This window comes from Arachis ipaensis, chromosome B2 (assembly GCF_059453495.1).
Source record: "Arachis ipaensis isolate K30076 ecotype BB chromosome B2, ASM5945349v1, whole genome shotgun sequence".
Taxonomy (NCBI): domain Eukaryota; kingdom Viridiplantae; phylum Streptophyta; class Magnoliopsida; order Fabales; family Fabaceae; genus Arachis; species Arachis ipaensis.
In genome coordinates, this window is record NC_142437.1 from 4,451,037 (window position 1) to 4,523,125 (window position 72,089).

Genomic DNA, 72,089 nt, shown 5'->3' on the forward strand with positions numbered 1-72,089 from the left:
TATTATTTTAATTTTTTAATATTTATAAATATTTTTATATATTTTATTATTTTAATATATTTGAATAAACATAAAAAAATTATTTTTTTATTCTTTTTAATATGGTATCGAATAGAGTTATGATATTTTCTTTAGAAAAAATATTTTTTTCTTCTATTTTTTTTTTTTCTGTCACTATTTTAATATTTTTTCATCTCACCAATAAATCCAATTCTTCTGTCTTGTTTTTCTAACTCTAATGAGCCAAACATCCATGTTATTTGTCGCTATATCTATTCTAATAAAAAAATTAATTTTTTTTATCATCTTTTAAGAGTTTGCCATTTTTTAATAGTTTGTCATTTTTTTTTCAATTTATCACATTTTCAATTGTTTTTCGACAATTCACCATTTTTTGATAGTTTGTCACTCTTCTGATAATTTTATATGTATTTTCTTATTGTAATTTCATCTGTATTTTTTTACTATAATTTTATCTATACTATATTCAAATAGTTCTGTGTTTCATTTTAACAGTTTTGTCTACATTCTTTTTGTCAGTTTTTGCTGCAGATTTTTTTTATTTTATTATTAAATAAATTTTAAATTCAAGTTACCACTTAATTAAATTAAAAAAATGTTAAAATACATTAAAATCAATTAACATTTATTAAAAATTATTTAACATATCTAAATATTTAAATATAATTAAATTCTTATTAGTTATTATTTTGTTAGTGTTTATATTTTTTATAATATTTTATAATTCATCTTATATCAAACACAAAAATAAATATTCTAAACGCATTTTGTATGTTTTAACAAAAAACAGTTTGAAGACAACTACTTAAAAAATTATCTAATATGAAAGCAAATTATAAATTTTTAAATTATAAAAACTTAATTAAAAACTTAGTTAAATTATAAAAGGCCAATAATCAAAACAAAAAATTAAAGGATAAGCTGACTATTTATATATTCGGGAAAATTGTTTCTTCTTATTATATATTAATCAAACATTTTATTTGTCTTATTGAATTTCAAATGATAATAATATTGAAAATGACCCTCTTCATAAATGTTTCCGAATGAAGGTTGTGAAATATTATGATGAATTTGACATATATGCATGTACCTAATAAATAAATATCATATATAAAGAGGATATATATATAAATTAAAGGTTGGCGTTTACTTTTAACCAATATTTAATACATTAAGAATGAATTAATCCCCTAGTAATAATAACGCCAAAATATAGTTAGAGGTAGTTTTCGAAATATCCAAATTAGATTTATGAAAATTTTGACTGCTGAGAAGTGTTATTTTATTTGAAGAACATGTGCATATCTTAATAAGTGATGATCAATATTATATTCCAACTTGACATGTATATCTTAATTAATTACATTGAGAAATGTCTAATTTATTGAATAAAAATATTAATTGTTAATTATAAATATCATTGACATTAAATTAATAAAAACAGTAATATTAGAAAGACAAAAAAATTAACTAAAATTTATTTTATTTAATATTTATTAATTATCATAATAATTAATGAATGCTAAATAAAACAAGTTATGACTGCGAATTCGAGAAATATATAGTTGTATACCTTACCTTTTTGCTTATTATACATTTTCATAACTTGAATTGAATTAAGTAGTTGTTCATTTCTTTAAACATTTTATAGTTATTAGCTCTACATACTAATCATTAAGTGAGTATGATTTCTCCCTCAGTCTAAATTTTTTTAATTAAAAAAAGTACACACAAGCTGTGAGTTCTAATATATATAATTGGGTGTACTATTAATTAATTTAGTTATTGGGAATAATGTTCCCCTAATTAAAGAATGTAACATGATTCACATGAGATTAATAATTAATTAATTTTATACTATACTAGCTAGCTAACTCACAAATACAACTTTCAACTTTAGAATATTTATTACCATATTATATTATACAAGTTTAGTATCATAATTCTAATCTAATATATCTAATAATACTCAACAAAAGAAATATACCGAGTCAATATATGTGTGTGCAAATTGATAGCCTAGTTGTATATATATATATATATATACAAACCAAAGCTGGTTTAATTTGCATAGGAAAAAACTGCGGACAAACTACTAAAAGATAAGGACCAGTAGTTCAGAAACATTTAATAATGCTTAGTATTTTATAAATTAAAACCATTCATAAATGCTAGAATGTGTGTGTGTGTGTGGGTGACACATTCAACTATTCAAGTATGTAAACAAGTATTTTACCATACTAAACTATTCAGAATTTTACTTTTCTGATGTACCAAAAATAAACCAAAATTTCAAAGAAAGTGAAATAATATTTACATAAATAATAAAGTAAGTAATTAGAATTGGGGCTGATTATTAATTCTCTTATAAATTTTAAACAATCAACTTAATTAGGAAGTTGATAACAATCAAACAATCTCATGACTAACAATACTCAATATCTTTTAGATCTTCATATTATTATTATTATTATTATTTAATAACTAATTTTTTATGTGTATACAATATTTTTATTTAATTAGTTATCTTTTGAATAGACATGTATTAAAAATTAGAGTAGAAAAGTCCTGCGAGGGATCCCTAAATAGGGAATATTGCTTTAACAGTATTTCTTATCAATCAAACTTTTTCTTTTGTCTTATTGAATTTCAATGCTAAGAATATTGAAAATGTCCGTCTTCATAAATGTTTCCCAAATGAAAGATAATATTGTTAATTAATTTGTCCGCAGAATATTGTCCGCTTTGGCACACAAAGTCTCACGGTTTTGTCTTTGATGATAGGGATGATAATCGAAGCCCCCACACTCACTCGTCAAAACGCGTCATGCTAGGGAGAGGTATCCACACCCTTATAAGGCATGTTTCGTTCTCCTCCCCAACCGATGTGAGACCTTACAATCTGTAACAGCCCAGACCACCCGCTAGCATGATATTGTCCGCTTTGGCACACAAGGTCTCACGGTTTTGCCTTTGACGATAGGGATGATAGCCGAAACCCCCCACACTCACTCGTCAAAACGCGTCATGCTAGGGAGAGGTATCCACACTCTTATAAGGCATGCTTCGTTTCCCTCCCAACCGATGTGGGTCTTACACAAACCAACTTGAGTTGATCGAGTGATTGGCTTACTCATTTATTTAAATAAATATTGAGATTTGAGCATGTAATAATTTATCTAAATTCTTAAATAAAAACTCAAATTTACGATAAATTAATCTTTAACCTGTAAATTGGGAGATATCATAAATAATTAAAAAAAGTTTGTCATATATGTAGGGGTGTTCATGGATCGAATCCGATCTCCATATCTGCAGTATTTATCCGAATCCGATCCAAGAATTGTGGATATGGATCCGATCCGTAGGGCTTTCGGATCGGATCGGATCCACACACTAATCGGATCGGATTGCGGATTTTGTGTTGGTATCCGCATATCCGCATATTCGCAAAAATAAAGAAATAAATAAGTAAATATTTTTTTTATGTTTTATTTCAACTAATAATTATCATATATGTTGTATTATTTTAATTTATTATTTAAAAAAAGTATGTTTAATATTATTTTAAGAGTAAACATATTTAAAAGAATAGAAAAATGAATTTTATTGATATTTTTTTAATAAAAATAAGCTTTTAAAAATATTTTTGTGTTTTGCGGATATATCCGATATCCGATCCGATCCGCAAATGTGCGGATAGGTTCCAATCTTAAAAACTATGGATATTAAATCCGATCCGATCCAATGATTTTAGTACAGATCGAATTGAAATTTTGGTCATATCCGATCCAATCCAATCCGCGTGCACCCCTACATATATGCAGCTACCTTATTAATAAGGATGGCAATGTGACACTATTGTGAGGGCAGGTGTGTCCTCATTACATCAAAAAAATGTCTCGTGTTTTTTTAATTTTTGTCGTCTATTTATTGTAGAAAAAATAGATTGTTACGGATATTTGTGAGCCTTGATTAAAAAAAAATTAACTTTCAAAAATTTAACACAACATAATAAAAATAATACCATATAATCTAACATAATATAACTTAAAAATAAATATTTATAATTTATTCATTAAAAAATATAATATAAAATTAAAATACAACATAAAAAATTACTCACATTATTTTAAGGTCAAACCATTTTAAATATATAAGATTATTAATATATTGTCTTATTTTAATAATAACATTGTCTAAAATCTTACATTAACAAAATCAATAATAACTTAAATTCTAATTTTGTATTTTTATATAAATGATATAATAGAAAAAAAATAATTTTAAGTTATAGAAATAATTTAACGAGTCTCTTTTTTGTATTCATCTCATTTATTTGTAAGGACGAGTGTCCTTGTTTTTATAACCTACTTGTGCAAATAGATACCCAACTTGTTGTAAAAACTCAGCCTACTTGCCAAATTGCCATTAAAACAAATGATTGAATTGTACCACCCAAAAAGATAAATATTGAACGCTAGCTCTACCCTGAATTTATATTATAGAAAAGAATAAATAAGTTATTAATCTTTTTGATTTGCAAGATATTTAAGTTTTTAAAGATTTAAAAATATATTTAAGTTTTTGATTTTTTAAAATTTGAAATTTTGGACATATCGATCTTTCATGTTCATTTAGGTCTATCAGATCCAATAAATTCATACGTGACTTTTATTGTATTAACCTAATTGATACAGATACATACGTGAGAGAATTTTTAAAATAAAAAAAAATTAAACTCAAAGATCGATGTATATATCCAAATTTTAAAAAAGTCAAAAATTTAAATATATTTTCAAATTTTTAAAAAATTAAATATTCAAATATAAAAAAATCAGGAATCAATTTGTCTTTTTCTCTTTATATTTCAAGATTCAAGGTGCCAATTGAGACCTAAATTTTATTCTACAATGCATGGATGAATATATGTGTTGTCAATTCCACTTCTAGTACCGATTCATCCAATAACACTAACATTATGAAATCAGGTATTGTTTTTTTTTAGTTTTTTTTTTAAATATTTGTGGTTTTTCAAAAATATTTTTAATATTTAATTTCATTTAATTTTATATCTAATGTTTTTTAATTTGTATCGATATTTTGTCCCTAATGTCAGCTGGTTTAGAGTCTAATCCTGAGTTTTAGTTATATCTTAAGGAACTATCAAACAAATCAAAATAATAGATTGAGCTATATGATTAATATAATGATCAACTCAAAGAGACAGAATGCGACTTTACTTGATAATTAATTATTACAAGTTCTATAAAATAGGTTAGTATTGTCTGAGTCCATAAAATAACCCTATAGATTGTAGCTACATATATAAGCTAATGTCATTGTACACATTGTATAAATATTCCATTAGCTCCTCATACTTTTCCTTAATATAAACATCTTACATGTATATTAAATTTATTTTATATTACTATTAATAATTTTATTTATTTATTTATTTATTATGATATATTTAATTATTTTGATGATTGATTATTTAATTAAAAAATGTGTAAATCAATTTGTTTTTTTGTTATTAGGATTTTCTTTCACGTATAAATTGGTGTCTTTTTTTTTTTTATTCATTCGAAAATTTCGTCATAATTATCATTTGTCAGGACTATTCAGAGTCAATTTCTTAGTTTGGACATGAACTCGAGTACATAACCATAACTATAGATTTTAATGTACGAGATTTTGTAGTCTTTTATGGCAAAAAATTCGAAAAAATAGGCGAAAAGTAAATTTTTTTTCTCACCCCCTCTTTTTTTTTATACAATTTATACAATGCATAACAAACCGGTAGACTTAAACTTTGTTTGTACATGATCTGATCAATTCGATCAAGCACTCGTCATCTATTTTCATTATATTGTTCAACTCTTTGACATCATGAAAAAATCAAAAGTTCTGTCTATAATTTTTTTTTACAGCAGAAATATTTACCGGTTCGTCAAAAAAATATGTAGATCGACAATAATGAAATTTATAGGAAGAGAAAAATCTGTCAACACAATAAAATCTGATAAATAAGATTTTGAATAAGTGTTTGCATAATTTTTTTATGCTCGAAAAATTTTTTTTATCAAAATAAATAAATATATACAGATGCATAATGAATGATATATTATTAATTTTTAGTGGATATAAAAAGAATAATATTTTAAGATGGATAATTTTCATTTAATTAGGAAAATGCTAATTCAACAATAAGGAGCCAATATTCCAACAACCAACCATTATTACAAAGAAAGTCCTCTAGCCATTCTTTTGATCTCCTTATAGTTTGTTGGGAAAATTTAGATATTTTTTATAGTTATTATTTATTAAAAAATTATTTAAAATTAGAGTGACTTTAAGATCCAAATATTTTTAAATAAGAATTTTGATTTGCGCATCGATACGATAATTTGTCTGATGTCCTTATTTGGATGATAGTAAAAAATACCTATAAAAAATTCTAATTCTTAAGTTAACAAAATTTTTTAGTAAATTTAGATAAAATTGAATTGAAAAAATATCTATATAATAAAATATTTATAGAATAAAAATATTAGACTTAACTATTTTTAGGGATGACTCTTAAGATGGAAAAGTTTTCTGGAAAAGTAATCCTTATATCCAAGTAGTTAAAAACGCTTAACTTGCTCTCTAAATTGAGTTGGGTACATGTTTTAGAGACCCGTACTTAAAAACGCTTAACTATTATTATTATTATTATTATTATTATTATTATTATTATTATTATTATTATTATTATTATTATTATTATTACAGCTGTTTCCATTTTCAATGAGTCAATGAGGACACAAAAGCCACAAATTAAAAACCTTCTGAAAGAAAAAAAAAATGAAAAAGTTATTAGAATTTCAAATGAAACTTTGCACAGATTTTCTGCACATAAGAGCTACATCTCTTGACTTCAAGATGCATGTATCAATTTTGGATAACACATCTTTAATTAATATCCACACCTTACCCTAAGAATAAACAGAGACTATTAATGTTATTATATATATAATTTTTCCCTTTTGGAGTCTAATTTCTATGTCTCCTAAAAGAATTTTAATTAATTACCCACACTTCTATAGTTACCATTTTCTTAAACAAAAACTATTTATATTTTAAAAAATGAACTAATATTAAATTTTATTAGTTTCAACTGAAATTATTTTATTTTATTTTAAAAAATTAAATAATAATAAATCATGTTATGCTGCTATCAACATCAGTGTTATAAAAAAAAATAATAAATAACAATAATGTTGTAATAAGAAAAAGACAGAAGTGCAAATTTTCCATGAAACTACCATGTAATTTTGTGGAAAGGGGAGAGGGAACAAGGTCACTTCATTTCGTTATCTGATAAGAATGAACCCAACAAAAAAGTAAAACAACCGTGTGGATTTTGGCGCCTGATTATAAATAATTTCAGAAATTATCTTTAATATGAAAATAAAAATAGTATTTTAATTTATTTAAATATTAATATTTAAAATATATTACAGATGTACGAAAATTATTCAAATAATTTAGGAACGTGTTGATTAAGATATTGCCACATAAATAATACGTTTTTTACGTATTAACTTTTTACCTTTTTTTTTATCGAAGATATAGAGATTCAAATTTGCAACCTCTTAATTGAGTATAAAAAGATTATGCCATTTGAACTATTGCTTCTTGACACGTATCAACTTTTTACTTATAAAATTCACTCATATATAATTATATCAAATAATTTAATTTTCAATAAAAACACTAATATTTTTTTTTATCTACCAACTTTGTGTTAGTAGTAATAGTTTATTTCGGTGTTATTTGAGGATGAAATCAATCAAATAGTGATGGGTCAAAAAGCAAAGTAGAGGGAATCTAGAAAAGTTTAGAAAAATGGTTTGATATTTAGAATGGAGACAAATAACCACGTGTGCCGTGTGCAACGGTCCCTCCTCCTCATGTGTTGTAAAGTTCACAAGACAGTGATAACATGATATCATAGAGACATTTAAACATATATCAATTTTATAATTTGGATTCACTAAAATAAACAAATGTATAAAGTGATATTTCTCTTTTAAAAAAGTATCCATGTCATGGGGTGGTCAAATAAAAAATAGACGAAAGGTGGAGAAAAATTCAAAAAAAAAACAAACATATAGGAAATGGTTACAAAAGATCTATATATTATATAACATGATATATGATAAAATACAATAATATTATTTAATTTATATAGTTAATTTTATTTAATGGAATAAAATTTTGTTAGATAAAAAAAAATGTATTTGAATAACTTTTGTTATCTAAATATACTAATGAATTTGAAAAGTAAAAGAGACAAGTATTTTGAGTTAAGAAAGTGCGTTTTTTTTTTTTTTTTTTTTGAAAAGTAAGAAAGTGTAATTAAGTAGAGTATTATGATGCGCATCGATTCAAATATTTATAATAAAATATAAGCATTAGATAACATTATATTCGTTTTGAGCATGAGTGTTCAATTAACACCGAAATAAGCAGAATTATAGAAGTGCTTTCATGTAATTTTTTTTTTTCGGTGAATACTTAATTCGACTTTGATTTTTTTTTTGGAGGACTACGAGACTTTAAAATAAATAAAATATTTTTTTCAACTTTTGATATTTAATTTTGTGGGATTGATTAGTTCTTTTATTAATGATCTTTCTTTAAAATATACTTACGTGACACGTTAATCACTAATATATCTTCTATTTAATTTTTATAAATAAAAATAATTTAAATATCACTAATTTTTTTAGTTTTATACAATAAATTTAGCCAATATATTTAAAAAAAAGTAATAGAAAAATAAAAATAAAAACTAAACAGCCTTGATAATTATTTTTAAAAGATAGAGACTCCCAACAAAAAATAATTTTTTAATCTTAGTTAGTTTTTAATGGATAAATCAACAGTTCATACTATGTAGGTTTATTCCGTTAATACCAATAGAAAATATTGACACAAGGGCTAATCAATCTCATAAAAGTAAAGATTAAGAACCGGAAAGGATATTTTTTTTTTTTGTTGAAAGCCTCGTTGTCTTTCGAGGTAATTGTTAGGAGGAGCCGTTTAAGGTTTTTTCTTTTTTTTTTTTATGGTATTTCCCAACCCAATAAGATAAGAATTAATCCGTCATAGAGCTAAACTTCATTTAAAGATTTATCGCTAACCAATGAATTGCTATATACATAAAGCAAGATTCGAATTCCAACACTTGTTTAAATATACTAATAAACTAATCATTAGAGCAACCTAATTTGGTTATTTTGCAAAAGTGCTTTAGTCTTATCAAATTCCTTCCAGTAATAAATGAGTATATTCATTGAATCCATACAAGACTATAAAATCAGTTCACATAGTGGATTTAGGGTCTTCTGCATTAATATTCCATGAGTTCCTTCAAATAAGTAATAAACATGAATGCCAATAATATTATAATAGTATTGAAATGTTCATGGTGACAGATATGTTAAAAAAAATATTTACCAAACATTCATCAATTTTTTTTTCCACCCAACGACTGGTTCTCATTTTACAACAGAATCTAAGTATTCATCTACGATAATACACGAGTTAGCCTAATTTTCCTACTAATACTTAATTGACAAATAATGAGTTCAATTTGAGTGGTTTAGAAGTAGCAAAAGCTTCTCTGAAACCCCTTTTGCTGGTGTCAAGATTTTACATAACACCAGAGCATGAAATGTGACCAATGCTCATCACCAAGGTCTTCCTATCACTCCGAGTCTCCGGGCCAACTCTATGTCCTTTTTCACTGAGGAACCAAAACAGAAAAACTCAGGTTACTGAAAGAAACCATCATGGAAGACATAAATTAATTGACAAATAGCATGAAAGGATTTATAAACTTTTTAAAAGAAAATATGGTGAAACACACAGCATGTGCAGTTTGAGTTTGGGGCATATTTGAACTATTCGAGTATGCTAATATGACACCCTAGAATCAGATCCTCTAAAGTGAGCAATGTTGTGAAAGTTACGAAATGAAAAATTAGTCACCCTTAGATTAATATTTTTCATTTTGTATTTGCTCTAATCAAAATTGTTCAAAGGTGATCAATTCTTTACTTTACACATAACTCAAATGTAATTTACATGATCTTCTTACTAATGTTCCTAAATTATATAAGGTAAAAAAATATTTTATTCATCAATAGCCAAGGGAGAAATCATTCATCACCAATAAAATCAGCAAAATATATGAAAATATAAATTCATGGCTGATATGATTGTTAATGAAAGGAAAATTAGAGGAATGCACAGAGCATTTGTCGACTTACTTAGAGTAACACGCTTTGCATGGATAGCACACAACATTCCATCTTCAAACAAACGAACCAGATGATCCTCAGCTGCCTGCAAGATTGTTAAATGAGAACCGATGGAATGAATATGTTATGTTGTAAACTTGTAATAGACTGAGCAATTTGATACTTTACAAGGGTATTATCCAAAATAATATTCCAAACACAGGGAAGCAAATTATTTCCTACTCCCTTTTCCCCCTCCATTTTATCCTATCCTTTTTCATTCCAAAGAAAATATGATTAAATTTGGCAGAAAACTTGGCTTGAGCATGGAAAAAGTTGCATACTTCTTGAAGTGCTACCATGGCTTCAGCTGTCCAGCGATTGACCTCCGTAGATAGTTGGTTTGTAATCTGTTTGACCTGCAGCAAAAGTGAAAACATTATGACAAAAATGAGAACAAGCTTCCCCAGAATTTAAATCAGCCAAACCTGTGACATATCTCGGAAATATAATTGAGATACTAATACTGTAAATAGCACAATCTTCAAGCACTTTCATGAGAAAAAAAGGTGAAACAAAGTAGATCAAGCAATCTAAGTCTTATTTTTAATGTGATTCCAAGTGTCAATCAAAACAAATTTTCTTCCAAACTTTGCTTCGGATAGAAAGTGATCATGATGAAAACACAGTTGAAGTAAAATAGTGTTAAGAGTATCCTCAGGAAAATCTATGTATTAGTGCAGTAAGTATATCTCTCTAATTTTCGCTTTAGCCCTCATTGGTGGTTTAAAAATTAGCACTTAAATCGTTCTTGCGGCCTCTAACTTTTATATGAATATAAAGGAGCGAATAGACACTCAAATTAGTTCTCACATTACTTAATCTTTAAATGTATATATTTAGACACAAATTTAGTGCTTAAACTGATCAGTTTACTGTATGGAAAACTAAATTGATAGCAAAAGAAAACATTACATGTTCCTGCGAATGGACAACTTTGATCATTTTACTTAATCTTCATTGTATTCACCAGATGATGAAGAAATGCAGATATACAGAGGCCACAAAATTTAAACTAAAAACCATGTGCTATTAAGGAAGAGTCAACAACTCACACATCTCATGAAGGGGGCAGCTGGGATGAGTAGGTTGAAACTCTTCTGAAATTTACGAATCTCACGAAGAGCTACTGTTCCTGGCTTATTACGCCTTTTCTTAGGTGCTGCTGCTGCAATTTTTCAATTTGTAAACACAGAAGACAAATGACAAAACATTCAAAAACCACAACTAAACATAAGTATGACCAAAAAAAGGAAAGCCAAAAGAAATGTGATATCAAACATGGAATTCCTTATGAAATAATGTGCACATACATCGTCGTCCTGCTTCTGGTTCCTGCTCCTCTTCTCCATCTTCCCTCCTTCTGCTACCAGACTTCCAAACATTCAAATGGAGAAAATAAATAAATAAAGAAACATGTGAAACAAATCGGTTCCATCAAAAGCAAGGTAACATAAAAGCATCAAAATCACCTGAAACTAAGAATTTAACATTTGACACAACCTCAATATAAAATCTAATCACAAATATATTCACCTAATTGAAGGCATTTAAGATTTTAACATAATTACCTTAGAAGTCATACGGAATTAACATTTCTATCCAAAACAAAAAGTAAAGTAAAATAAAATTCATTGATAATGGCAAATCATGCCAGTAGAGACATCATCGAAAGCTATAAATTTTGTCTGAATTTCTGACAAAAACATGTAACTATCAAAATCTGTTTCACCCAAGATATCCAACACCAACATCAGTGACTAATCCTTTTGGGATAGGAGCTTCCCTAACGAGGTAAACCTGACACGAGACACTCTTCAACACACATCGCCAAGGATCAAACCCCTCACAAAATTCTTAAGGAATTCAGCTAGTTACCTCATTAAAAATTAAAAATAAAAACCCTAAAAGTACGACTATGTATATACCTACGCAAACTATGTTGAAAATCATAAAAAAAGAACAAACTAAATCAGCATCTAGCTCACATAATATCAACACATCAAGCAAATCGGGTATTTTCAAGTAGAACTAAAAAACATGTAGATCTAATGAAAATTCATAAATTCGAAGCAACAATAGCATAAAATTAAAATCAAACTCACTTCAAAAACTAGTTCAAATAGAACCAAAACTTCAGTGACCAAACCCTAACTAAGCCTATACACCAGGAGAGTTAACATTCAAACTAACACACACAAAATGAAACGAACTCAGAGAGAGAGAGAGAGAGTACCGCTTGCGATGGCGATGGAGATTGTGATGGTCTTACTTTTTTCTTACCTGAAAATTTTCATATTACACAAACCAAATGAAAATGAAATTGAACACTGAAGCTGAAAATGAAATTGAAATGAAAAAATAGAAAAGGTTAGAATTTGGTACCTTTTTGACTAGGTGTTGGAATATGCTTCACTCTTGCCATTAGAAGGTTGTCAAGAGCGAACAGACTCCGCAACGGCCACCGGCACCGGTGACCAAACCAGAGAACGGCGACGACGAGGCAGCGCTGCAGAGTGAGAGAGGTCGACAGAGGGGTTTCAGTTTTTGGGGTTTTCTTTTTTTTTTTTTTAATTATCTTTTTTTGTTTTCCATAAATTTTGTAACACTGAATGGCGCGGTTTCTTTCTCTTAGTTTTCAATTTAATTTTCTTATTGTATTTTTTAACTTTCAAAATCAAAATAATATTTCTCTCCTCCATTTGACCGTTACTGAATTTCTCCTTTTTTTTCTCCAAAAGGGTTATATTGTAATTTACCTTTCTCTTAATTTGATATTGCAATTTTTGTTTTGTACATAGTTTTAACCTTTTTTTTTTGTTTTTTTTAGTTCTACGAGTCAAAAATTAATCTCTTATAAATTGAATTTACATTTTATTTAAGTGTCTAACTGGTTAGTTATTTATTGTATAAAGTAAAATTTAAACATTCAACAAATATTTAAATGAACATTCGATTAATTTAAGTTATTTTAGTTAGATAATAATTTAGGTGAAAACTTAGGTGAAGTCGATTTTACGTGAAGTTGATTTTACATGAAGTTGATAGTTCAGAACCGTTAGATGAAAATTTAATCAAGTCAAATCATCTAATGACTCTCAGGTATCAACTACTTCACGTAAAGTCGACTGCACCTGAATTTCCACCAATAATTTAATACACTTAACCCTTAATATTTGAGTTAAGAAAGCCTTGGAATTTAAGGTTTATGTATAAAATGTGTAACAAGCACAAGAAAAGCTAGGTTAATTAGACATTTTTTTTTTTCAGGATAATTAAAGATAGACTTTCTTAGGAAAGAAAATAGTATAAATAGTGATAGAGAAAAATTCAAAAAGACAAATATAATTTATTATTTTTGCCAGTACTTTTAATTATCGGTCTAATTATTTTAGTTTAACAATTTAACAATATATCTTTAAGCTTTTAGCCTATACTTTTAAATATTATTCATAGTGATATTAGTAGTTATAATATTTTTATTAGGTGAATTGAGATTGAAGTCTTCGTCTCTGATAATTTTCTCTTTAATTATTGATCCCTAATTCAATAATAATGAAATTTATTTCTCTATTGTTTAGTGTTGTTAGAAATAAACTATATTTGTGAATTCATTGTTAATTATAGTTCCATTAATTTTACATGTTACATTGAAAACGAGTAGATCAACTTCATAAATCTTTTCAAATGTGCAAATTAATCATATTAACAATTTTGTTGTCAACGATTAATAAAGTTTAAAAGAATATAGTATACTTGTTTTATATAAAATTAACACTTGAAAAAAAAAATTTAGGAATCAATTTGCATATTTTCAACAAGAAGCAGCTACCCTACTACCAAAAGTCTTGAATCAAATACATTGCAAAACTATTTGTACAACAAATCTTATTTGATTACACCAAAATTAAAAAGAGGTAGTATTATACAAAATCCCAACAAAAACTACTACATAAGTATACCAAGTATACCACAAATACAAGGATATTCATAAAAAGACCATCAAATCCCTTACAAACTTGTAGCATGGATCTTATCTTCAACTATTAAGAATTTCTTGGAACATCATTGGTTGTAGTTGTAGTATTGTATAGCTCTTGATACACTTGCTAGAATCTTGATTATTTCTGACAATTGATTTGTATACTATGGCTGTGAAGGGGTAGGAGATGTTGGAGGCTTGAAATCAGGATACTGCAAAAATAAAATTTACACAGTATTCAAGGACATTTCAATATACGCCAGTGAGTTTTTCGGGATATCAGGGTTTATGATTTAGGGTTTAGATACATTAGTTAGAAGAATATAGATCTAAACTCCATTTAAGGATCTGTTGTCGTTAATAGGTTGTTGCATACACAAGTCGGAATTCAAACTCTTGATGCTTGCAGACGAGTGAGCTGACTACTCACTCCATCTAAGTTGGTTATAATAATTCCCTAATTTGATCCAAGGTTAATGCACAGATGACAATATGTGTAGGTCATAATCATTGTGACACTAGCCAATGATAAAAACAATTATTTGTCACAATAATCTTGTAATAATATTCTAATTCATAGCTCATAATCATACTAGAACAAATTAAAATATATATGGCCATCAAAAACCACACAGAATCAGCATAGAAAATTAAAACTTCAAGAGTGCAAAGGAGCTAAGACATTACATGTGGATATGGAGATTGTGGTCTTGGCAACACTGGAGACGATTCATCCTTGCTTTCAGTTTCTGGCACCATGTCTATTTTCGACTCGGCAACGTTGTCAATAGTAGCTTCTGCTTTCTGTACAGTGCTACTTTCTGTTGGTTCCGGAAGAGCCTTGTCTTCAGTGGAGTCTGGTAGAAAAGCCTTTCCAATTTGCTGATATTTCAACGAGATTAACACGAAAATTTTCGAGAATTAGATATAATATATCAACTGACTTGTATGTATCAAAATAGATCTTATCAAAACAAATAACTATGGCTCATTTCTCAACATAAATCAAGAAAAATCTTAAGTACCTTTACTTCATCAACAAGCTCTTTAGGAGCAACCTTGGTGTTCAAGAACTCATCTAGCTGCCGTAATGTTTGCTTCCGATCCTACAATTAAACAATCAATCAATGCTAGCTTGATTGCCTGAGGACTTAACAAGCATAAACAGAAATAAATCTTAACTTTGACAAAGCCTGATTCCACTAGGTAAGGTCGGTTACATGGACCAAAGACGTCTCTATGTCTTCATTCCATTGCGTCGTGGTAATGCATTGGGATGTGACAAAGTTTTACGTGGGCTATTGCAAGCCTAACACAACCCTAAATGGATCCAAAGACGTCATTGCATTTGGACCATGCATTGGGATGCAACAAAGTTTTATGTGGGTTGTCGCAAGCCTAACACAACCCTCCATGTTGTATTGCATTCTAAATTAAATAGTCCTTTCTTGAATACATAGCTACATGCATGAATATGTTTCTCCATTGCTTTATAAATTGACTTAATGTCTCAACAGACTCAAACTAGAGGAGGAATTATAAAATGAATGCATAGACAATGACATAAGCTGAAAAGCTCATGTATGGAGCAACCGAAAAAAACTACTTACCTCAGCAAATAGAAGCTTCTTGCTTGCAAACTGAACAAGTGCAGCTGATCCTAATACTTGGAGAATTGTTTCTATCTACAAACAGAGTAGAATCATCATCAATAAGTAATTCTATTTTAGTAGAATCACGCAAAAAAGCTCATCAGATCAACCTCAGTGAAAGCCAAGAGGCCGAGGCCGGTAGCTGCAGCAATTCCAAGAGTAACAGCCAAGCCATCAGAAGTATCCTGCAATACAGCACCCTTTAACACCTGATTTCTCTCCAAAATAATTTCAATTGAGCCTTAAATTTAACAGAAAGCATGTTCTTCCTATTAAGTAAGCCAAAAAGTTACTCTAGTATTTTTCATATGCATATGATCATCGAAAACTATAATCGAATTGAGGTAAATCCCAGATACATACTCCTATTGCATCAGAGATAGCTTCTGTCAGATTGCCAAAATCCAATGCTTTCCGTGGTTCTTTCCATGGAAGACCACTATTCTGCATATTGATTCCAATCATTGTCAGTGTATTTATCAGCAGAGAAAAAATTAAATAAATTACACGAGTGGCGACAAGAAATACCGTCCATCCTCTAGGTCCTTCTGCACCATCCTTAATGGCATAAGCAGCTTTGAATCCATTATCTGTGACCAATTGTGCAACCAGTTCAGAGTTCCCATCAAATCTGGCTTCCATCACAAACTTCACTCAATCAGCTTCAGAGTTCAGATACATTCTTTTGCAAAACGCAAGCAGAAAATTGTGTTCTGGTTTAATATAATTGAATCCTTATGTTCAAATGTTAAACATTCTCACTAGAGATGCAATGTAATCTATAACATAAATCATCACATCCAAGTATGACTATGCAACACATGATCCTACTAATCAGCAAAGATTCATCAACAGGTGTAATCAGCAACTCTAGCTTTGAGATCATCAAAACTACAACATTGAAATATAACTTCTAGTTCTATTTATTTTGGCTTTCTTTTTCCTTAGTTGTGGACCATATCACATGATATGCCACAACAAACTCAAATTCAAGTTACAATCACAAAAACAATTAGACACCACAAGGTCTTCATTAGTGACAGCAACCGCGATTTAGAACTGGTGGAAATTGGAATTTGGAAATACTTATGTCCATGCTTGGTCCAAGTTATGGCCTATTAAATGCATCATAAGAGCATAAAACAGCGTATGGATCTCAAAAGAGAATTCTTGAACTTTCTTTTTATGCATACTAAAGAAAACAAAACAAAACCAAACCAAACAAAGTTTTTTTCTTTTTTTCTTACTTGTCCAAAATGAACAATGTGGTATTCTCAGGTTCCTTGAACTTCAATGCAAGCTTCTTCAAGAACACTGGCTTATCATCATCACCACCCTTGTAAGTAATTGACACCAATTTCTTCCCCAAACCATTAACATCTGGTGTCCCAACTTCCCTAATCTCCACAGCTTCTCTTATATCAAGCAACTGAGCATTCAAATCAGCACCAAGTTTTTCATATGCATTCTTTGCTGACTCAACACCCCATGGTTTAGGCTTCTTGAGAACCTGAAATAAAACCAATGGTACTGCAAAAACAGCAACACCTCCAAAAACAACAAGAGGGTTCTCTGATGCAAAATTGAGAAGATTCTCCACAACCCCATTTGCATCAAAGTCCCCAGAATTACTGAAATTCAAAGATTGCCCCAAAGCTTCCTCATATGTTAGTGCAGTAGCAGAAAGTTGTGCAGTACTGAAAATTGATGCTGCTGACTGAAGGAATAGAATTTTTTTATGGTTTCTAGTTCTGGAGATTGAAAAGTTTGAGACTTTGCATGCAGAAATTTTTGGGTGTGTTGAGAGTTTGTAGGGTTGTTTTGTTCTGTGAGAAAGAACAGATGTTGTTGGTGTCAAGTTTGCAACAGTAGCACTGAAAGCCTCCATGGCATAATTGTTACTAATTCCTATGTCACAAAGACTCTTATGTGATTCAATCAAAGTGTGTCAGGGTATAACATATGGGAATTCTTTAAGGATCAAGAGGGTATTGTTGTTGTTTTGGAAAGTTTTGGAAAAATTGGAAAGTTTGAGTAGTTGACAAATTTTAAGGTTGTGTTTGGAGGTGGCTTGGTGCAATTAAGGTTGGGTGTCAGGTAGGTGATGACGTGTAGAGGGATAGAAAAACACAACCAATGGTTGTTTGACAAGTGGAGATTGCGGATGAGATGAAGCTGATGAGGATTGAGTTGAGGTTTCATGATTTCATCTTTGATAAAATTGTGTGCTTGGAAACGTGTGAAAAATGTGCAAAAACTTTGCAGTATTATCATAGTACCTTATCAAATAATAATAAAAATGATCTTCACTATAAAATAAAATAAAAAAGGATCAGATGTAATAGGCACTCTATTGGTAATAATAAAAAACAATAACAATAATATTAACTTTTCTATATAAAAAAAGAATAGTACTTCGTATCAACTTTGCTTAGCGGTTATTCACTTATTCTAGTACCATTTTAAATAATCAGTATTAGAGGCTTAGAGCATGTTTGGTATCCTAGGAGACGGAACAGTATGAATACTTCATGTGAAATTCTTTATTTCAATTCGTTTCCTTTTGAAATTTAAGATGCTTAACAAGAGTGCATTAGATGAATGAATGGCCATTCAGGCAGGGGTAAGATTATTAATACAAAAATTCTGAAAAAAATTATAAGCTGCAAATTGCTCTGGTATTTTGTGCTTTGAGCTTGTTACAACAGCACACCCCCAATAAATATAATTTCTTAGTACATTAGTATTGACTAACTTCTGCTAACAGTATAGGATTTTTCACTCTGAACTATAAACATTCATGGAATCTTACCATGGGAGGTTTAAGATTCTCCAAGGTAAAATTCTAAAAATTGTTAAAGTATTTGGTGAGCCGCATGCCTGTTTAGCAAATCCAACTAGATCATGAACTAAAGGGATGAAATCTTGGGAGCTAGAATCTCTAGCAGTCCCTTTGGGTTGTCAACATGAACCCAATGACCAGAATTTGGAAGAAGACTGAAAGAAACTTTTCCAAGAGACTCGGTTGCTTCCCTATTCGCCAGTTTTTGGATCCGCTCAACAGCATCTTCGTCCCACCTGTCACTTTTTTCGGCACGAACAATTATTATTTCTGTACCTTTGGGAGGGTTCTCTAATAGATTCCAATAGGACTTTTCCCTACAATCAATGTGTAAAATTCAGGATTGTTAAATGGAGGAATATCAAAGCAAAATTTTCAGAATATATGAATAACAAGACATTCAGTTAATCTGCTTGAGTTACCAATAAGAATCAAACATCTGCTGAGCATTTTGAAGATCAAATACCCAAGTCTCATGATCATCAACTTTCTTAAGATTTGTGCCTATCCAATCTGACAATGCCTTAGAGTAACCAAGTCCTAACAGATGATTAACAAGCCACCTGAAAGAGATGCAAACCACATTTAAGTAACTAGAATGATGATTGGGGCTGAGAAATATTTTCTCATTTTGTAAATTTGCGATAAAATGTTCAATTAAGATTGGGCAAAATCACAAGGTAAATTCGATTCACATTCAATAGGCCATCGATTCTTTTAGACACTAATTATGTATTTTAGAAAGCCAATACAAATGACGGCATCATCAAAAGAAATGAAGAATGAAAGTATGATGTCCTAAGTCCAGCGAAAGAGTCTTACTTCCGAGAAGGTATTCGTGATGGCAAACTTTGCAAGGTCCTTAAAACATCCCGAACTTCTTCATTACTATTTAGAGGGTTCACTTCTCCAGGGACAGAGTCCAATACCCAGAGCTGTTCTTCAGCAACAATAAAAATAGAAAATTCTTAAAAACAATATATTGAAACTGTAGTATCCAACAGTAAAATTCTAAGCACTAGATAAATAAATCAAGTTCACGTCAAAGTTTTTGTAGAACAGATAAATGATAATAGTTTAAACAAAAAAAGAATATTACATTATTTGGCCTAACTGCAAATTATTCAATTTAAAATCTTATGAGGAAAGACAGTTGAAATGTAGAGTCAGTGATTAACAATATATTTGCTACTACATAAGTCTCGAATTATTTCATTTCGACTCATGAGGATATGGATATTACATAATATATACTTCACATAGAATTATTCTTCTTCTTTTTCACTTTGGCCAAACATTAACACATTGAAGAAGATGAGTTTCTTGCACTGATCCAAAGTAAGCAAAAACCCTGCAAGTGCAGCCATTATTTCAAAGTGTTAGGCAGCCGCTTTATACCCATGTAACATGGACACATGCTGCCTTGGACTATATTTCCTTAATCAGTAATGGTACTTGCACAGGACAGAAGGCCCATGAAATTCAATTAGACACCCTGATAACAAAGGGCCAAAAGCCGACAAACGTTGAGCATTATCAAACAAATTCATAGGGATGAGGTACCACCGTTTTTTATTCTAAACTGCAGTGAGGTGCTTAAAGTGACAGCAGAGTCAATAAGGCAGCTGCGCAAAATTTTGTTCAACAATCAATTTAAGGACATATGGAAAGTTCAATGCGTGGTTTGTCTATGATAACAAGCTTAGGGATGCAATAATAGAATTGCAGGACAATATCTTAGTCCCAGCATATGGAATTTTCGCTAGGAGAAGTTTATCCTAAGAATGACACCAGAAATGCTTATATTGCTAATATCAGTTATTCAACATTGAAAATTTAAGGTCTACTCAAGGACTAGTTCCATATAAGGGATGAAAATGTAGACCAAAGAAAAAGGTGAAGGCTACTGACACTTTATTAGATTGCAATGCAAATTCCAATAAGAAGAATGATACAATGATTCGTACTCTTTCAAACTCACACTCCAACTCATAGACAAAACAAGGAGAAAATACAAGGTTTCACAGTATTTCAGTATATTTCTTAGCTTGGCTATACAATTTGTGTGCTTTTGCAACGAGTTGGTGTATGAGTTTGAAACAGTATGAGTCATTGTATTGTTTCTCTTTCTGAAGTTTACTAGGATTCATGAGATGCTTCCTAAAATGCAAGTGTTTGGAAGAATGTCTATAAAACAGACAATCGTTATTCAAATATTAACCCAAATGTCACTCTTTCGTTTGCCAAATCACATACTTCTTAACAATGAAGCAATATCACTCTACTTAATATTAGAATTCACCCTAAAGTACTTAACTAGAGGCTTTTTTTTCCCCAAAGTATCCTAAACCAGCAGCTCAAGAACTAATTTGTCACAAATCTGAACTCCATTTAAGGATTGCTGCGCTAACCAATGGGTTGCTCCATTCAAGACGAGATTCAAACTCCCGACATAAACCGGCGAGTGAGCTGACTAATCAACCAATCCAAGTTAGTTACTTAATTAGAGGCATTTAAAATGCTACCATTACAAAATTCTAAAATTTACTATCCATATTCCATCCTCCACCGTGATTGTTTAGAAAGACAAACCTGTTTAGGGCACAAAGCTGAATCTCCATATTCACCGCGGCTACAACTCTGAAGAAACTGCAAAGCAACCTTTCCACCCATGGAGTGACCAATCACAACCTCAGGCCAACGCCATCCCTCAGCCTTCACCAAATCGGCCAAATCCTTAGCCGCATTTTCCATATCGTGTGGCGGATCCAGTTTCCTCTCCGCCGATTTTCCGTGATTCCGCATATCCACCATCACTGTCCTCCAATCTGCATACAAAAATAAAAAAGGTTAAATCGATGGATTGACAAGCTTCGAGATCCGAAAAGTGAGAGAGAAAGAGAGATTGAGATTACTGGAGGAAAGAGAGGAATTGGAGAGAGAGGCGAGGAGGTTGCGAGAAAAGGATCTCCAGTTTCTTGAGGATCCGAGGAAGCCATGGATGAAGAAGGCGGTTGAAGTGTAAGGTTTTTCAGGATGAGCTCGCAGCTCTTCGTAGGCTATGGTTTCTAGCCACCTGGTGGTGGTGGTGGTGGTGGCGCCGCCGCGTTGACCGGCGAGAGTGGCTGAGTTGTGGAAGCGAGTTAGGAGGAGACGGCAGCTGCTGCGTCTGAGTGAGATGGCTGCGGCCATTTTTCGATTTTCTTTTTTTTTTTAATTATTTTTTATTTTTTTATTTTTTTTTAAATTAGTTCAATCTGTTGGGCCAATAGAACAAGAGAATGGAAAACGGTTATTCAGTTCAGTACTTCAGTTCAGATTAGGGAAGCACAAGTGGAGAAGTAGAAGTGTAGAACTAAGCATATTACTATATTTTATGATTTGCAATATCCACAAAAATGTTATTAAGCTTTGTAACTTTATATTAATCTTAGTGAAAATTCACTTATAGTTATTTTTATATGAAATTAATATTTTAAAATAATTAAATAATTTAAAAAATTTAAATAAATTATTATTTAATAATTTTTAACTATTAATTTTATATGTAAACAATTATATATAAGTCTTTATCATTACTTCTTATGGATTTTATATGATTTATTTTAACATCAAATGAAGATTGGGCAATTTGGTGTGGTAAGCAAGTGATCATGTTAAGAAACAAATAAATCTAAGTTTCATAATGTAAATAAGAATTTCTCTTTATTTAATACATTTAAATTTTGAAGTACGTGAGAGTTAAGCTATGATGATAATATTGGGCATGACAAGATTGATACTAACAATGGATATTTTTGTTTTCAGGATTAATTTTTTCTATCTAGTCTAACTACAAGTTTGAACTTTGAACTACTAAAACAAAATGAAGTAACCAAATATGAATAATATTAAACACAACAAATAATATATAATTATAAATATTATATATAAAGAATTATAGATGTTAAATTAAATAAAATAATTTTAAATTATTATCTTTTTAATATTATTGTTTATTTTTAATTGGTTTAATCTAAAAAATTTAATTAAGTGGCATTTCATTTAAGAGTGAATATCTCATCCGATCCTTCACAATTATCTCGAAAGGACAACAAGACCCTCAAAAAAAAAAACACCCAACTCGATCCCTGATCTTTTTTTTTTGGACTGATTAGCCTCTGTGTCAAAAAAATAACATTGACTTTTTTTGGGACAGGAGCTGATCAATCCCATAAAAGTAAATCTCAGGAGCCGGATTGGTATTTTATTTTTGTCAAGGACTTCGTTGTCTTTTGAGATAATTGTCAGGAGCTATTTTAGGTTTTTTTCCTTCATTTTTAACTATTTAAATGAATTAAAGTAAATTTTTGCCATAATCTACATGTTAGATGGTATTAGTTGGAGACTTGGAGTCATTAATTCATTATGGTTTAGACAAGTTGATGGTTATCAGTGGCTAAGAGAATGGGGTTGAATTTTAGCTCCCTTTTTTGCTTGATAATACTTGCTGACCTTTTGTAACCAATTTTGGAAACTTCTTTTCTTTTTATCTCGTGACTAGCCACGAGACTTTTCTTTTTGTCTCGTCACTTGACATGAGATATTTTCGGTTTTTACTCCTGTGCAGTAGAAACAGAAATGGAGTAGAGAGGAGAGAAAATTACACCCAGATATATCCTGGTTCAGCTGCTAAGTGCAGTGCAGCCTACATCCAGTCTCCATCACAAACATGATGGAATTTCACTATAATCTTCCTGATTACAATCTGTAAAGTGCTAACCCAACTTACAAGGGGATTCCCACAGAATCATGAAACACAACATAGATGAACAAAGGAACTCTAAGGACATCTATGGCTTTTTTTCTTTTAATTTTGTACTCTCTGCCTTTTTCCGCTATATGGCTTTTTTATACAAACCTCACTGTTTGTCTTTTTCCATGAGACTCAAGACATGACAAAATTAAACAGAAAAATACAAAACAGAATACATTGAAGGAGAAGAGAAAACTGTTAGCTCAGGTAGCTCTGAGAACACTGTGCCTTGCACTCTCAAACTTTCTCCTTGAATCCAACCCTGACTGTTCACCCTTACTTATAGGAAAAACCCCAAGGTTGAAACCAACAAACCTAGCCAACTTCTTCTTCTCCAAGTAACAGAAACCGGTTCGGCCAGAGAGAGAGAAGAGATAATCCATGCAATAACCAACATGCAATTACCTCTAGTCCTTCCTTGGTCATCACTCTTCATCAATCCGAGCTCTCCATCCTTGGCTTGCTCTCCAATATGGATTTTTAGCCCTTGATGCTTCATGATGATGATGACTTCTTCTGCTCCACTTTTGCTTCCTTCCTCACGCAGCCACTCTAGCTAGCTTCTGTGATGAGTGAACTCAAAAGTGGTGACAAGTCATCTCCTCCAAGATCTTCTTTTCTGCTGGCCGAATCTCCTTCATCCATTTTTGGTATGGAGAGGCTATGATCTCATCACAAAATCTTACTACAAGTGATAAGAATCTCAGCCACTACATTTTTTATGTTTTCTTGCCATCATTGTGATGGTCTTTAGACGTGCCTTTCCTTCTTTTCGGTAGCTAAGTTTTGCTTCCATGGTTTCTTGGGTATTGTCCGAAAAAGAGGAGAGAGATGAGAGAATAGAAAATGTAGAGAGAGAAGCAATCAAGTGTTTTTTAACAAATAAACTAAAGTGAATTAATTTACTTTCCTTTCTTAGCTATTGGTAGCGTGCAATACTATGACAATCAATCAACTTAACTGCAACTTTCTCTCTCATATTTTCCATGCAATAAATGACAATTTAATGAAATTTGGAATCCATCACATGGTAAAATGCTTGGATCCGTTGGAAGCAATTTTTGCTTTCTTCTTCACTTGATTTCGGATCAAGCATGAGGAACATTCATCAAAATTAAAATTGGACTTAGTAGCAACAACATTTAATCTGGCCCAATAAAATTTTGATTCATCCAAACTAATTTGGCTTATGACAATGTTTGAGTTCTGGCCCAATTAATCACAAATTGCTTCAGCCACATATTATAGGAAACATACACCAAGACTGAATGTTGGTTTTGATTTGGGCTTGCAATATTTTTTTTATGTTTCGGCCCAAATAAAGCCTGCACAACAAAATTAATTAACATATATGAATTAAAATTAAATTAATAATTTTGCTGTTAATAATGTTTGATCATCACTTAATTAGAGATAGAATTTTCCAAACTCATCACAAGTCCATTTAACACAGATTTTTTATATAGAAAAAGACAATATACAAACATTTTGAGATTTTTTTTATCTAAATTAATTAAATATATTATTTACCAACCTTAATGCAAAAAAAGTTATTGATATACCTAATTTTATATATCTCGGATACTGTAAATGCACAATCAGGATTTAGGCTAATTTTTTTTATATTAAAAAAATATTAGTATTTTTGTTAAAAATATAATTATTTAGTATAATTTCAGGTGGTGAATTTTATAGGTGACAGCATGTAAAGTGTATGTTAAACACATGTCATTATTTTGATAATACATAGAATATGTGTTTAACACGTGTCATCATTCTAACAATACGCAAGATGCGTATTAAATATGCGTCTGCATTCTGACCAACAGATAAGATATGTATTGAATATATTTTCTACATATTCACAATTCTCTAATATATTTTAAATATTAATATTTAACTAAAATATTATCTTCATCTTTATATTAATTTTTTTTTTTGCAAAACTAAATAATCTAATTTAAAAAATTAATATTAAAACTTCATTTAAGGTTTTGTTATATGGAATAAGAGGAATTCAAATTCTAATACTTACTTACTCTAATTAGTGAACTAGATGACTAGTAACTTAATAAAATATATATAAATTATAAAATCATTCTTAATACCTAAAAAACCAGAATCTAGAAGCGAACCAATAATCTTGTACAAAAATATAAGAATAATAATGGGAGGTTGAACTTATGAATTATGATTAACCCAAGTACATGTGAATACCAATGGCTAACAAGAAGATACAAATGAGAGCAAAGTAGATGATAGAATGAACAACAATGGAGGCACCACTTGTCTGGAAGCTCCCAAACTCCACCATCTTGTTCCTCCCTGGAATCTGAATCAGCAACCCTGGTGTCAACAGAATAAACAGCACTACTGACACAAAAATTGGACCCCAATCTGCCATTACAATCTTCTCTTCTCTCCTATTATCTCTTCTTCACACTCTAATGAATCTCTATGACTCTATGTGTGGTTGCTCTCTTTTCAATGTGTATTGTAAAATGGTGCTGGGTTGGTGATTGCAATGAATGCACATGGGAGTGGGACTTGTTTAAAAAGGAAACAGTGCTAAAAGAAATTGGTATTTATATGTCAAAAAATAATTATTAAATCAATTAGTTGTATCAAATATAAAATAAATATAAAAAATAAATTAAATAATATATGTATTTCTATATAAATATAATTATAATTATTTTATTAGTCTTTATAATTTTATTAAATTTATAATTAAATTCTTGTTTTTCTTAATTGAATTTTTACATTATTTTTTATTTTGTAATTCAGTTTTTTTTTTACATAAAAAATATTAAAATTAATAGAATATTTTTTTAAAAAAATATGTAGTCAAAGATCTAATTAGATTTTTAATTATGGATATATTTAATTTGAGAAGAAATATTTAGTTAACGCTAACAAATTTTATACTAAAAATATTTAATTATAAAACTAAAAATAGTGTGAAGATCTAATTAAAAAAAAAATATAGAGATCTAATTAAAAATTTGGTGAAGTGAAACTATAAGAATTAAGAGAGTAATTAAAATCATAAATATATAATAATTAATTTGATGATAAATTTTTTGTATGTATATAATATTTTTAAAATCGATACATGTTTCTGTGTGACACATTTAATATGTGTTTTGAAAAAAAATATATATAATGTTTTTTTTCTGTATTGTATATATCTTATAAATATTATAAATAATAAACAATAATAAATAATTTGAAATATTGAAAAGTACATATTAAATTTACTTTAACTATTTTACTAGTTATAAAAGGTGAGGGTGGTGGAGTTTTTGGCACAAGGGACAAGAAATTGATGAGTAAGAAAGAGTCAAAGGTTGCAAAACAAAATCAAGTGATTCTGAATTTCTGATTTCAAATTTTGTTTTACAACTCATATCCACACGTATAGCACTAATCTGTGTTAGCTGGTTTAGCAACTAAAGTTTATAGATGTTATATTAAAAAAATAATAATAAACCACTAAAAATGTTTTCTGAATCACAAATTATTAACAAAGATACTATTTACATTGTTAGCGTTAAAAATATCTATAAAATATTTCAAAAGCAATACAAAATATTCAGCCATTAAATTTATACTTTTGCAAGCATAATTAAAAAAATATACATCTTTATTTTTAAAATAGAAAATGTAAAAGTCAAATTTTTGTTTCGCTTTTTTTAATCGTTACTTAAATATTCTCAAAATATTTTTGATAAAATACACAAACAATTTGTTAAATACAAAAATCATTTAACACTTATAAAAAAAATTATTTTTTTCATATTTTAAAATATTTTAAGAATAATTTGTGATTAGTAAATTTGAAAACTATTTTTGTCAACGATTTAATAATTCTAGAGACATTTTAATAGTTTATTCTTCAAATAAGGGATAGATAGTTGGTAAAATAAGTCTATAATTTACCTTAAGAAAATATACACTTGATGATGGAATTTCTCGAGTAAATGCCCATAGTCGTTTCTGAGATTCGCGCAAATACTCAATGTCATCCTCAAGATCCTCGATTTTTCCATTGTAGTCCTCCAAATAGAGCTCCGAACACTCAAAGTGATCCCTATGCATATTTCTGGTGATGAGTCATCACCGAAGCGCTGATGTGGCGACGTTTTACCACGCTAGAGGGCTCCAACGGCTAACTGAGCTGGCTAATTTTTAATTTGTACGTACCCACGTTGGTCTCTCCCATTATATTTAATCCTAAATCCCCAAATTTTCATAAAATTTATCTCTTCTTCTTGTTCATCGCTCTCTTCATCACATGCTCCAGCTTCTTGCTGATATCATAGTCTTGCAAGATGTCAATAATCCCAAAATATAGAACAACATCGCTAGTCTCTCCATTGTGATAAGTGGTCAAATGGCTGATTCTGACGGTAGTGTATTGATCCAAATCACTCCGCTGGGCCATGCGCTCTGCTCTTGCAGGCATATTGGCACCCAACCTAAAATGTTGGACCAGGCATTGGTGAAAGAGATCGAGGATTCTGACCCTGAAAATCCATTACCTCCCAATGGCTTCCTTTCCCTTCTTTATCTGCAGTTAACAGGAAAAGTCATTCCTCAACCAAGCCAGCCAATTTTCTTACCATTATAAAACAAGCCAATTTTCTTTATTTGCCTGAATGAAACACCTTCATCTCTTACAAACACTTAGCCGGGAGGTCCAAATGAGGCACAAGTGCTAAGCAATACTTGGAAACATCATCAGGCAGCCGAGGTAGAATCGAGCTATCATCATCCTCATCCGATAACTCAAGAGCGCATAGAATGCTTGCTCTTAGAAAGTGTTTGATTTTTCTTATTAGGTAAATTAGAAAAACACATATTCGATTCTGTGAACCACTTCTTACCAGCAATGCATTCAGGCATTTTTTAAATGATCATTAACACATTCAGATATAATATTACCAAGAACAGAAATTTTGTCCGCAACTGTGACTAATCAATCAAATAGTGTAAAAAATGTATAACTGAGTAGAGCACCAAACTATAGGAACTCAAAATACTCTTCACCCATGAGGATTCTACAAGACCAAGGCATACAAGATGTGGAAAAACGAACAATATGAGCAGTATAAGAAGATGATTTTCTGTACTTTATCCACTCTGACTCAAGTTTCAAAACAGAATTTGTGTTACTACAATAAGCCATCTTATTTGTATTATTCTATAAAGTGAAATCTTCCCTCACACATTGCCCAGATATCTACAAAAGCAGAAAGAACATACATGAAGAAATAACATCCTTCTCAGCCATCCTATTGAAAATGAGCTTTGCATCTTCCCTAACAATGCATTGTTAAGGATAAGATCTTGATCATACTTCAACACATAGACATGGGCCTGCATCCCTAACTTAGCCTGAGAATAAGCAGATATCAAAGTAGTTCATGAAACAACATTTCGTTCGGGCATTTCGTCGAACAGCTTGTGTGCCTCTTCCAAGAGGTGGAATTTGACGTACATATTGAGTAGTGTGCTGCTGACCAAGAAGGTCTCTGGAAGGTACCCATTTGAGAAGTACCAGCACAGGTGGGTCAAGAAACTGCAAAACCACAAGGCACAAGTAGTGATTATGCATAGGTGAGCATGGTTGCTTGAGCCTGAAGATCTAGGCATTTTTCTCGTCGAAATCGAACTTGTTCTTATTCTTGGGGCGCTTTCTGAGGTCGATGTAGGTTTGGAGAGCACAGAGGAAGAGAATTGGGAGCCTGAAGAATGCGATGAAAAATGCGAGAAAGAGGGAGAGTAAAGCATGCATGAGTGGAGCTTTGTACAATAACACCAACTGCGAGGGACCAATGTGGGTATAAATTGAAAATGAGCCAGCTCAGCTCCAGCCTGGCAAAACGACGCCACGTCAGCGCTCCGGTGATGACTCATTACTAGAAATATGCCCAGGGACCACTTTGAGTGCTCGGAACTCTAGCTGGAAGACTACAATAAAAAAATTGGGATCTTGAGAATTACATTGAGTATTTGCACGAATCTCAGGGACTACTATAGGTATTTACTCGGAATTTCTCTCATTGTTCTTGATTTGTTTTTTCCAGCTACGCCACCATTCTTACATGTGACAAAAATACATAAATAAAATGTACAAGGAAACAACATAAGATTTTTTTTCATTTATAAAATAAAAAAATTATTATTTTCTTTAACATGACTTTTGGACTTTAATTCTCCAAATACAATTTTTTTTATCATGTTAGGAGAAATAATAATTTTTTTTAATTTATAAATAAAAAAATTCCAAACAACATGGCCTATATTAGTCGTGGAATTTCATAATATTATAATATGATATTTGACAATATATATTGTAAGACATTTACTAATTTTTAGACTTTCTTTAATCAACGATTTAATTTTTTGTGCTATCTATAATATATAAAAAATGTTATTTGTATACAAAAATCAGCCACTAAATATTTGTATATAATATATGTGTGGTTTAATTTATTTTTAATATGTATTTATATTTTAATATGTATTTTATACTAATTGCTAACTTTAATGACTGATTTTAATATACATGTAATATAATCAATAATATAAACTATAACAAAAATGAAAGTAATTAACTTTTCCACTGTCTAAATAATAAATTTTACGCAATGTAGAAATTAAGCTCAATTATTTTGTTCAGAGTTTAAACTTTAAAGGGGGAAAAATGTTAATTAAGAATTTCTCCTCTTGAATCTAGCTTGGCCAATAGAGTTTCTTATGAAATGACACTTCACTTTTTTCTTAGGATAACCTTATCCACATAAACAACTCAAGTTCATGCACCCCAAGTGTTTGTAAAATGTTCCAAGAATCTAACTGATGAAAAAGTAACATAATTGCTATTTCAAGTTTATCATACATACACAGTTCCAAATTCCAATGGCATCTTCCATCATCTCACAGTACCATAGCCTTAAAGATAATCATAATCCATTATCTTTACATCATCTTGATCCTTATTATGTTCATAACAACACACAAATCCTTAGAAGCCATTCATCATCCACTTCAATTTCTGTTGGAGTGTTAGATAAGAAGCCTCATTTTTCTGATACCCTATTTGCCCCACCAAACCTTTCTCCATGCTTTCACTTTTTGGATGAATTGTGTGAGATAAGGGATTTGAATTCTGTGAGGGAACTACATGCACAGATGCTGAAAATGCCAAGAAACAAAGGTGGTAGTAGTACCTTGGCCACAATAGATGAAACCGTTATGAGATACTATTTGGAATTTGATGATTTTGTGTCTGCAATAAAGGTTTTCTTTGTTGGTTTATCGAGGAATTATCTTCTATGGAACTCTTTCTTGGAGAAATTTGGAAGTTTTGGAGGTGACCCTTATGAGATTCTTGCTGTATTTGGTGAACTGCATAAGAAAGGTGTTGAATTTGATAGCATAGCTTTCACTGTTGTTCTGAAAATTTGCTTGGTTTTGATGGATTTGAAGGTTGGATTAGAGATTCATGCTTGTTTGATAAAGAGAGGATTCCATTTTGATGTGCATTTGTGTTGTGCATTGATCAATTTGTATGAGAAGTGCTGGGGTGTAGATAGAGCATACCAAGTGTTTGATGAAGCGCCCCAGAAAGAAGATTTCTTGTGGAACACGATAATTATGGCGAGCCTGAGGAGTGAGAAGTGGTTTGATGGCTTAGAATTGTTTCGCGGCATGCAGTTATCTTCGGCTAAAGCCACCGGTGGCACCATTGTCAAGGTGCTGCAAGCATGTGGAAAATTGAGAGCTCTCAACGAAGGGAAACAAATTCATGGATATGTTTTAAGGCGGGGATTAGTGTCGAACATGTCCATTAGCAATTCCATAATTAGCATGTACTCTAAGAATCATAGTCTTAAAATGGCTAGAACATTTTTTGATTCAATGGAGGATTATAACTTGTCATCTTGGAACTCAATTATTTCATGTTATGCTGGTTATGGCAACTTGGAAGATGCCCTGGATATCTTCCAAGAAATGGAAGCTTCCGGCATTAAACCAGACATTATAACTTGGAATTCTCTTATGTCAGGTCTTCTTCTTCAGGGTTCATACAAAGCTGTTCTGGCCAATTTCCGGAGCCTGCAAGTCGAAGGCTTGAAGCCGGATTCGGGCTCGGTAACTAGTGCACTACAAGCAATTATTGAATTGGGTATCTTCAACTTAGGGAAAGAAATTCATGGTTACATATTGAGAAACAAGCTTGATCATGATGTTTATGTTTGCACTTCATTGATGGATATGTATATCAAGAATGATGAGTTACATAAAGCTCAAAAAGTGTTCCATCGCACAAAGAACAAAAACATCTGTGCTTGGAATTCATTGATATCAGGGTACTCCTTCAAGGGACAGTTTAGTGATGCTGAAGAACTATTGAACCAGATGGAGAAAGAAAGTATAAAACCTGATATAGTTACATGGAACAGTTTGATTTCTGGTTATTCAATGCATGGCCGAAGCGAGGAAGCTATGGATGTGATTAATAGGATGAAGAGTTCAGGATTTTCACCTAATGTGGTTTCATGGACTGCAATGGTATCCGGCAGTTCTCGGAACAAAAATCATATGGATTCCATCCGGTTTTTCGGCCAAATGCAAGCACAAAATGTAAGGCCTAATTCTACTACTATTTGCAGCTTACTTCGAGCTTGCTCCGGCCAGTCGCTTCTAAAGAAAGGCGAAGAGATACACTGCCTCTGCATAAGACATGGATTTATAGAGGATATGTACATAGCCACAGCACTCATTGACATGTATAGCAAGGCAGGGAAGTTGAAAGTAGCATGCGAAATTTTCGGAAGAATAGAGGGGAAAACACTTCCTTGTTGGAACTGTATGATGATGGGATATGCTATTCACGGCCACGGTGAAGAAGTAATTTTTCTTTTTAACAAAATGCTCAAAACTGGTATCATCCCTGATTCTATTACCTTCACAGCTCTTCTATCCGGCTGCAAGAATTCAGGTCGAATCAATGATGGATGGAAGTACTTTGACAGTATGAGTACAGATTACAACATTGTTCCAACAATTGAGCACTATTCTTGCATGGTGGACCTTCTTGGAAAATCTGGTTTTCTTGACGAAGCTCTGCATTTCATCCAAACTATGCCAGTAAATCCGGATGCTAGTATCTGGGGAGCTCTTCTTGCATCCTGCCGAATTCACAAAAACATTATGCTAGCCGAGACTGCGTCGAGGAATCTGTTCAAGCTAGAGCCTTATAATTCTGCCAACTATGTTATAATGATGAATATATATTCGGCTTTAGGCAAATGGGACGACGCGCAGCGCCTTAGAGACACAATGGTTGCTGCAGGGTTGAAAAGCCCTGGTGTTTGGAGCTGGATACAGGTAAATCAAACTACTCATGTGTTCTCTACAGAAGGGAAATCACATCAAGAAGAAGGCGAAATATATTTCGAATTATATCAGTTAGTTTCTAAGGTGAAGAAGCTAGGATATGTGCCTGATATAAGTTGTGTGTATCAAAATATTGACAACAATGAAAAGGAGAAGGTTCTTCTCAGTCACACTGAGAAGCTAGCTATCACATATGGACTCATGAAAACAAAAGGTGGATCACCTATCAGGGTAGTTAAGAACACAAGAATTTGTCAGGATTGTCACACATTAGCCAAGTACATTTCTTCGGCCGAAAATCGCGAGATTTTGCTCCGAGATGGCGGCCGTTTTCACCATTTTGTGAATGGAAAATGCTCCTGTAATGGTTGTTGGTAACAATAAGCACAGGCAGATCATTCTTTTTCTTTGTTCATATTCTCTTAACACCATATTCTTTTGTATGCCATGTGTTCATGATGGAAAAAAAAAACCTAAACTAAGGGATGAGCATGTTTTTTGGTTTTTCACACTAAATATTGGTGTAAATAGTTTTTGTGTAATACTTTTACATACATATACGGTAATTGGTATCAAACCCTCTTTGATGTTGGATAATGTTACGATCTAATTAATATTGGTCTGCTTAATTAGTTGGTTAGCACATTAGAATTTGTTGGAAATATAAATAAGAGTATAACCAAGTTAGGTTAGTCTAGTAGTTAGTTCATTAGTCTGTGTAATTCACGATAAATCACGAATAGAGTTCTGACCCGCGACAGATTAGTATTGAGAGATACCCTGGAAAATCCATTAGCCAACAACAAATCTTTAAATAGAGTTCTAATCCATAACAGCTTAACGTAATATATTAGTGTTGAGGGATACCGTAGAAAACTAAAAAAAAAAAACAAGTATTGAATCTCGAATAGAGTTGCAATAAATAATGAATACATAAAAAATTCATTCTCTCAAATACAATCTTCACCTGAAATGGCTTACTTTTTGTTGGTTTTATTTGATTAACAGTTTGGGGAGTTTAATTAGCTACCAACCAGATTAATTATTAAAGCTTGTAATTAATAATGTATTATCTATGTTTACTCATCTACCACATATATGAGACAAAATAAACACACTTAACATTTTTTAATCATGCCCATGTAAGTAAGAATGAAGATACATGCATATAACTCATTTGGGAGTCACACTCAAGATATTGGATGGAGAGTGGTATATGTACGTGGCAGTTGAGAAATTTGAGTGGGGAGTGGAGTTCACGGATAATAACAGATTAAATTTTCCACCATAAAATCAATCATGCATTTAATCATATAATAATAGCCACTAAGTAGCGTGTAAATCTATCATGTACATGTATGTCCCATAAAGATCGCATCATGTAAGTAAAGTAAATAGTGTAGCAACTAAATTGGATGGTCGAAAACTTACTTAGAATCGTCGAGTAATGAGTTCATTCATTCATTTAAATAAGTGTTTAAGGTTTGAACTTTGATTTATATATATAATAATTCATTGATCAATCACAGACTCTTAAATATAGTTTAGATCCATAACAAATTAGTATTTAATTTGTTGGAATGAAAAATACCATAGATAAAAAATGATTAGCCAGAGTCAATTTACTAGTAAATTTAAATAAGTGTAAAAATTTTAAATTTTATTTTTTGTATGTAATAATTTATTGGTTAAAAACATATCTTTAAATAAAGTTTAAATAAGTACGAAATAATTTTTGGCCCGCCGAATTAACGGATATTTTGGAAAACAAAAAGAATAAATAGTGTAACTAAACATTTATTAAAAATAAGGTTTAATTATTCTGTCAGTTCTTATAGTTTTATCGAATTTTCAATTAAGTTTTTATATTTTTTTTTTTAATTGAGTTTCTACACTATATCAGATTTTGTAACTAAGTCCCTATCGTGACAAAAACGTTTGAATTAATGGAATATTCTATTTAACTATACAGAATATTCAGTCAAGTGTTATGCAAATTCGTTTTGTTTAACGGAATATTCCGTTAATTCTAACGTTTTTGTCACGGTAGGGACTTAATTACAAAATCTAATACGATATAGGGGCTCAATTGATAAGAAAAAAAAATACAAAGACCTAATTGAAAATTCAATAAAATTATAGAGACCGATAGAGTAATTAAACCTAAAAATAACAAATAAACTAGTACATTATTGGTTCAATTTTTTTCCTTTTTTGAAAGAAAATATATATAGCATGTTTGGAAATTTATTAAAAAAAATAGTAATCTGATTAAGAGGTTTAAATATTATAAATATTACTCTTTTTTTTTTAAATTTCAATCATTTATATAAAATATAATAAAATAGAAATTTAAGATTGGTCTAATTAACAATTAATAAAAGGTATTTAAAGATGAGTTGTATAAATACCCTCAATCTTAGATAATTTAACCTGGTATTTATTTATTTATTTATTTATTTGTGCATATGGGGCTAAATTTGCCACTACAAATGTAAGACAAAAAGATGGTATTCCTAAGAAAACACTCATTCCTACAATTGTGATTGGCATGAGAGTGAGACACTCCAACCCTTCCACTTAAGGAAATGAGTGAAGTCTTTTTCACTCTTTCTTCTATTGGAAATAAATCCTCTCTCAGAAATTTATATAACTTAATCATATGCTAATTTTTACCAAATTCTTTTACAAATCCTTTGTTTAAGCTTGCAACTTTTTCTATTAATATTAATGATAAAAATCTAAAACATGACCAAATTTGTATCAAATTATCACATACATCTTAGAATTATTCATCCTCTCATATGCATCATGTGGTAAACAACTAAACATTATAGGGTAAATGATCCATTTCTTATAGTATAGTGTATACCATATAATGTATCGACAGAAAATGCATGATGCTTAGCAAGAAAGAGACATTTAGTATGGTTGGAAATTTCATTTGGCACATCTTAGACCATTATTAAAAAATGCTAACTAATTAAGTTCCTCTGTATTCCACACATTTTTTGTCATTGGATAGATTATTGTTTTAGTCTTTAATGTTTGAATTTAATGTTTAAAATATTATAATTTTATTCCAAAAAATTCAAATGTACTAATTACTAAATACTATCACATTATTAAATATAGGTTAAATATTTAACATTGTTAGTACTTAGCACAAGAGCAAAAATATTATTGAAAAATTAAACTACTTTTTTCTCTTTAATATAAATGTAAATAGTTTAGTACTATAATTTTGGAGCTAAGGAAAAAACTAATAATAGGAACAATATTATGTCCAATTAAAACCTTTTTTTAAACAAAAATAAAATATTTTAAACATTATGAGCAAATAAACATTAAGGATTAAAATAAGGCTATTACTGAAGCTCAAACCATGGTTTCAACAAAATTGACAAAATTTACTACCCTGTAAATTTTTTCCTTTTTTTTAAAAAAAAAAAAAAAGAGAAAAGATCTGCAAACTATAAATCAAGCATGCCCCTATGTGAATTTGATTGGCTATTCTAAACATAACCCTAAAGAAGGAAAAATTTTGCAAAAAGAGATGCTAACAAAAGGTACAAAACTCATACCAAATTAATAAAGCAATATCCATTAAAATATTGCTATAGTTGCTAATGAAACACAAAACATGAAAGGTGAAAAGACTAAAGAAAATGTCTTCCTTCTCCAACAAAAATATTTACAGAATTAAGTGTTGTAACACACCAAGATGATGATGATCATCATCCACTAAACCCAGGAAGAAGAACATAAGCAAAGAAAATGCAGCTTCCCCATTACCATCTCTAAGTACTCATCATTTGAAGCAAGGATCTCATCATACAAAAGGCGAAAAAAGAGAAACTCAGCTTCGGAAGAGGATTACAGAGCTAAGAACTTTTAGGAGAAATGGTAACAGGGGACTAGTATCCGTGATTATAGAAGAAAAAACATCCAAAACTTCTGCGGAACATGGAAAGTATTAGCTATACTCTTAACATGTCTCCACCACGGATCGTCTAAACCATTGAACCCCAACTTCTTTCGACCGAGGAGGTACTTAGTTACTGGTTGATTGGATCGGTTCGGCCCTGCACAGCCATCCTTTCTGAGACATCAGCCAAAGAGCTAAGGTTGCACCTGATCAAGGCCTCCACAAAGTAGCAAGTTTCGTCCTTGGTGTTGCCATCGGGCACATCCACGACAAACGATTCGATCACCATTGTACCAGGTCTTCCTTCAATGACCTCCGGATGAACTGTGATTATGGAAGAATAGTTCTGCATATTCGACAAAACACGATTAACATCGTAATAGAGATAAACACAAACATATATCAAAACATTGTAGTTTGTGAATCCAACTTTACTTCTATAGTAAGTCGAAAAAAGAAAGTCAACAAAGATTGCAAATACAATACAAAAACGAATCATAAACCCAAAAGATTCAATACCACTGACAAATAGGAGCTCCCGAAATCCAAATCCTTTCAACAAATTCCCTATATACATGATAGGAGAGCCAGGTCAATGACAAAATTTTCTTCCCGTTTCAGGAAAGAAAAGTCAATCATGATCATAGAAACAATGAAGTAAGATCCCAAAAATTCAATCAACCATTATCTTTTATTCATCACTATGAAAATTTAGTATACCCCTGAAAGTGATAGATAAAAAGGAAATAGAGTAAACAACAAAAGCAGGCAAATGATTTATTTGCCATCTCCAACGCTTATTCGCATATCGACACTCTTACTCGAACCAAGTTCTAGATTTCCAATATTGAACCTATATAAGAAGCTAACAATATATTGGTCATCATAATGAATCTAAGAAAGATGCATAAAACAAATGAGGAAGAACAAAGTTTCATAGTCATACCCTCAGCCTGTGATCACCTCCTACAATTCTTATGCCAAGAATGTGTTCTTCATCATCAAGTTGTTCTAACCTCTCAGTGCTGGTTGTAGCTGGAAGACCAGATTTAACATTCACTTCTCTAACACTACCAATGCCAAGGTCCCCTTGCATGATACACCTGCTAACAAATGGTTTATATTTCTGAGGTTGATCAAATCTTCTCACCAGAGACCACACCTAAACAGAGAAAAACAAAATAAACCAATCAGATCAATCAATAATCCATTGTGTTCTCTTTTTTGCTACAATAGTACAAAGTTCACACAATAATGAAACATGTCATCAAATAATCATAAATTCTTAATTTTGTTTACTGAAAAAACAACTCTGCAAAGAGCTACAAGTTAAAGATGTGAAACTCAAATAAGTAATACATATAAAGAAATCAAGCTTTACAGAAATTGATTTTTGATCTTGAGAAATTGGATATGACACCAAAGTTCCATTGAAATCCACATAAACCACCACAAACAAACCGAAAACTTCCATTCATGAGCTGAAAAAACCAACTTTTACAGCACCCCATCAATTGAAATGTCAGAACCTCATAACTAACATACCAAGATGGCTTAAATATCATTGAAAACCAAAACAAGTCACCCCAAAATAGCACATAGTTCAGATCTCTCTTCAAACAAAACCCAAGAAAAAAAAAATCATTTTTTTCCTTCTCTCACAGAACAAATCACAAACACCTAACAGACAAGACAAAACCCAATTCAGAACCAAAAGAAACTGATCCAAAAAGAAGAGTAACAACAACTCACAAGATGAACAGGAGCTCTTATGTGTTTGACAAGTGCAGAAGTGCACTGGTTGTCCCTAGGTTCATGCCTATGGTGCCTCCTTATGTACTGTGCTTCAATGGCACCATAAGGTTCACCACCACCACAACTACCGTTCATCATCACTCACTTTTCTTTCTTCTCCTTCTTCTTCTCTATCTATCTCTACCTATGTAGTTGTTGTGTGAGTGTGTGAAAAGAAAGTTGGTTACTTTCTTTCTTTTTTATGCTTATCTGAATTGTGTATATCTATCTATATATCTATGTATGTGTGTTTCTGAACTTTCCCTCTGATGGGTGTTATTGTTGTTTCTGTTTTTTCTGTTTTTTCTCTCTCTGTCTTTAACTCTTTTTGCCTATTAGATATGGCAGAGGCAACAAGTGGGGTGGGATAAGCTTTGGTTCCACAGAGAGAGAGAGAGAGAGAGTTTGGTGTAAAAAAGTGACAACCTTAGCTTAGCTTGGCAGTCTAACAAAAAATTCATGAATCCACCGACAATGTTCTTATTTTAATGTCTTTTAATATTTTCTAATTTTTTCTATGAATTAATTAATCTGTTATAATTTTTTTTTGTGTACAGTATCTCTCATCTTGGCGAGTTAAGAAGTAATTTGTCGTGAATCTGAATTTTATTTAAAAGTGAATACTCTACCTGATCTCTGATAATTATTTCGAAAAGATTACGAGACAAAAAAAAAAAACACCAACTCAATCATGATCTTTTTTTTTTATTGCTTAGTTTTTGTATAAAAAAATAATATTATTTTTTTTAGCACAGGAATTAATTAATCTCACAAAAGTAAAGTTTATGAGTTGAGTTAAATTTTTTTTGTTAAATATCTCGTTGTCTTTTAAATTTATTGTCAGGAGTCGTTTAGGATTTTTTTTTTCTTTTCTTAAAGACTTGTCATTAACTAATAAATTATATATATAAAATAAAATTCGAATTTTGACACTTATTTAAACGAACAAATAAATTGACTATTTGACCTATTTAGATTGATTATTAATCGGTTACAATTAAACATAGTTTTAGTTTGGTTTAGTAGATAGTCTTTTGTATGGGTTATTGTAATTCTTTTCTCTATGGATTAAATTAATGGTATTGGAGAAATATTTTTAGAAATTTGACTAATATGATTTAGGAGTATCAATTAAAGAACAATTATATATATTAAAAATCAATTGTCATATAAAAATATGTATTTAGTATTTTATAAAAAAAATATACTGTAAATAAGTTTAATTATTTATTTATTATAAATTTAATATTTTATTATAACAAATTTTATTTTTAGTAGTTAATTATTTAGTTAAAAAATATTTAAATTAATATATTAATATATATATAAATGTATATACAAATATATAATTGTGACTAATATTTAGTGTACATTAATTAATAATTAATTTTATATTGATTTCCTATTTTATTTGAATTCAAGGTCCTATATTTATGTCACTTCCTCTTTTTTTTTCTTCAAATATAATAGTATTTATTTTATTATCTTTGATAAACAAAAAATATGTATACTATAGAATAAAGGTTTTAATTAATCTAAATTTAAACGTAATTTTTATTATTGAAACCTAAGTGAGCGCCTTTGCTGACACATCGATCCGACTTCTGGTTTTGATACTATCTGTAATAGTTTAGACCATCTGCTAGCACAATATTGTCCATTTTGTCACACAAGACCTCACAGTTTTATCTTTAACGATAGGGATGATAGTCAAAACTCCTCACACTCACTCATCAAAATACATCATATTATGGAGAAATATCCATACTCTTATAAGGTATGTTTCGTGTCCCTCTCCAACCGAGGGACCTTATAGATATAGTTTTTCAAATATTATACAAAGAAAATAGTTCTTTCAATGTTAATTTTTCTATAGTTAATACTCAAATCTAATATATACTACTGATTAAACAAAATAAGCATATGTCACTCGATTTATTAAATAATATTGTTTTAATTTACATTTGTAATATTTAATATCATTTTGATAATAAAATTTTGTAACTATAAAACTAGAAAGATTTGATATCATATATATCAGCATAATACAAGTAATTTTCTAATTATATATAGTATATGCCAATTGCTTTTTTCTCTTGCCAAAATTGTTAAATATTCTTATGCTCTTAGATCACCTTCTCTATGGGCCATCATTATTGGCCCTTTAAATAATGAAAAGACAAAAGGGATCATCATCATTGACATTGTGTGCATTGTATTTTTATGAAATTAATTAATATTTAATAATAATGAAGCCATACATTGGAATAGATGATGATGGATTTTAGTGGTGATATAATATTTTAAGGTAAAGTATATTTTTTGTCCTTAAAATTGGATAAAAGTTTTAAAAATATTTTTAAATTTTACTTTGTTTCAATTTTGTTCCAAAAGTTTTTTATTTGTATTAAATATATTCCGGACGGCTAATTTTTAAAAAAATTTAAGACTAATTTAACAACAATTTTATAACAACAATCCTCAACACAAGCAAAGCAAGCATAATTTTCATGCATTATTGTTGAATTAGTCTTAATTTTTTTGAAAATTTAGCCGTTAAGGGTATATTTGATACAAATCGAAAATTTTTGGGACAAAATTAAAATAAAATAAAACTTAGAAGTATTTTTAAAATTTTACCAAACTTCAGAAATAAAAAATATACTTTACCCAATATTTTATTTTGTATGCTAGGGTTAGAACTTAAAAACAAAACAAACAGGAAAACTAAAATAATAACAATAATTGTGAAAGCAAATATAATTAGTTAAATGAAAATATTTAATAACAAAAGAATTCGTCAAAAATAATCAAAATTTATTTTATTTAATATTTATTAATTATTATATATTAGAACTAATAAATAATGAATAAAATATTTTTTTTTTTTGCCTCTGTAAAATTAAAAGCCCTAGTAGTATTCACCAAAGTCTATTAGGTCAGTGAATTCTCAATGCAACGTTAATTTAGAAAAAGTAAGAAGCAGAGTTAATAAAGTGAAAGTTGGAGTATTATTTTAATGTCATATCATATAAACTTCACTCAAATGGTTCCCAGAATTTGGCAACAGTAATAATAAAAAAAAAAAGTAAAACAATGCCAGTTTTTAAAGATATTTTAAGTCAGATTAGTTTATGATAATGATGATTACGTGGAATAGTTCAAGTCATAAAAGTTGAAAATATATCAATTACATATAATAAAATATATAATAGAATACATACACAATCACACATACATACATACATACATATTTAATAAATAAACATTAGAAAATAAATGAATTTAGATGTGGAAATTAAATGATCATGATCATTATTATAAAATTTTCTCTATTCAATGAATTTCATTAATGTCTTTAACTGCAGCCTTATAAAGTACGTAAGAGTTAAATAAGACTGAGACAAGCACATAAAAGTTAAAACCTAGGGGAAAAAAAATAAGAGAGAGAGAAAAAGATAAGCACATTAAAAAGATAAGGTTTAATTACTCTGTTAATTCCTATAGTTTTGCGAAATTTTTAATTAAGTTTCTATATTTTTTTTCTTTTTAATTGGATCTCAGTATCAATTTTTTTTTCAATGAGGTCCCTACCGTAACAAAATTGTTTGATTTAATAGAATATTCCATTTCTAAATTGAATATTTCCTCAATTTTTTCTAAATTCATAAATTGTGTCTCTTTTTTTATTTTGAAAAAGACAAAATTAACTCTTTACTCTTCTTCCATCTTTTTCGTCTCCCTCCTCTGTTCCTGCCTCTCTCTCTCACCTTCATTCCTCCCACCTCCACCGCACCCCTCCTTCCACTCCAATTCCACCCCCAACCACCTTTCCTTCCACCTCCCAAACTCGATTCAATGACCAGAAACACAAGGGGTTGACGGGAAGAAGGAGTTGGAGAAACTACAGGAGAAAGAGAACATTCGATGGAAGTTCATCGTTTTGGAAAAATTTATAGATGTCGATGCGGCTGAATGGCGGTGATGCTGGCGATGAAGAAGGTCCAAACCCATGCGTTTTCCACTGAAGAAAAGCTCTCGGAACTATGCTGAGATTTTCACTGAATAAAAGCTCTCAGATCTGTTGCGTCGACCTTTGAGACGGCCTCCAACACCATCACATTCAGCTTCTCCACCTTTCCAGATCTGTTGCGTCGATCGAACAGGAGCATCGTCGAATCCTTGTTCCACCACCCTTCACGCCTCAAGAGAGAGAAAGACAATACGACAGAGAGACCACAAAAGAGATATCACATTGCGAGGAGCAAAAAAGGGGTTGAGGAAGAGTGAGGCGGCGAAGGGTGACACGGCTGCTGACATCGTTGTTGGAAGATGTTATCAACGAGCTGCTTTCTTCGTGTCCGTTGTCATTGTTTGCCGTCTCAGATTCGACCTCCGTTCTGCTTCATTTTGCTTTTACCTTTTCTTCTGCTTCATTTTACTTTTACTTCATTCTGCTTCAGCTTCATTTTATTTTTGCTTCATTATACTTCTGTTTTTGAATTGGTTTTACTTCTGCTCAATGATTATGTTAAACAAAATTGATTGTGTAAAAAAATTCTGATTATGTGTTTTGTTTGTAATTAAATGATTATGTCCTGACAAAAATTTTATTTTTGATCATACTAAAAATTAATTATGGCAAAAATTTTAGTTTTAAATTTGTGTTGTATGACCATTTCTGCCATGAAAGAAGGGAGCTTGTTGGTAGAAGAAGGGTGGAGTCAGAAAAAGAGGACGAGAAGATGATGGAGGTGAAGGTGAAAGAAAGAAGAGAAGGGGTAAGGATAAATTAGTAAATTTATATTTCATAAACTTTTTTTAACTTTTACCGTTAATAAGGACTTAATTAAAAATTTTAATATGGTATAAGGACTCAATTAAAAGGAAAAAAAGTATAGAGACCGAATTGAAAATTTCGCAAAACTATAAAAACCAACAGAGTAATTAAACCAATGAAACAGAATCTTTTAAATTGCATATAATATTTTTGGACTCAAAATGTGCATAGTTTATAATTTTAAACTTACAATGAAAATATTATATTTTTTAACTCTTAAGTTTATCTCTCTATACATATACTAACAAAAATATTGTAGAACTCTGATATCTCTTCAAACGTGTGATATATATTGCAATTTTTATTATAAAAAAAATAAATTAAAGCTGACACTATCTTTAATTATACATGTCCAGACCATCATTTTAATTTAATTACACGCCAAAACTTTAAAAACCTATTATCTAATTTACTAAAAATATATTATCTTGTCGTTTTGCTATTTATCTAGCCAGGTGTTTTTATTTGAAAACGAAAATAGCTTCCTATAATTAATTGCTGAAAGAAACTCCTCCTTCTAAAAGAAATTCAAATGATTGGCAATAGTAGTATTAGTGTGTTGGTTAATAATTAAGTATATCATGGATATTTATTAATGAAATATTTTTCTTTTTACAAAATTTAACATTTTTTTTTGTAAAATGAAAAAGGTTATTTTATACTTTCCTTGTTACAATATACGAGTAAACATTTTAAAAATAATCATTATTAAAAAATTTGTTGAAAATTTTCAAATAAATTGTGTTGTATATAATAATAAAAATATTAGAATTGAGGGGGTAGTCCACTATATTATCCACTTGTATTGTACGGGTGAGGTGCAATAAATACTTTATGTAAATATAAAAAAAGAGGCCTGCTACACATATAATTCTTTTTGGTTTACAAGTCTTACAAATTGGCACAAGCCTAATAAAAAATACGCATTACACTCTCAGATTCAAGAATAAATAAACGCACGTTATTCAACAACTTCCTGTTTTCAAAGCACACTACTCACCATACATTATAAATGACTCTTCTTCTTCTTCCTCCATGAAAACGAGTTTTTTTGCCAAATTTAAAGATAATGGAAATTCAGAAATACACTCAAACGATTACAGAAATACACCCAAACGATTACATAAATACACCCAAAGGATTACAGAAATACACCCAAACGGTTACAGGAATTCACCCAAACGATTATAGAAATACACCCAAAGGATTACAGAAATACACCCAAAGGATTACAAAACTACACCCAAAGGATTTAAGAAATACACCCAAAATTCGTTGAAGTACACCTTATGCATAATTCAGAACTCTTTCTCTTTCTCCTCCTCATCTTTTGCTGCTTCTTCTTCTTCAAAAATGATTTCAGAGCTTGATGTCAAAAAACAATGGAAATTGAGAATAACGAAGAAAGAAAACAGAGAGAAAAGCACGTAAATGAAGAAGGGGAAAGAGAAGGCAAGAAACAAAAGAAAAGAAGAAGAAGAAGAAGAGGAAGAGGAAGAAGAACGTGCAGCAAGAAAAAGAAGGTGCAGTGAAAACGTGCAGTAACGGTTGAAGAAAGAGAAAGAGAAGGCAATAAACAAAATAAAAGAAGAAGAAGAAAAAGAAGGTGCAGTGAAAACGTGCAGTAACGGTTGAAGAAGAAGAAAGAGAAGGCAAGCAACGAAAGAAAAGAGGAAGAAAAAGAGGAAGAGGAAGAAGAACGTGTAGTAAGAAGGTGCACAAGACTTGTATAAAAAAACGTTTGTACGTGGAGAATTTCTCAAAAAGAAATTGAAAACTAATTTTTAATTATTTTATTTTATTATAAAATAAATTTTTATTATTATTTTTGAAAACTTTAATATTTAGAATTAAAATTTAAAATTAAAAAAATTATTCGATATTAATCGAAAAAGTTAACTCCTTAATTAATCTCAATATAAAAGAATAAAAGATAGTAAGTTACTAATTTTAAAAATTCATATGTTCCTCCTTTTGAAGAAAGAGCTATCTAGAACACACAAAATCCATGATATTGCAATTTTTTTTTTTTGTCATCAATCAAAGGATAATATTAGATTGTAACGCATCTTTCTTGAAGGTATATCCGAAGCATCTTTCTTTTGAAATAAAACATGTACCCCAAAAAAAATGTGGGTGAGATGTAGCCTTCACTTAACTTATTTACCAATGTGGCCTTTAATTTCAATCCTCAAATTAAATACAAAACAAAAAAGTCTCACATGAATCAAACCTTGTTGTTTTGAAGAACAACTTTAGGGTTTATTTTATTGTCTGACGAATCTACTGGAAACTACACACAATATCACTTAATTGATTTATTAATAGATAATATATATATCTTTTGTTGCCAAATAATTACTACTAATTAATAATTAATAGGAACCATGTGTGTGAGTGTAATTAATTAGTAGGCCCTCTATTTTATTTTTAAAATTATTTAATGATGAGAAATTTAAACACCACAAGTAATTAATTAATAAGCTAAGAGGTGATGAATACGAAAATATTTGATAACTAAAAAATATTAGGCAAAAATAATCAAAACTTATTTTATTTAGTATTTATTAAATAAGGCAAGTTTCGACTATTTTTTTTTATATCTTATTGACATCACCGTGATAAATAATTCAAACTTCATTATCATAAAAGCAAGAAATAAAGCCATATAAAATAGAGTTAATTGAAAAAAAAATAGTCATATTGTCTCTTATTAATCATCCATTCAAATTTTATTTTAAAATTAAACCTTCAATTTGAACACCTAATATTTTTGTCCTATAACAAAAGTTTATTAATAATTGTATAAAAAATATTTTAATTTATTGTTTTAAGAAACAAAAAAGTTGCGATGATAAAAACTAATTTAAATTAGTCAAATAGTTAATTAACTCACTCATTCACTTAAACAAGTATCAGAAATTTTAATTTTATCTTGTATATATAGCAGACTATTAGTTAGTAGTAAATTTTTAAATAAAATTCAAATCTAAGATAGAATAATCATTGGTCTATCAGATTAGCATACTATAAAAAATAAATATAAAAAAAATGCAATAATAAGGATGATAGACGTTAGTCCCATTAATTTAGCCACACTAAAATAGAAAAGTAAGAATAATTTGGTGAGTGAGTAGACGAGTAGTGAATATAATATATTTAATTATTTTATTAGTTTTTTATAATTATATTAAAATTTTATTTATAAAAATATTATATATACACTAAAAATTAATTATTATATATATATTGATTCATATATTTTTTTAGCTAAATAATCATCCATCAAAATAAGTAAACTATAATTAAATTTATTTATTTTCAGTAATATAATAAAAAAACTATGAAATATCAAATATATTTTTATACGTGATAGACTGATATATAGATGAGAAAAAAGTATAAATTAAAAATTATTCTTTATTATAATTAGTTACCACAGTAGTATTAAAAATAGAGAGGGAAAATTATAAACCAAGACGGTTATATCTCTTCATAAAAAATAAAAGAGGGGGTGCTTGCTCCTTTCATGCAAGACCAAATTAATGTATAGTGTATGCTAAGCGATGACAAATATTATCCATAAAAATGTTATTAGGGCAAAGGATTCATTCCAATAGGACAATGTAAACCAGATAAGAGGAGAATCATCACGGTTGAAATAGTGAAAGTTTAAACGTTAAGCATGAAGAAAAATTTATATTTTTGACGGATTAATCCTTAAACAAATATTCATAAATTTTTTTATAATAAAAAATATAGATAAATTAATTTAAATTAAAATTAGGTTTAATTATTCTATTGGTCCTTATAGTTTTGCAAAATTTTTAATTAAGTCCCTATATTTTTTTTTCTTTTTAATTGAGTCCTTGCACCAATTTTTTTTAATTGGGTTTTTACACTTTTTTTCTTTTATTTGGTTCCTGCACCATTTTTTTTTAATTGTGTCCCTATAAAATTAAACTGATTACTGTTAAGAGGGACCTAATTGAAAAAAAAAATTGATGCAGGGACCTAATTAAAAGGGAAAAAAGTATAGGAACCTAATTGAAAATTTCGCGAAACTATATGGATCAACAGAGTAATTATAAAAGTAATATTTATATTTTAATTATAAAAGTTTATTTAGAGATAATGTATTTATATTTATTATCGTATAAAATTTTATTGATATTTTTTTAAAAGATTAATATATTCAAAGTGTAATTCTTAGAGACTTATTTTTTTCTTGCCTTTATTCCCTAACCCCTTCTAGCTATTTATATGCTCACATTAATAATAATAATAATAATAATAATAATAATAATAATATTATGATGCTATCATTCACCCTTTTTTATCATAAGAAAAAAAGAAATAATGAAAACGAAAAAGAAGTTGAATAAGATGAATGATATTGTGATAAAAGGGTGTCATATTATTTTGGTCCAAAAGGGGGCAGAAATGAAAGAAACCCCCTCCATCAAATAATGCTACGTTTCTTAAATTGAGAAGAAGATGGTGAACCACTACAAGCTAAGTATCTTGCATGTGGACCTTCATAGGACCACGTACCACACCCATATCAATCTTAATTATTTATCCACTTGCATCTTAATTAATTATTATATATATTAAATAAATATTTTATTTTATCTCATATATAAATGAAACTTGTCAAAGAACTATAATTTAAATGGCATAATCTCCTTGTACTCACTTAAAAAGTCGTAAATTCGAGTCTTATTTCTAACTTAAAAAAAAAATTAAAACTTGTAGATCCAAGCATCCACTTACAAAAAATTATGAAAATACAAAATTACAAATCACTATAAAAAAATTACTTTTAGTGATAATTTATCTTATTGTTAGTGATGGTAACAAAAATAATCATTAATATATTTATTGACAATTAGATATTAATTATTTTATGTTTTATTTTTACAAAATCTTATAATTTATTATTATAACATATAAAATTATTGGTAAATATATAATTGTAAAAAAATAAATTTAACAAATTAAAAAAAATAGTGGCTGCTTTCATTATTAAAAATCTGCCACTAAAAACTTTTTTTTCGTTACAATAACTTTTTTACTTGATAAATGCATAATATTTTTTTAAACGTGTGAAAGTGAATAGTAATTAACTCTAAGAAAAACATATTTTATTTTATTTTTGTTTTCTAATTAATTTGTTTGAACTTATAGAATCCGCCGACCAAAGAAACGAAAATAGTTTGTTTTATACTTCCAACCGATTTTGATAATAAAGTAAAAAATGAAATGAGCTTTTCTATTGTTGGGGGACAAACCCTGGTCCAACACCCACCATGCTATTGGAACAAGTGGATACAAGAAGACAAATTAACCAATAAATTTTATGAAATTGATAATCACTTTAATCTTATCGTACCTAATTGTACTCCTTAATTTTATAAGCCTTATTGGGTGTCAAAGTTATTGCTAAGCTTAGATCCGAATCAAAGTCGATCTTATCACATGCTACACAATTGAATTCCATCTAATTGGTGCATTATAATTATTGTCACTAAATATAAGATGGAACTAATAATATTTATTTATTTAAAAATATTATTTATATATATTAAAATTAGCTACTAAAATCGATCACTATATATTTATATATAAATATATATTATTTAATTAGTTTATTTTTAATATATATTTTATATTTTAATATATATTTTATATAAATAATTAATTTTAATATACACGTAACATAATTGTTATTTATTAATAATAAATTAAATAGTACCAATTTGACATAGTTTAATGAAAGTGTATGTGTTGAGTTTTGAGAGAATTTTATTTTTAAGATTAGATGTCCAAAACTCGACAGTTTTTTTTAAAAAATAAATCCTACCCCTTTGTACTAATAAATATTATGTGGAGATCTCTACATAATTTATTGTTATTACTATTACTACTATTTAAAATAAATAGTTCCATGTTTTGAAAAGAACTTTTATAATGATTAAATCTTATAGATAAAAGTTAATTTTAATATACTTTAAATCTTTATAGATAGACACAACCAATCATTTCTCAACTATGGGCCGAGTATAACTCCATACAAAAAATTTTTAATAAAAAATGAAAAATATTTTATTGTAAAAATCTCAAACCCATGAATTAAGAATGAGAAGTTTTTTATTACTCAGATTAAAATTAAAATAATAACCACTTAAAAGAATAAAATAAAATATGTTTTGTATACTGTAAATTCTAGCTAGTAATTTAATTAATTGATTATCAGATGGATTATCAATAGATACTCAATTTTCTTAATCAATAATATTGAGTTTAAATTTTAATATAAAAGATAATTACTTGTATTAAGAAAATTATACTACTCCGTATAAAATTGTCATGCTCAAATAGAATTATTTTTAATTGGAGTTTGGAGAATATCCGTGTCTTCAACGAAAATAAAAATAAAAATAAAAATTAAACTAATTACTTTTATTATTTCCAAGATGCTCTTCATTTAAGTACATACAGAAAAAATTCAAATGTTTTTAAAATTTTGATATTCTAAGAAATTTTAGTCATTAATCTCAATTATTAAAATTATATATAATATATATTAATTAAAATTAACTACTAAAATAATTAAAATACCGATATTTCAGACAAATTTAAAAAGTTTTCTATAAGTAATATATGCAAAGCATTAGATTTTTTAGGATAGAATTTAATAAGTCCAATTGATCAATGGTCACGTGAAGCTTCATCATATTCATATATATATTCTTCTAAGAACATAGGTTAAACTAACCCTATACTATAGTGGAATATTAAAGTGAAAATTCCACCATATATTATTCTTTTTTGTGCACCAGTTGCATTTCTTTTCAGCTTGGTTTAGGTCCAATAATGTGTGGTTACTAGCTGAGTAGTTTTTAGGGTTCCAAAGGCAAATAAGGGACCATATATATAGCTAGGGTTAAGATATTATTTGAGCCAAGTTCAATGTTCCAAATCCAATACCAATACCATTATATTTAGAGAGAAAGCAATTTTTTTTTTTCAGTTCCACGCACCTTGATAAAGTGTTGATAAAGTTTGTGGCATTTGAAGCAATATTTTAAGGTAGTCACTAGAGAGGTAGGTATAAATGGTGGGTCCAAAACCTATTATCATGAAATCATAAAAGGACGGCTAAGAATTTTGCACTGTTTCCTCCCAACAAGGATGGAGAATTTATTTATTTATTTGTTTATTTATTTATTTATTTATTTTCAAATTGAATTGACATCAAGAAAATTTGCTTATCCGATCCTTTGAAATTAAATATGATTTTTAATGTAATGTTTACTATATGTTTAATTTAGACCATATATATTTTGTAAATTTGAAGAAGAAATTGATTTTTAAGCTAAGATAAGTTTCTTCTTATTGATTTGAGTTTAATTTTTAAAATTCTATTTTGATTATTAATTAAATATTGAGAAAATTAATACTTAATAGCAATGGAATCCAACAAGTCACAAGAGCTTTATCTTATTATATACCACCTTCCGTTAAAGGTAGAAATTCAGGTGTAGTCGATTTTACGTGAAGTTGATAATTCAGAGTCATTAGATAATTTGACTAATTTAACAAAATTTTCATTTAATGGCTCTCAACTGTCAATTTCACATAAAATTGACTGCACCTGAGTTTTTACTTCAGTTAAAAAGTACTTTTTGTTCGACAAATTAACTAATAAACATAAATATGTTATTAACAATATTTCGTGATGATAAATATTGGTTAAGTAATATATAATAATGAATGAATAGATCAAATTAAAAATTCACAAGCAATGACAAGCCCGTATTGAAAGCCTAGCTAGTTGGAATTGTCTCTCAAGACCAATACATTAGAAATTTGCAAATATTGGGAAAAAATTACAACATATTTATACCGATTATTAGGATAAAAATGAAGTACAAAGGGTAGCATTGCGGCAAGACACATGACACAATCATAGGGAGCAAGAACAATCAACAAGAACCGCCACAACTGGCAGAAAAATGATATGTTGTAGGCTTTCAATTTTAAAAGATTTAATTATTTTCTGTTGGTTTCTATAATTTTATTAAATTTGTAATTAAATTTTTATATATATTTTTTAGTTTGATTCTTATACCGTTTTTAATTTTATAACGAAGTTATTTTTATATAAAAAATATTAAAATTAATGAAATATTCTTCTCAAAAAATATATAGTCAAAGATCTAACTAGGTTCTTAATTGTGAATATTTTTAATTTATGAAAAAATATTCAATTAACTCTAATATTTTTATATTAATAAAGACCTAATTACAAAAATAAAAATAATATAAAAACTTAATTAAAAAATATATATATAAAGTTATAATTATAAATTTGATAAAATTATAGGAATTAAGAGAGTAATTAGATTATTTGGAATATAACTTTTAATTTTCAGAATTGAAGGCAAAAAAAGAGGACACCTTTCACAAAGCAATTATCTTTTATTTCAGAAGTTTTATCTTTTTCCAAGTCATGCTTACATAGAAATATCATTTTTTCTCTTTGCTTAGAAAAAATTGTCTAAAGATGTCTAATTAAGATATATAGTCTTATTAGAGTGGTTTTGCTTCATTTTATTTCCCTCTTTCTGTAATTAAACAAAAAAAAGGCAAAAATACTTATAAAATAAGGAATCAAGAAAAAGTCATAAGTTAAAAAAGGTAAGAAAAATTGAATGGAAGAAGTCATTGATTTACTTCATTTACTTAAATCGGAGGAATGAACTTGATGTGAGTTTATTTATCCCATCCTTATTGAGCTAGGTTTGAGCTTGGTGGTTTATGTAAACTAAGATATATGATTGTGGTATTTTTTATTATTTTTTATTGTTTTAATTTTGAGTGTTAATTATGAGACAAAATTAAATTTTTTTTACATAATTTTATTTCAGTAGTAAAGAATAATAAGAAAATGACAAAAAAAAATTATTAAATTACCTTAATTCAACTTTTCTATTAAAATCTAACAAAACCATCAATACTTTATGGAGTTAGAAATTTAGTAACTAGAGATCAGGAATAGAGCTAGATAAAATATTAGAGAGAGGCAAAAAATATTTACATAATAAAATAAAATTAAAATAAAAAAGAGCTATTGTCTCCCTTTGTCACCATGGCTAAGTTTGTTTACAGAGATAGGATACTGAGACAGGGATACAGAAACTTAAAATTGTGTTTGACAGATGAGACATGGACAGAGATATTTTGTCCAAAGACATTAAATTAGTGTATTTTGTGTCCATCCTGACAGGAAGGACACGGAGACACTAACAAGAGACACAACTTATTTTTTATTTTTTTCATTATTCTTGTTAATTTTTTATAATTATATTTTTTTACTATTATATTTTTATTCTAAAATTTTTTAGATAAAAAAAATGAAAATAAATTAGATTTTTATAATTTGTTCTAATTTATCACCAAACAGAATACAAAAACACAAAATTTTGTGTCTCTGTGTCTTATTTTCAGTGTCTTGTCTTATCCTATTCTTAGAAACAAACGCAGGCTATGTGACTCCGCCCATACTAAAAACATAATAATTTATGTTATTTTTTATTAATTTAAATTTTTAAAAGAAATAATTTCGTGACAGGAACTATTTTTAGAAAATAAAGTTTGAAATTTTCACACCTTCAATGTAATAATAAGTCAAGAGCTTGAAAAATTGAACTTCCATCTCAATAATTAATTTCAATGAAATTAGAAATACTAAAAATGAAAAGCTTTTCAAACTTGAATAATTAATTTTAAGCAAACTATATGTTGGATCGAGTTAATAATAAACTTTACTTTTGGGAAAAATATACCAACTTACCGTTTTACCCTTCAAACAAAGTGTTTTTTGTTTTTTCCGGTTTCACATCCTTCTGAATAAAAAGACAAAATAAATGCAAGTTTCATGGTTTTAGAGATGAGATATATGTTATCCCTGTAAATTAAACCGCACGTTCACACCTCAAAAGAGAAGAATAGTGAGTAGAGTAGCTAGCAGACAAATTAATTGGGGAATGGGAAATATGAATATAAATATATGAACATTATGGATTTATGGTCCATGAACAACTACCCTTACCACACCATTCTAACTATCAACTACATAGATTAATTGATATGCCACCATTATTAATTATGTTTGGTTAATAATGTGTGGCCAAACATGTTCTAAACAAACCCATGGCTGTGAGAGTAGTACCCGTTTTTTCAAATATATATATATATAGTTAAACATATTATATTTTATGTGAAGAATTATAAATTAAATATTTTAAAAGATGGTGTCTATAATAAAAATTATTATAGTAGTTATTGTATTATATATGACTATACGTGCTTGTTTGAGCGTCATTAAATTGATAGAAAAATAATAAAAAAATATTTTTTTAATTTTTAATATATTTAATAAATTTTTAATAGTAAAAGTAAAAATATTAAAAAATTAAAAAATTAAAAAATTACAATTTACATCTTTTCTAAAAGATATTTTTTCCTAAACAAAAGATCCATAATAAATAAACAAAAAAAAGCTTTTATCTTGTTATATCAAAATATAATTGATAAATAAAAATATTTTTTTACATGAGATATCCAAACATAAAATTATTTTTATTTTTTTAAAAGATCTTTAAAAAAGAAATAACTCAAAAAAAATTTTTTAAAAAAAAATTCACCCAAAAAAGTTCTATATAATTTTGACAATATTTAAAAAGTTTTTTAAATTAAAGTTTAAAAATAAAAATATTTTTAAATAATAAAAACCTTATTATTTTTAATTTTAATAATGCTTTTTAAGTGTTATCGAATTTGTATAACCATCATAACTACTATAATAATAATCATTGTAGCATGTACTTATCTAAAATAGCCGCCGAAGTATGTGTCTCCTTCTATTTACAATAATAGTCATTGTAGCATGTACTTATCTAAAATAGCCTATGTATGTGTCTCCTTCTATTTACTTAAATTTTTGAAAGAATTGATTTTATGACATAATATCAAAACTCCTATAACCAAAAGATCTATAGTTAAGTTCGATCTATTTGAGCAAATAAAAAAAAGTATAAGGCATAATAAAAAAAAATCTATGTAAAAAAATTTAAACAAACTCAAAAGAAATTCTTATTTGAAAAACGTATTAGATATATAAATATTTATATGTCTTTTTCTGTTAATTTAAATTTCTAGAAGAAATGATTCATGACAATATTCTAGTAATATTTCATCATGTAATAAAAATTTCTAATAATTATAAAATATATATATTTTTTAAATATTTTACCTTAACTTTTTCTACTTTAATTTATAATTATGAAAAAGGAAAATAAATATCTATTTTCTATTTGCAAGAATTCATATATACAACCTTTAAGATTTATCTTTCTCTTTTTATTTTGATTTTGATTCACTACAAAAAAATCGCCGATTACCGTCAAATTTACTATCGGATATGGCTGTTAAATCCGCGGATAATGATGTTACTATCAGATAATATCTGACAGTATAAGTAGCGCCAGAAATCCTTTAATTACCGGTAGATTATTTCGTTTGTCAGTAACTTAGCATCAGACTTACCGTCGGTGTATTCCATGTAGCCATATAATTCGAGAGCCGTTAGATTAATCTGACGATTACTTTGGCGCCCTTTAATGTTTTTTAGCGCCATTTTACTGTCGAAATTTTTTGCCGATAAATCCGACAGTCATTTTTTTTAATTTATTTTGTTTTACTCAATGAAGCCACACCTAGTAGCAATGAACAACTTATTTTGTTATAACTCTGGTTAACAAGATTAATGTATCGAATTTCAAAATTAATTAATTACCAGAAATAAATAAATTATTTATTTAAAAGAAGCATTAATGAATATAGTAAAATGTCACAAAACTAAAAAAAAAAAAAAAAGAGAAAATCAGAATTCGAAAAAAAATAAACGACTCCTTACACCATACAAACTACCGGTCGTCGTCATCGTCCTCATCCCCCTGCTGGGGCAAGCGGAGTGGGTGTTGAAATCAGTTCCTTACCAACAGCGTGGCTGCCGGCCTCATCAGCGCCGCTACTTCCAGCTTGCATCTGAGCGGCGTACACCTCCATCTCCTCTCGCAATTGCTCTACCCGCTCTAGCCTCTGACCGAGTTCGAAGCTTATGGCAATGCGTGCAAGAAGGTCATTGTACCTCTGATCAGCCTGCTCCTGTGTCTGGTGAAGCTCCTGTGTGAGCTTTTGAACCTCCTCTCTCAAGTCCACAACTATCTAGGAATTGGAAGGGCTGGTGGCAGAGGCAGTGGCAGATGAAGCCGCCAATCCGGAGGAGCGAAGCCTATTGGCGAAGAACGACCCCAACCCAAAGCGGTGATTCTTGTGGCGTTCAGAGGCGGTCTGGCGCCAAACCGCATTTGGATCCACCGCTGAGGTCTCTGAGCCGGGTCCGCCGTCCTCAGTAGTCTGTTGAGATTGTTGTGTCGCAACCTCCAAAGCCTGCATGTATCGTCCCTGTGTCCCACACGTTGTGATTAAGATAACGCGTAATTGACTTTAAAGTAAAACAAATTAATTTCAAAACTTAGAATTAATTGAGACTCGCATAATGGGTCGCAGACCGCTAGTCAGCGAATCTCTCCTTGTTCGCCTTCAATGTATGTGTATACTTGAAAGTCTCCGCGAGAGTGGCCTCACAATCCAAGAACTTAGCTACACCAATTCAATCCAAGTAATAAGATTTAAGCCATCAAACAACTAATGAGCAAACATTATTTGTGCAAATTAATAACAACAGACGAGTATTATTAACTTAAACTGCTTACAAGTCGGATCTTCGTTTTCATGAAGGTCGCCGACCCACCGGTATACCTGGACGAGCTTGGTGAAGCCTTGTTGGTGACGTCTGTCAGACGGCGATGCTTGAATCCCTCGTCTGTAGCAAAATGGTTGTCTAGCTTCCTCTTGATGTCTGAATGGATCCAAGTCACTAGGTGCAGGGGCCCGTGACGAAGATCGCTCATCATCTGCTAAAGGCACTTGGCTGCCTGGTGGTCGAAAATCTTGCTGATCAAGATATATAGAGTGCTCCCGATCCCAAGTAAATTTCAACTACACATAGTGATTCAACATTACATAATCAAATTAAAATACAATTTACATATAGTTAATTAATTGACCAATTGAAAATCATACCGCCCACTTCTAGAACCAGCGGTTTCTAGGGTCTATGAGACCTGAGTGTAGCTCTGCCACATGTCGTCGTACATAGACCTGATGACCTCCGTGACCTTCTGCGTGCAGGCATTGTTGTCCGGAGTGAACCTATTAATTAAAAGGCTTAAATTAGCAATCACATACAACCTTAACAATTTCAAAATAGATTACAGATTAAAACGATTAAAATACATGAGTACTCACGCCTTGTAACCATTGGGTCAAATCCTCATCCGGTGCACGGGTGGTAGTGGCGGGGCATCGGATGAGGCATCCACCGTGGGATCTTTTGCTGATGTTCCTGTAAAGGGGCATAGCAGTAGGAGACACATAATTAGGGTTTGGGACCATCATGAACTGCTGGTCCGATGGTGCTGTCTGTGACGTTACAGGGGTCGACAGAGTTGTTGGGGTAGAGGGCAATAACTGGACAATCTTTGTGAATTCGGTGGAACCCCGCCCTCGGCCACGCCCACGTGACCCACTCGATCGACCTCTGCTACCTGTCGTCATGTCTGCAAAAAGAATATATTACTAACACTGACAAAAACACAATTAATTTCACCAACTCTACTAAACATACATATTTAAGTCTAATTTTTTAATTTCGCTTGAAAACTTATAAAAATTTCGACAGAATCTCTCCTAAAATTTGAATTTTTCCACCCTACAAGAATTTCATCCAACATATCCAACATTCGGATTTCAACAAATTTGCAACAAAATAAGTATTCTTTTTATATCAATTTCTACAAATTTAGTATATTCAACATAAAATCAGCAGCATTTCACATCAATTCAGTAATTTCATCAAGAAAGACACAAATTCATTTTCACATTAACTAGCTAATAAACATTCATCGTTCCAACCTTTGAATTGGTTTAATTGTAAAGTAATTAGGATTAACTTCAAAAAATTGGTTTCATTCCTTCCTACCCTTTTGTTTCCAGCAATTATCAAAGAATCCTTTGGAATATTATCTCTTTGAATGGAGAATATAAACTCAATCTTTAAAATATCATTGTTTGAAAGAGATATGTGAATTTCTAAATCCATTAATAAAGTGGGATTAATTAGCACATGATGTTATGTGTAGCATTACTATTTACCCATATGGGAACACAAATACCATGTGTTTCATGGATGAATTATTTTATATTTATTCAACTCAGCTTATAATAATTGTAAACAATAATATTTAAAAAAAAAAAAACCTTTGCCAAAACTATAAGAACATACATTTCTATAAGTAGTTTGTGCACATAATATTAATCCAATCACTAAAGTAATATCAATGTATAGTTGTATGTTGGTCTATAAAAAGGTGAAGTTAAATACTTAGTTGAAAAATAGTATAAAACTAATTGCTATACCAAAATGACAAGTTAAATAAATTCGGATTAAATAATTTCAAATTAATCTAGAAACTTACTATAGAGACTCAATAATAAGTTAATAACTAATTATGATATTATAAATTTTTGTATAAAAAAGCAGTCAAATTTGATATTCATGCACAATTGTTGACTAATTGTCTAATACTAATTCACAATTTCACAAATTATTATATAGATTTTGATGGAACACGTCAACTAGTAACCAATTATTTATATGGATTTTCATGAAACACATTCAATGAGTTCACAATTATCCAAACAATCAAAATATTTTCAACAATTAAACAGGTAAAAATTAAGGTAAGTTTTATGGTGCTTTTTATTATGATGTCTAAATTGTCTAATTTGTTTTTAAAAATAACAAATAAAATATTTAAAGCAAAAAGTAAAATATTTAAAATTTATTAAATATTATCTATTTGTCTTTTTTGGTAAGTTAAACACAATTTCAAAGGCACCATAGCATTCACAAAAAATTAAACATCATTTAGACAATTCCAGCATCACAATTCATCAAAATCGACAATAAAACATTGAATCTTCATACAATCAAACAAGTTTCAATCAATTTCAACAGTAATTTTCAATAATTCAATTCAATTTCTAACACTTTCAACAATATAATACAAACTAATTCATTTACTAACAGAAAATTAACATATAACTAACCTAACTCAATTAAAACCTAAAAAAATTAAAGGAAAATTAAACTAGAACCTGTACAAAGGACAGGGGAGGGAGATGCAGAACAAAGAAGCAGTGGCGGTGCTTGGCTGGCAACGGCAGCAGTGCGATGCGGTTGGAAGATGGCGGCAGCGCGGGAGGCGGACGCTTATCAGCGTCGCGGCTGGTACAACGCGGGGGGAGGACGTTGGGGATGGCACCGGGGGAGGGAGACGTGGCGGCGACTGACCGAGGCCAACAGCGGTGGGGCTGGTGGTGGAGGCTAGAGAAAGAAAGGGAGAAGAGAGTTTAGAGAGAGAAGGTGTTTTCGAATTAAACGGGAGAGGGTTTGGTCGTTCAATTTTATGGCACACTACCATCGGATATCGTGTATGTCACCAAAACGCAGCGTTTAACTAAACTGGATTACTGTCAGATTTATCTGACGGTAAAATTCACGCAAACTTTCGTGCCTATTCTACACTTTTTTCCTCTAATTATTACCTACAAATTTACCGTCAGAAAATTCAATTTGCCAGTAAAACTTTGATGCAACGAATTTTGCGTTACAACTGTTTATAAATCCGACGGTAATGTTCAACGCTAAATCCGTCGATAAATCTGATGGTATTTGACGAATTTTTTGTAGTGATTTATATATTACCATATCTATCTTATTTAATATTTTTTCATATTTATATCTTTAATTTGTCTTGAATTGTATCCATGTTTAGTTAAGAATAAATAATTACATGCTTAATAAATGAAATTATCATAAAGTTCATAGATAAGTTAATTTATATTTTTTTAAAGGGGAATTTATGTAACTAAAATATTTGGAGAAAAAGCTTACCAAATTACAACTTTTTGAAACACCAGTCGCAATTGTAATTTTTCTATTTATATGTAAACCGTGATACTCTGACGCGAATTAGCTTTGCACGTAAACCGCTACACCCTGTCGCGGTTTACGTTGAGTTGCTGCAAGCACATAAACCGCTGCGGTTTATGAAGGAATGTCGTCCATGAAGAAACCGCGATAATTTGTCTCTTACTCTAGCAAATATGCAAATAAATGATGGATGTGAGCTCTTAATAATAGAGTGATAACTCCATGATTATGAGAAATTGAGTTGTTGAGTTTGAATCCAATTATATCTACTATAAATTCTTCCTACAGTATTATTCATTGGGTCATGTTAATGTTTTTAGATTTATTCCGTTATGCCTCCAATTGTAAACTTTATTAAAAAAATTATAGAATATTTTTTTTTCAAGTATACCAGTACATTAACTTTCTTAAAATTTATAATGTCAAACAAAAAAAATATAAAAATAACTCCGATTGTACTCACAATTGGAGACATAATGGAATAAATTTGAAAACATTAACATTACTCAATGGATGATAATGTATAAAGAATTTATAGTACATATAATTGGATTCAAACTCAACAACTCAACTTCTCGAAATTATGGAGTTATTACTATATTATTAAGAGCTCACATCCATCATTCATTTGCATATTTACTAGAGTAAGAGATAAATTATGGTGTCGCGATTTTTTCATGGATGTCATTCCTTCGTAAACCGCTATAGAATATAGTGATTTATGTGCTTGCAGCAATTTAACGTAAACCGCGTCAGGATGCAGTGGTTTACGTGCAAAGCTAATCCGTGTCAGGATGTTGTGGTTTATATATAAATAAAAAAGTTGTAATTTTGTCTGGTGTTTCGAAAAGTTATAATATGTGATAAAAAAAATTTTAAAATATTTTAATTACGTAAATTACCTTTTTTTAATTTTTTTTACATAATCATTTAAATAAGAAATAAACATATATATTAAGAGGGTTCTTTAATGTTGTGATCATGTTGGGGGTGGCATGAAGTAGAAAGTTAACGAAATTGCTAGACATATTTATTTGGCCACCACTCAATTAATATATAAAGATCCATTTACCTCTTTACGTGAATCAATTAATGTTGTCACTTGCAACCTCTATGCTTGTGCCTCTCCGTTTTGGAAGAAAGCCAATTAAACACTTTCAAGTGTTCCAACAAAAAACCTTTAAAGATACAAACCCTATTATTGCTATGGAAGCCTTTAATATGGAAGAACATGAACATGTGCATAGGGTATTTCATTTCATGTGTAACATGTTACTTGGTTCAATGCAATTGGTTAATTCAAGTTCCTTTATTTGAGACAAAATAATGGTATAGGGGTATGTCCTTTAATTTATTACAACTTTATGTCACTTCCCTTAAACCTAAGTGGAAGGTCATATTTCAATTTTTAATAACCGATTTAAATTGATGAAGTAGTCAATTCATTCGTCTATTTAAATAAGTATTGAAAATTTAAATTCTGTCTTGTATATATAAATTTATTAGTTAAAAATAAATTTTTTAATTAAAAAATTTAAATTTATGATAAATTAATCTTTAATCTGTCAGACTAAAAAATACCGTAAGCGACGAAAAATTTCAATTTTCAACCAATCATCAATATTTCAAAACTAGCTAGGTTAAACTTTAAAATAGGTATAGGCACATAGTAATTAAATAGTATTAGTTTCTTTCTACACATATATCCAATAAGATGGTTAGTATGTTAATTCATGCACTTTTATTATATAAGCCAATGTGTCATTTTCCTTGGGTTTCTCTCGAGGCTTCGAGATATGCTCTTTTCTTTTTCATTGACAAAAAAGAAAACAACAAAGTGTGTATGGTTGGCATAAGTAAAATAAGATTTAAATTTGTCCATATAAATTATTTACTAGACTACTAGCTAGAGTCATCATCATATATATTTTTATTATTATTGAATTCAAAATGAAAATATATTTAATTTTTGTTTTTTGAAATAATTCACTTAGCTTTATTAATTCTTCCTTTTTTTTCTTCAAAAAGAAAAAAAAAATTAATGTACATGTGAGAGAGGGAATGACCTTTAATTTAAATTTAATATTTTGTCATCATTTTATATACTATCAGATATAAAAAAAATATATAATTACTCATATTTTATTAATATTATTTTTTATTATAAAAATCCGAATGATAATATCTATGATCTAATTATGTTTAAAATATTCTTACAAGAGGCCCTCTCATCAATTATTATGTTCTTGTTTATTATTTACCTATTCATTATTAGAGGGAGTTTACCCTCTAAATTCACCCTTGGGATTCTTTTAATAGTTTTACTTAGATTCATTATTTGTTTTATGTCTTATTATATATAAAAGAAAGAAAGGGATGGCAGTATATGCAGCCAAACTCATGCATGTGATGATGATAAGATGTAAGAAATTAAAATTCAAATCCATTATGTTTTGTCAAATTTCCAATCAACCTTTAGGATTAACATCAAAGTAGTTGCTTCATCCTAGGTAAATGCTGTCCAATTTTTAGTGTAGAATTTGTTTTTGTAATCATTTTCTTTTACATATTAAAATAATTCTTTAATTTTATTTCAATTGACTATGATATACTAAACATTAAAAAAATTAATTATTTTGTTAATTTTTATATTTTTATTAAATTTATAATTAAATTTTTATATTTTTAATTAAATTTTTATATTATTTTTTATTTTATAATTAAATTTTTATACTAAAAATATTAAAATTAACAAAATATTTTTTTTTAAAAATATGTGATCGAATATTTAATTAAATTTTTAATTATAGATACTTTTAATTTATAAAAAAATTATTTAATTTTAATATTTTTATACTAAAAAAACTTAATTATAAAATTAAAAATAATAAAAATTTAATTAAAAATTATAAAAATCTAATTATAAATTTAATAAAATTATAAAAATTAACAGAATAATTAAATTTAATTATAAAAAATTAAGTTACTTTGACAAATTAAAAATTAGGTACAAAATACAAATAACATAAAGTCATAACTGAATTTTAAAAAGAAAATTATCCTTTTAGCCTACACCAATTAGAGAAAAAAGATTAGAAGTGGAGCAGAACCAATAATTTAACCTAGTAACAAAAGTTTGAGTAGGGACCCATAATTTTAGGAGAAAAAAACAAAAGTTATGGTAATTAATCAGAAGTCAGAACTCAAAACCTTATCCTAACTGCAATGTTGGACCACATATATATGCTTTACTTTTATGCTTTACCTTCCCAAAATGAACCAAATAGGTTACAATGTTTTTCAAGGAATTATTGAACACGTAACCAAAAACAGGTGTCATATCAAAAATAACAAGCTTCAAAGGTGTTGTGTTATGATAGGCTCATTTTCAAAATCTGTCAGTCAATTATGTGGAAAATGATACCAAACAAAAATTTTTTGACTCTTCTTTTGAATTGAACCATGCATTTTGAGGGCATGCTTAATTAGTTATATCAAGGATAAATTCTTATTATAAAATATTTAATTAAATTGCATTTTATGTATTTTTAAATTCTAATTAAAGTTATACAAATTAATATTTTATGTAATAAGTTTTATTTTATGTATTTCTAATTAAAGTTATATAAATTAATATTTTTTTGTAATAAGATTTATATTTCACTAAAATAAAATTTTATTTTACCAATAAATAAAGTATAATTTACTCAAATATTTTATGAGTTTACAACAATTTTTTTTTTTAATTCTTATAACATTATTTATGTATGTATACTTTTGTTTTTATTCTCTGATTGCCAATTGAAATTTTCATACACTTCCAAAATGAAGAACCTAACTAGCTACCTTAAAAGGGTTCATCCTAAGTGGCTTTTTCCTCTTAGATATTTTATCCTAAGTAGGTTCCTGTATGAGAGAAATATTGTTTGTCTCTATCAAGGAAAAATAAGTCATTAATAGAAAAAAAATATTGAAAATTTTTTAAATATTCTTGGAGTATTAATATTTTAATAATTTTAATCATTAATTTTAATTAATATATTATATATTTTTTATAATTAAAATCAACATTTAAAATTTTTCCAAAAGTAATATCCAAGAATGTGACAGAAGATAATAACGTCTATAGCCACTAGAAAGCTCTTATATATTCTATAAAATTACAAAGGTTTTAAACTTTTAATAGTAACATTGGTTAAGGAGTCGAAAACCGAAAAATGTTGTTTCTATGTATTAATGATTTAATGTTCAAAAGCAGTTAGATATAGTTGGGCCTCTTTGGGGTCCTACATTGCCGTACCATTGACTGCATGGTTGAAAAGCACACGGATATTTTAGTTTGATGAGGATATTTATTAGTTATATAATTATATTATTTTACAAGTCCTTAATTTAATTTAATTCTTGAATTCTAGCTATATACTTATTATATAAACAATCAAATATATATATATATATATATATATATATATATTATCTAACTTAATCCAATATTGAAGCCTTGAAGGGTCATCCGATTCCTCGATAAACGTTTATGTTCTAGATAATTAATTATTCCTGAACATAAAAAATATTTTTTTTTAAATTATTTTTAAAATTAAATTAATTTAATTTAATTTTAAGATAATATTATAATTTATTTGATTTAATATTATTAGACTGCAAATATTCGTACTTTATATGATCTTTTTTAGTATGAGGAGATCTCTCAACTCTCAAAAATATAATTTATTCTAAATATATGTTGAGTTAGAATTTTAAGAATTTTAAACTAAATTTATATGTATATCTTTTTAAGTATAATCACATTTCTCTATCCATGTCCAATCAAATTTACAACTTTAATATTGTCTACAAGTCATATATAGGATAGGTTGCATTGTGTGTATAAATATAGTTATGGATTTTGTTCGATTAAAGAAAAGAAGATATTTATTTTATAAAGTAAAATAATAATATTATAATATATATAATTTTTTTACTAAAGATAAGATCTTTTATTCCAACAGAGAATGGAATACAATTAGTTTAAAATTCAGGATAATAGCAAAAACAGTAGATGGAGGTATCTCAGAAAAATTATATAAGTGATAGTTTTTTTTTTTTTTTTTTTTCGTTCACGGTATCTTCCAATTCGATATGTTAAAGACTAATTTATTGTAGATCGGAGTTCTATTTAAGAGTCTGTCACTGGCCAATAAATTGCTGCATACACAAGGTAAGATTCGAATCTCCGATACTTGCTTAAACGGACGAGTAATCAGACAATAGTTGATTGATTCATAATCATTATAGTAGCGAGAACACTCTGGCTATGTGGGAGAAAACCTTGCATTGAGGTTAATCATCACTAGTAGGACTTCGTGGAACGTCTTCCAAAAAAAGAGGTAGATTTTAGGGGGGATTGCAAATTTCCAAAGGTGAGACCAGAGTTAGGAGTTTTTCATTACGTCTAGACAATAATCAACTGCAACATGGTAGAAATGATAAGAAATATTATATTCTGATGCTACATCATATTTGTTTGTCTTGTTGAGACACCATTATAATTCATCTTCTCTAACTGCAGAATTAATAGCCAGGATTCTATTTACAATTTCAGAGAAAAAAAAAGCTATAAATCAGGTTCTAGTGCCATGTTTGTGGACTAAGCATGAGGTCTTTCACCCAGAAGATTGAGTGATTATGATGATGGATAGATTGAGTCCAATTAATGCAAAAAGAAAAATTAGTGGCAGCCAAGGATCCCTAAACACTTTAATATCGCAATCAGCGCCTACTTTCCAGTTCAATCCCTTATCTACAACTTTGCGGTCTTCCAGAATACTATGCCATTTCTAAGAAGGTAAGTTTTCAACTTCTGCTGTTAGTGCATTTTCATACCTAAAATATTTGCCTTTTAACATTCTGCTTAGTAGAGAATTAGGTTGCATAGCTAGTCGCCAAAGTTGTTTTTCCAATAGAGCTAGGTTCTGAGCACGTAATTCCTTCAAACTAAGGCCGCCTTCTTTTTGTTCTGAGTCATCTTATCCTAACTAACCCAATCCAATACGTCTCTCTGTCCCCTTCTACTCCCACCAAAACTGAGTGAACATGCTATGAATTTCAGATAAGAGAGTATCTAAAAGTTTAAAATAGGACAGTGTATAGATAGGAATAGCTTCGCCAACTGCTATGATGGAAACATGTTTTCCTCCTTTAATTTAGATAGAACATTGCGTTCTATCCCATAAGATTCTTTTGTACCTTTTCTTTGATTAAAAGTAGCTTTGTTGGATTTATTGACGATAGAAGGGAGGCATAAGTACTTATCTTGCGTATCAATATGTGATATATTCAGCCGAACTGTCAGTAAAATCCTAACTGTGTTGAGAGTATTGTTGCTGAAAAAGATTGCTAATTTATCCATGTTGACCTTTTGCCCACTAAAATTTTCATAGTCAAACAACGGGCCGAGAATTCTGTCACATGACTCACCAAAGGATTTGCAAAAGAGAATAGAGTCGTCAGCAAAAAGAAGGTGATTGATAATAAGGTATCGTCTACTAAGTTGTAATCCTTGAATCTGTCTATTTTGTTCCGCCTTATGTAGCAAAAAGGAAAGACATTCTACACAGAAAAGGAAAAAATATGGAATAGAGGGTCTCCTTGTTAGATACCTTTAGTTGGTTTGAAAAAACCATATGATTGACCTTCCACAACAACGAAATAAGAAATAGTTGTGACCAGTTCTTAGATCTAGTTAATCCATCTAGCCCCAAAACTAAGCTTTTTCAAAATGAACCACAAAAAATTTCGCTCCACTCGGTTATAAGCTTTACTCATGTCTAATTTGATTGTCATTTCAGTCTGAAGACCTATCTTTTTGTTTTTCAAATAGTACATATATTCATGCGCAATCAAAATGTTATAAAAAATTAGCCTTCCCTTGAGAAAGGTGCTTTGATTAAGGCTAATTTGAATATTCATATAACTTTGCAGCCATTGCATTAGGATTTTATATATGATTTTATAAAAAACTGTAGACAAACTAATTGGTTTAATATGGGTCATGTTATTTACATCAGATATTTTGAGAATAAGGCAAATATTTGTATGGTTAAAACCTTTTAGGATGCAATCTCCACCAAAAAACTGTTAACCGCTTTGAACACATTACCTTCTACTAATTTCTACAAGAATTAATAAAACTTCACCATCATTTCATCCTCTCCTAGAGCACTTTTGGGGTGGATGCTAAAAGTCGCTCTTTTTACCTCTTTCATAGAGATTGGTCTTTAAAATCTCTAGTTCATGGAAGCTATAACCTTTGGCTCAAAATCAGCTAAGAAGGATTCCGGGTCTGCCTGGATGGAAGAAGAAAAAATCTCTCTATAGTAATCCTCAGCCACTATTGCTATGGCCGAATTAGTTGTTGCCATCCCTCCATTCCTTTCAACTAGCCTCCAAATCCTATTTCTTTAATTTCTTGTTTTAACTTTTTGATGAAAAAAAGTGTTTTTATCACTCTCTTTCAGCCATTTAATTCTAAACTTCTCCTTCTAGTAACATTGTTTTTGTAAATAAGCCACTTTTAGCCGATTCTTTAGTTCAAAAATCTCATCCCCACCAGAGATACTTGCAGATCTTAGCTCTTCCAGTTGGCCTTCAATTTCTTCTGTTACTTTTCTGAAATTAGACTTTCTTGCCTGTTGCCACACCACAATTCGGTGCTATAATTTTTTAATTTTTGGGCCAGTTTGTACATTGGAGATCTGTCAACTTCAACCCTCCAAGCTTCTTAAATTATTTTTCGGACATCTTCAATCTCATACCACCGTTCTTGAAACTTAAATATTCTTTTTGAATGTTTCTATTCAGGTTAGTGTCAAGAATAAGCAATAAATAGTCGAATCCAGTCTTCAAAAACTTCAAAACAGTTGTATGTGAGAAACTAGCTAGCCACTGATCACTGTACATAAATCTGTCCAATCTTTTCATTACTAACTTCTCAGTTTTTTGCTTATTAATTCATATAAATTGTCTTCTTTTACCTATCCAAATCTATTAAACTATTATTATCAATAAAATAATTGAATGCTAAAATTAATTGAAGAGATTTGAGTCCATCACTAATCTTTTCAGATTAGTCAGTGATATCATTAAAGTCCCCAAAAATTCCCGCTTAAAGTTAGGGTGTATAAAATAAAACGAAAATATTTGATAATCAAAAAAAATTAACCAAAAATAATCATAATTTATTTTATTTAGTATTTATTAATTATTGCGACAATTAATGATAAGTTTTGGCTGTATTTTTTATAAGCAAAACATATATATGATCCGATACAAATCCTTTTATTTCAATTCCTATCCACAACCTTAGCTTTAATTTACCCCTTTCTATAAAGGGAATATTTCCTCAATTGTAAAATATACCAAAAGGTTGCGTTGTCATCCCATTAAGGCATATATCAATTTCACCACTATACTCTACCCTATGCAACTTGATCATATTCTTTGTCCTTTTTCATATATATATATAGAAACTATTGGTTTTGATCTTGTCAAGAAGAAGAAGAAGCTAAGAATATAATAATAATATACTCTTATGCCTTATCTATCTGTTTATTTGACTTTGAAGTCGACCAAGCTTTTGATTGTTGGAGAAATAAAATGGATAAAATTTGATATCATCTAACATGATATTGATTTGTTGAATAATTCAACAATGCATTAGGTCATTATAATTTTATATGAATAAGTATAAAGAATTAATTTTTAATTAATTAATATTAATTATTTTCTATTGTAAATTTATTTTTTTAACTCTTATTTCAAAGAATTTAGGATTTATAGTTAGAATTTAATTCGAGTAAAAAAATAACTTCGAAAAATGGATTAATTGAAAATAGTTAGCTTTCTAATTATATATATAACTATTCTTTGCTATCACTAACTTAGACATTAAGCTTTTCCCTTTTTGAAGTTCTTATTTTAATGTTAACATTGTTAACGTTCAAGATAGATCATGTTATGAACAAGCACAAAGGGGTTATATATATATATATATATATATATATATATATATATATATATATATATATATATATATATATATATATATATATATATATATATATATATATATATATATATATATATATATATAAACTATGTGAAGTAATAATAAAAATAAATGAAGCATATTCTATATAAAATATGAATAATTAAATACACTCTCTTCTCTAATAATTAATCACACTTTTATATCTCTTGATGTAAGTAATAAATTCTATATATTTCTCATTTATTTTTTTTTTTTGTTTTTATCAATCTTATTACCACCACCTTCATTCTTTTATTTTATTCAGATTTGACATTAATTAATTGCATATAGAGTCAACTCTTTTCCTAGTATATTTCTTAGATGATCAATCCATGCCATCAAACATTATTTTTCTTATGAAATCTAAGAATGGTTGTATATTGATAGCTAAAAATGGAGAAAGTAATATTAAAGGTAGGATTGGTAGGAAAGTGAAAGAGAAAAAGAAAAAGATGAATAATAATGAGAGAAGAAGGAACAAAATTTTTACCCACAATAGAAGAGGATAGGGAAGAGAGAAAATGTAACTAGAGAGAGTGTTCAATTAGCTAAATCTAAACCATCCATATTATTTTTGTATAAGATCGATGGATGCGATTGAGTGTTAGTCATTTAACACTTAAACAGTTAAACTAGTGGATTAACATACATAACAGTAATAATAAATAAATAAATAAATAAGTGAGGTTAGTGAAAATGCTATTTTTGTTCTCTTAATAAATGATTATGGATTAAAGTTTCACTAATATCAAAAATGTAAATTTAACCTTTTTTATTTTTGTTTTTAGGAGTGCTAGGAGGCTAGCCGATTTTATATTTTGTAGCTATCAATTAGTTATTATTAGTATTTTTAATGGTGTGGGATTACATCTAATGATGTATAATTACTTTTTTTTTGCTGATTAAGTGTTGGCCAGATTTTAATAAAAGTCGGGCCCTTAGACTTTCTCCTTTTTTATATTATAGAAAATAAACTTTTTATTTTATTTTATTTTTTATCAATTACTTTTAATATCAAAAGTAAAAAATGTACAAAAGAAATATATACAAAGTTAATACATATAATTTTTTTTTTTTTTGCGTTTGGGCATTCTTTTTTTTATTATTATTTTGGGGGTTTTTTGGACTTGTTATTTTGGGAGTGTGTTTTTTTTTTTTTTTTGGACGTGTGGGAGTGTGTTTTAACTGTCATAGCTTCAAACATGTAAAATGAAAAAGATGAATCTACTAATGTAGGTCCAATACTCTTTTTGTGATATAAAAACTTTTTACAGGCCTGGATAACGGGCCTTTTTAAAAATAGTCTATTTTTCTTAACATTGTTAGCCCATAAAAGTCCAATCCAATAAAAAAAACTCCACACCGTCACCTCTAACTTTACTCCCAAGTTCCAACAATAATACTTTATTTGGTTTGATGGAAAATGAATGGAAAAAAAATGAATAGAAAAAAAATGGATAGAAAATGATATTTTTTTTTGTTTGATTATCAAAGAAAATAGAAAGGAAAGAAAATTTTTGTATGGATCCCACTAAAAAAAATTTCTTTCCATCACAAGCGAAAAAATAAGAAGAAAAATGATATAATTTTGTATTTCTAATACTACCCTTAATTATATTATTATTGACAAATATTAATATAAATTTAGTTTTAATATATTATTATAATAGAAATTTATATTTAAACATTATATGTATTAAATAAATAATTTAAATTAAATATATAAAATATAATAAAATATAAATAAATAAAAATATTTATACTTTATTTTATGATAAGGGTATTAATATAATTTTATACTATTATGATTTTTTTCTTCTCACTTTTCTTTCGATCCAAACAAAGAAAAATTTTCTTTCTATCTATTTTCTATTCATCCAAACAACATACAAATAACTCAACTTTTCCTTCCATTTTCTTTCCTCGTATTTTCTTTCCTTTTATTTTCTTTCTTTTCATTTTCTTTGCAACATCCAAACAAAGTGTAAGTGCTGCGCTAGTAATGATGTTTTACGCGAATAATAAAGACTTGAAATGTATCACATAATTCAAGGTTTTCCTTTTATTTTGAAAACTTAGTAGGTTATTTGTAAGGGTGTTCACGGGTAGGGTGGCAAACGTGCCTAAATTTGTCGGACCGGCCCGCGTAACTCGCCAAAAAAAGTCAACTGTGCTAGAAAATTGAGACTCTCACACATAAAAGAATCTATCTAATCTCGTACTGTTTAAACCGTGGGCTTTGGCGGGGCGGGACGGGCTTTTCCACTGGATTTAGAATTTTTTTAAAGATGTTCTAATTTAGTGTTTTAGATTATATTTTACGTTTGATTGATTATATTCTAAATTTGTAGATGTTTAATTATATATTTTGGACAATATTTATTTTACTTTGGACAATGTTGATTTTATTATTTTGTTTCAAAAAACTTGGTTTATGATTATGTTTATTAGTATTTGTAATTATAAATACTTTAATATTTGTAAATTTAGAAAATATAATTTTTTTATGTCTTTAGAAATTATAAATTTGTTAAAATAGTTTTGAAATTATATATATTATTTAATACTTTTATTTTGGTAATTTATATTATTTAATACTTAATAGTAAAAAAAAAAAAGAAGAGATTTGACGGATTTGGCCCGCTAGCCTGCTGTTAGACGGGGTGGGGTGAGCTTTCAAGACTGTCTCATTAGGCGGGGCAGAGCGGACCATCCTGCCAAAAGACGGACTTTTAGCAGGGCGGGATGGGACGGGACGGGACGGACTTTCTCGCTTGGCATCCTTATTTATTGGTGAGATTGATTCGGGTTTGGGGTGAAATGAGATCGAACTAATTAAATTGTAATTAGTTCGATTTTGCATCTTTTTAATATGCATCCAAATCGCTTAAGAACGAATTGGATCCGTTGAAATAATTGGATATCTGATTAAACAGAAATTCAAAAAAAAATATATAAAAATAATATTTTAAAAATTCTAAATGACAGGAAGAATAGCGGCATTTGGAGAGGTTCGAGAGAATGTGCTTCTAATAATAATGTCTCTGACAGTGTCAATTTTTTCCATTTTTAAAGCTGCAAAACACATAACAAAACCATCAACTATTCATAATTTTTATACATTTTACAAAATTAAACATAGAGTAAAAATTGAAGCAAAAAAAATTAATACTTACCTTAAAAAAT

General features: G+C 29.2%; 6 protein-coding genes across 6 annotated transcripts; 1 reads left to right on the forward strand and 5 right to left on the reverse strand.

Moving 5' to 3' along the window:
• Positions 1–9,401: 9,401 nt before the first annotated feature.
• HTR12 (Histone superfamily protein) lies at positions 9,402–13,007 on the reverse strand. Its single transcript, XM_016325749.3, has 7 exons — positions 12,765–13,007; positions 12,616–12,662; positions 11,693–11,753; positions 11,435–11,547; positions 10,664–10,738; positions 10,350–10,425; positions 9,402–9,823 (listed from the first exon to the last, which is right to left on the reverse strand). Exons 1-7 carry the CDS (start codon positions 12,802–12,804, stop codon positions 9,768–9,770), a joined length of 468 nt encoding a protein of 155 aa, XP_016181235.1. The 5' UTR covers positions 12,805–13,007; the 3' UTR covers positions 9,402–9,767.
• Positions 13,008–14,213: 1,206 nt separating this feature from the next.
• LOC107623481 (rhodanese-like domain-containing protein 4, chloroplastic) lies at positions 14,214–18,094 on the reverse strand. The gene is made up of 8 exons (XM_016325761.3): positions 17,261–18,094; positions 16,542–16,644; positions 16,377–16,457; positions 16,124–16,198; positions 15,972–16,046; positions 15,387–15,467; positions 15,049–15,243; positions 14,214–14,573 (listed from the first exon to the last, which is right to left on the reverse strand). Exons 1-8 carry the CDS (start codon positions 17,899–17,901, stop codon positions 14,526–14,528), a joined length of 1,299 nt encoding a protein of 432 aa, XP_016181247.1. The 5' UTR covers positions 17,902–18,094; the 3' UTR covers positions 14,214–14,525.
• Positions 18,095–18,559: 465 nt separating this feature from the next.
• Positions 18,560–22,238, reverse strand: LOC107623489 (alpha/beta-Hydrolases superfamily protein). Its single transcript, XM_088503600.1, has 5 exons — positions 21,771–22,238; positions 21,448–21,683; positions 19,678–19,790; positions 19,278–19,418; positions 18,560–19,172 (listed from the first exon to the last, which is right to left on the reverse strand). The coding sequence occupies exons 1-5, from the start codon at positions 22,045–22,047 to the stop codon at positions 18,923–18,925; spliced, it is 1,017 nt and encodes a 338-aa protein (XP_088359726.1). The 5' UTR covers positions 22,048–22,238; the 3' UTR covers positions 18,560–18,922.
• Positions 22,239–25,707: 3,469 nt separating this feature from the next.
• On the reverse strand, positions 25,708–26,191 carry LOC107628127 (uncharacterized). Its single transcript, XM_016330932.3, has one exon. It carries the CDS (start codon positions 26,052–26,054, stop codon positions 25,845–25,847), a length of 210 nt encoding a protein of 69 aa, XP_016186418.1. The 5' UTR covers positions 26,055–26,191; the 3' UTR covers positions 25,708–25,844.
• Positions 26,192–30,388: 4,197 nt separating this feature from the next.
• Positions 30,389–33,638, forward strand: LOC107626658 (pentatricopeptide (PPR) repeat-containing protein). The gene has a single exon (XM_021115217.2). It carries the CDS (start codon positions 30,578–30,580, stop codon positions 33,437–33,439), a length of 2,862 nt encoding a protein of 953 aa, XP_020970876.2. The 5' UTR covers positions 30,389–30,577; the 3' UTR covers positions 33,440–33,638.
• Positions 33,639–36,649: 3,011 nt separating this feature from the next.
• LOC107623493 (abscisic acid receptor PYL9) lies at positions 36,650–39,253 on the reverse strand. The gene is made up of 3 exons (XM_016325786.3): positions 38,742–39,253; positions 37,936–38,151; positions 36,650–37,335 (listed from the first exon to the last, which is right to left on the reverse strand). Exons 1-3 carry the CDS (start codon positions 38,880–38,882, stop codon positions 37,120–37,122), a joined length of 573 nt encoding a protein of 190 aa, XP_016181272.2. The 5' UTR covers positions 38,883–39,253; the 3' UTR covers positions 36,650–37,119.
• Between the last annotated feature and the right edge of the window lie 32,836 nt (positions 39,254–72,089).

Bases quoted from the DNA above. Each gene is read 5' to 3' on its own strand.
- HTR12 (XM_016325749.3), bottom strand. From the start codon at position 12,804: ATGGCAAGAGTGAAGCATATTCCAACACCTAGTCAAAAAG. The intron at 12,663-12,764 runs GTACCAAATTCT...GAAAATTTTCAG, and splicing joins TCCAACACCTAGTCAAAAAG to GTAAGAAAAAAGTAAGACCA. The intron at 11,754-12,615 runs GTACTCTCTCTC...AATGTTTGGAAG, and splicing joins CTCCATCGCCATCGCAAGCG to TCTGGTAGCAGAAGGAGGGA.
- LOC107623481 (XM_016325761.3), bottom strand. From the start codon at position 17,901: ATGGAGGCTTTCAGTGCTACTGTTGCAAACTTGACACCAACAACATCT. The intron at 16,047-16,123 runs GTTGATCTGATG...CTCTGTTTGTAG, and splicing joins GCCTCTTGGCTTTCACTGAG to ATAGAAACAATTCTCCAAGT. The intron at 15,468-15,971 runs GTAAGTAGTTTT...GTTTAATTGTAG, and splicing joins AGAAGCTTCTATTTGCTGAG to GATCGGAAGCAAACATTACG.
- LOC107623489 (XM_088503600.1), bottom strand. From the start codon at position 22,047: ATGGCCGCAGCCATCTCACTCAGACGCAGCAGCTGCCGTCTCCTCCTA. The intron at 21,684-21,770 runs GTAATCTCAATC...TTTTGTATGCAG, and splicing joins CAATTCCTCTCTTTCCTCCA to ATTGGAGGACAGTGATGGTG. The intron at 19,791-21,447 runs GTTTGTCTTTCT...GCTGAAGAACAG, and splicing joins CAGCTTTGTGCCCTAAACAG to CTCTGGGTATTGGACTCTGT.
- LOC107628127 (XM_016330932.3), bottom strand. From the start codon at position 26,054: ATGGCAGATTGGGGTCCAATTTTTGTGTCAGTAGTGCTGTTTATTCTG.
- LOC107626658 (XM_021115217.2), top strand. From the start codon at position 30,578: ATGGCATCTTCCATCATCTCACAGTACCATAGCCTTAAAGATAATCAT.
- LOC107623493 (XM_016325786.3), bottom strand. From the start codon at position 38,882: ATGATGAACGGTAGTTGTGGTGGTGGTGAACCTTATGGTGCCATTGAA. The intron at 38,152-38,741 runs GTGAGTTGTTGT...TTCTCTGTTTAG, and splicing joins TAAGAGCTCCTGTTCATCTT to GTGTGGTCTCTGGTGAGAAG. The intron at 37,336-37,935 runs GTATGACTATGA...TCGAATATGCAG, and splicing joins GAGGTGATCACAGGCTGAGG to AACTATTCTTCCATAATCAC.